At 50.3% G+C, this 71,171-nt stretch overlaps 1 protein-coding gene across 1 annotated transcript; it reads right to left on the reverse strand.

The window, feature by feature from the left end:
* Window positions 1–2,624: 2,624 nt before the first annotated feature.
* On the reverse strand, window positions 2,625–29,341 carry TRIM62 (tripartite motif containing 62). Its single transcript, XM_021683672.2, has 5 exons — window positions 28,921–29,341; window positions 17,515–17,610; window positions 12,933–13,189; window positions 12,061–12,176; window positions 2,625–3,341 (listed from the first exon to the last, which is right to left on the reverse strand). The coding sequence occupies exons 1-5, from the start codon at window positions 29,326–29,328 to the stop codon at window positions 2,791–2,793; spliced, it is 1,428 nt and encodes a 475-aa protein (XP_021539347.1). The 5' UTR covers window positions 29,329–29,341; the 3' UTR covers window positions 2,625–2,790.
* Between the last annotated feature and the right edge of the window lie 41,830 nt (window positions 29,342–71,171).

Consider the following 71,171-nt stretch of genomic DNA (forward strand, 5'->3'; position numbering starts at 1 on the left):
ACCTTTCCCTCTTTTCCTGCTAATTTTCCCAATCTTTGTTCATGCCCCTCTTTCTAGAACCCCAAACAATTCAATGACTATGGTGACTCCCTCTCTGCTCTCCCTAGTTCCAGGTATAAGTGAAGAGGTCTGAGGCCTCGGGGGGCATTCAGTGTGACCTCCCTCATTTGCAGGTAAGGAGATGAGGAGAGAGGCTTCAGGGTACAGAAAGAGTCAACACAGAACTAAGACGAGGCTCAGGACTCCTGTTTCCCAGGTTGCTGTGCTGTGCAGCTGTGGGGCCCCAGGGCCTTGCCACTTACAGTGTGCATGGCTCATCTGTCCATATTCAGGCCCCTGCCTGACTCCTGGCCAGACTCCTTCCCCACCAGTCAGAGGTAGGATGGACCGCCTTCTCTACAGCAGACCTGGGGACATTACTGGTCGAGGTGGTCCCACTCTCCACACAAGGTCTAAGGACGAAGATAGACTCCTTAGGGTCAGACTCCTTAGGGCACTGACTCTGGGAGGCAGCTGGAGTTAGAGGCAGGACTTCCCTAAGTGCACTGCACTTTGCAGCTTACCAATAAATCATGAGATGGGTGTTATTATCCCCATTTTCCTTGTGGAAAACTGAGGCCCAGAGAGGTTAAGTCATTTCTCTAAAGTCATACAGTAATGGAGTCTGGGTTCAAGCCCAGGTTTGTGGAATTCAGGAGACCATGACACTGTCTCGTGAGCTCCCCTTTGCTCCCAAGGCTACCACTCACCCCTCTTCCAGGCAGACTGCCAGTCTTCCCTGACTAGTAAGTTGTAATGTAAGTGCTGGCTTTAGAACTTAGTTCTAATCCAAGCTTTGCCCCTTACCGGCGTGGGACATGGGACTGTGGGTATGTCACATCTTCTCTCTGAGCCTCATTTTCTACCTCTGTAAAATGGGCATAATATTATGTACTCAGTAGGGCTGCTTTGTGGATTAGCCATGTTAATATACGTATACTGCCTGGGAGAGAAAAGGTGGGCCTTTTTCAAAATAAATGGAACTGACCACTGACATTCTGTAACTTTAATACAAATTCATCATAACTCATAAAATGGGCAACATTTAAAATAAAAATACTGCTGGGGGTGGCCCAGATTCTGGTAGATGTAGGGGCGGGGTGAGATTGAGGATTCCTCCCACCTGAGAGGGATGCCAATGGGCAGCAGTTGCGAGGGGAGCCCCCCAAGTTCAGCTAGTCTGGCTCCTTTGGGATGAGTGTGGTCAGGGACCCCATGAGCTCCAAATCTAGGCTCTGGCTGAGAAAGCAAAGCTGAGGCTTGAGACATTTCGGCCACGCCTGCAGATCCACCTCCTGGGGCTGTCACCCCTGGGCAGGGCCAGAGCCAGGGAGCAGGACAGCTGGAGGCTCTGCTGCTTCAAAGCCAAGACCTGGAGGTGAACCCCTGTGCACCAGCTTGTTCGGCATCTGCTCTCACTTCCTTCTGCGCCCTTTTTGTGTGGCTGGGCCTGGAAAGAAGAATCCATTTCCCAGACACCCTTGCTGCCAAAGTTCTGGGCCGGGTTTGTGTTTCCCCAACAGTGCCCCTCATCCAGATTGGGATTTGGGAATTAAATTGAGTGGGAGAGAGGCGGGCCTCATAACATCCATTTGCTGGCATGGCCAGAAGGGGAGGGAGCACAGCTCTGTGGTCCTCGGCTTCCTGATTTGGTGGCTTCCTGCAGATGGGCGCAGCGTTTCTGATCAGGACAGGCATGATGAATCTGGTGGCTGGGAGTTATTCCTGGAAATCTAGCAGAGTCTGCTCCTCCAGTCCTTCCACTGATTCTGCAAAGCCATCAGGGATGTGATAATAAATCCTGTCTAATTAAACCAGCTAAAACAGCTCTTGTTATCTGCAACAGGATCCGAATGGAGACAGATGCCAAGCCTGATGGGAGGTCCCAGCCAACAGCCTGTCCCAGTGCTCAGGTCCTGAACAAGACACCGCTCCCTGCACCCTAATCTGGTCACAGAGGCCTGGTTGGACCCTTATCCAAGCTTCTGGGGACCTCCATCACCCAGTGATGCTTGGCCTGCAGCTGCCTTTAGGCTACTGGTCTCTGCGTCGGGCCCGGGGCGTGCCGTCATCCTGCTTTTCCACCTGTGGGCTGGAAGGTGGTGGCACAGTGACTGTAACGTGGGTTCATTGACTGGTGCCTCTCACAGGTCACAACATCATCTCTACCTGCAGGTCAGTGGGAAAAATAGGAACCATAAAGCTCTTGGTCTGGAGGTAGAAGGGTTCTCGGGCAACCCTAGGACCAGCTACTGCCTGTGTCCACGTGGGCTGGGGTCAAGGGTAACATGGCCCGTGGCTTAGTGAGGGGCAAGTCTTAGACGTGGGAGCATGAGAGGGTTCCTGTGTATCTTTTGGGCTGCCAAATGCTGGCAACACTCTGACACATCCTGAGATCAGGGCGCGTGGGCAGGAGGGAGACATAGGGAGGTGGTCCCCCTGACCCCCACCCCCAGAGGATGGGGATGAGGGCTGGGCAGAGGCTGCCCCGAGGAGAAGCCACATCACATCCTTGGACCAAAGCTGCCTCCCCATCAAGGTCAGAACTACAGGACATCAATGCTGATAGAGTTTAGGAATCATGGAGCACGACCTCCATTTTACAGACGGGAAACGGAGGCTGAAGGGTAAACAAGCGGTTTGAGACCTCACGGTGGCCACGCTGGACCGGAGTCCAGGCCTCTCCTCCCCTGGGCCGCGCTCCTGCGGGTGGCCGCGGCGCAGGCGGCGTCTGGGGCTCCCTCCGCCGCCCTAGATGCGCACGGTATTGATCCTCAACGGCTGCACGTTCTTGCCATTGGCGTGGCTCTGCCCGGGGCTGAAGTAGGAGCAGAGCTTGCCCGGGAACTTCTCGCGGAAAGTGTAGAGCCAGGACATGTCGTCGGCGTTGTAGAAGATGAGCAGGCCCTGATCGTAGTCCAGGAACACGCCCACCTTGTCAAGCTTGTCGCGGACGTTGAGCCGGGTCCAGGGCTCGGTGCAGGCGCTGTATTGGTTGCCGTCGTGCATGACGATGCAGTAGAAGCCGCGGCTGGGCTGGATCTGGATGCTGCCCTTGCGGCTGGCCGCCTCGTGGGCCAGCCCGATCACCCACTGGGTCTTCTCCGCCACCACCACCTCCCAGTAGTGGACGCCGCTGCTGAAGGCCTCGGAGCCCAGCACCGACACCTCCACGTCGAAGCGCTTGGGCGAGTCCTGCAGCGGCTGTGGGTGCAGGTTGCCATAGGCCACGATGGTGCAGTCGTCGGACAGGATCAGGCGCTGGTGGGCAGTGCCCGGGTCCAAGGTCAGGGCGGCGGGCACTGCAGGGGACGGAGGAGGGAGAGGAGGTGAGTGGAGAGAAGGCTGTGGACCCACTCTGCCGTCCTCCCTGAGGGCCGCGTTCTGGTTGGTCCCCAGGAGGCTGTGTGATGCTGAATGCTAGCCTGCCCTCTCTGGCCCTCAGCTCCCTCCTCTGTAAAATGGAAGGGTGCCGGCCAAGGTCCTTCCAGATTTAAACCTGGCTGCAGCAGAGCAGGGACTGTGACTGCCTGGGGTACGGAACATAGTGGGTGCCCCACAAAAGTTTGGTAAACCGCAATGAAATCCAGAATTAGGGAACTTCAGAGCTGAGAGAGCTTGAAGATTATCCAGGTGCTGGTAATCACCCTGGTGGGGATAAGGACACGTGTGGGGGTGTTTGGGTTTCTCAATAGATGGGATCCGTGCATCTAAACGCCCTGAATGAAATGCACAGGGCAGTCCCGCGACCCCCTTGCCACCCAGAAATTTCCAAATGCTCAACCAGACATTCATTTCATTCATGAAAAACTTCTTTACAATGACCTAAAATTACATCTTAACTCCATTTTATGTATGAACAGGATATAATTTTTGTACAGTTTTAATACACGGAGTAGTTTGGAACACTACTACCATGGAAACTGAGGGGAGACTGAATTTGTGTTGTTTAGAACTTCATTGAGAATTGTTCACTTTTGGGGAAAATACATCTGTTAAGAAAAATGCCACTGACTCATAAAATCTACCTGTTTGGGGCCACATTTGAGGCAGAATGGTGTTTTACCGATGGTGTGAGCACCTGACTACTTCATTATGTTTTCCAGTGTGGCTATATTGAGCACCGAAGATTGACATGTGCAATATTTTCTTATAAATCATTTCCATGTATTTTTCCTTTATATTATCATCAGAGTGTGGATATATACAATTTCAAGTACATATATATATATACACACACACACATATATATATATATATAAATAATATTATCTTTGAGACATTACAAATTATTTGTCAGGTAATGTAGGTGACAGGTCTGAAAGAGCCGTAAACCATTAATTCTGAGCCAACTCTTCCATTTGACAGATGGGGAAAATGAGACCCAGAGAGGACAGGGGACTAATCTCAGGTCACCCAGCACCTAGTGGCAGAGTGAGGACTAATCAAGGCCATATGCAATCTGGCCCCAGCCCTCTCCTCCAACCTCCCTGTCACATGCCGCCAACCTCACTCAGCCCCAAAGCCTCCACTCAGACTGTTCCTCCATTGACTCCTCTCTGCTTGCTGTAATCACCCCTGCATGTGGCTCGGCCCATCCTCTGGGAAGCCTTCTTAGTTGCCCAGCAGGTGTGCTCACTCTTTCTTCTGAGCTTCCTTAACTTCGTGTCCTCTCCTGATTCTATAAGGGGTACAGTCTCCTGTGCCCACATCTTACGCCCATTTGCACCAGGAGGGCAAGGGCTGTGTACCATCCAACTAGGCTCTCCTTCGTGTGCCTGGTGCCCAGCACAGAGCCAGGCATGGTGAAGGTTTCCAGAAAGGCTCACCAAATTACACTGACCCTGTTTGTGTTGCTCTTGGGCAGGCAGCACAGGCTGGGTCATCCTGCTCTGGGCTGGCCACGCTGGCTTAGCAGGTCTGGCTGTTAGAGTCTCTGTTTACTCTTTCCTCCGTGAGGGAGCTAGTGTTCAGCCAGAAGATGAGAGAACCTGGAAGTGGCCCTCCTGAGCCTGGATGACCATTTCCAGGCCAGGGCGAGACAGAGGCGAAGAAGGGTGAGGAGAAGGAATCTTGCCACCAGTTCCTAGGAGCAAAGGATTTCTTCATGCTGCTCTCTGGCCCTTCCCTTATTTGGGGGAGCAGAAGCATGATTCCACTTGGCTGCAGCATTACCCCCTACCTCTGTCACCCCTGTTGGCTGCATGGGTGCACAGAAATAAAGCACCTCAGCGGTGGCAACTGGCCCCAACAGGGAGCAAGAACGAGTTTCTGCACTGTGCTCCCATTCACACATCCACTAACAACGCTCACCGTTGACTTATATCAGGCTCCTTCCACAAGCTCTGTTACGAGTCAATTTAGTTTTGCATTTTACATTCTCCCTTCCTGTTCTCAGAACTCAGAGGGCTGAATGGGAACAATTAGGCCTATGAATAGAGGGGTCAATGGAAACACAGCTCTCTATCCAGGGACATTGAAGAGGGGGAGCAATGAGAAGGAAGACAGTGGATCAGTGCCTGAATGTTCCACCCTGTTGTCCGAGTGGTCACAGTGCAGCCTGCCGGAACCAGAAGCTCCTGCCACATGGAATGTGGGAATCCCCACAGTGGCGTCGGGAGGTGAGAGCTGGAGGGAAGTGTAGGAAGTGTGTGTGAAGGGGAGGCTAGGGAAGCAAGAAGAATCTAATTAGATACAGACGGGCCACTCCTACTGGCTGTGGAATATGGGTCACACTCAGGCGTCTGTGGCAGGGGGCAGAGCAGGCACAAAGCCAAGGTGTGGGCAGCGCCGTCCTGAGTGCCACGCGGGAACCCGGGGTGCTCAGGATGACTGAGGAGGTCAGCAACAGGCAGAAACTGCAGCGCGGGGCAGAAGGACAGGGGCTGGAGGGTGGGGACGGGGTGGAGGGCTCAGCCTCAGACTCTTAAGCCTCATGGAGGGCCACGTGGCCACTTCCAGTGCCACCGATGAGTGGGGAGGGCGCTCGAGGAGGCAGCCAAGTGGGATCTCTGGCTCTGAGATTGGGCCCACATAGATGAGGCTGCAGTACAGAGGAAATCCTGACTGCACTGAGAGCCAGCTCCTGGGCGGGGACCCTCACTGCTTTGAAGCGCAGGGACTGGGTAAGGGGAGGGACCGCCACTCATTGGGTGGGCCTGGGGGCGGAGTCTGCCGGTCATTGGACAGCGCTGGCAGCGGAGGCGGGACCAGGGGGTGGGGCCCGGTAACTGGGTTCTGGGCCCAACCTCCCAGGGGCAGGGCTAGGGGAGGGGCCCGGTGTTCTTATTAGGCACAGGGTGTGGCCTGCTTCTTAAGAGGCTTTGACACCCCCAAAGGGTAGGCTGGGTTCCACCTCCAGGGTCTCCCATCTCATCATAAATAGAGGTTCTGTCTTCCCAGGCCCCCTTCCCACCCTTCGTGAGGCTAGGGGTGGCAGAAGTAACAGTCTTCAGACCAGAGAGAGACCCAGAAGGGGGCATGGCAACACCTTTTCCCCTCTGAGATGTCAGTCGCTGGATGGGGACTGGCAATCCCTCTACCCATCCTTTATCCGTGGGAGAGCTGCCAAACGCCAGCGAAACAAACCAGTCCCCTGGGGCTCACTATGTTACAGCTCAGAGCTCTTTTCTAGGTCCAGAGACACTGTTATATAAAAACAAAAAGCAGCTGTTGAAGCAGTCCGTCTGGTCTGCAGGTGTTTTCTCTGTCCATTTAAGCCTGAGACCTCGAGGTCAAAGGCATTGAGGGAGGGACATGGACAGTCTGCTGGCCATCGTCAACCCACCCCACATGGCCCAGGTAGCAGAGAAACCCCCTAGTCCAGCACCATCGCTTGGCAGCCGGTGGCTGGTGCCTCTCTGTTTCCAAGGACAGTGGCTCGACCCTTCAAAGCCTGACAGGACAGGAGATACTACCAGCTCTTACAAAATCTGCTGCCTCAGGCTTCCCACCTATTTAGGCCCTCCAGGTCATCGTGCTGGCATTCGAAAAACATGCTCACACCCACTAGCTCTCGGGAACGCTGCAGCAGCCCCAGGAGTGCAAATCACCGTACCATTTGTCAGAAGAGGAAACTGAGGCTCCAGGGACACTTCTTGGAGTTAAGTGGCCTGCCCGAGCTGCCACTCGGGGTGGAAGTACAGTTGGAACTTGAGCTAAGGTCTTTTCATACCACATTCTTTCCTTAATGTGGCCCCAGAAAGCCTGCTCTGCAAGACTGAGGAACCATCTGATGAGTCATGACCATCATCATCATAAGCAGGTATCATGTACTTACTAAGTTCCAGGATTATTATTACAAATAGATCATTTTATTTCATTCTTATACCTACCCTGGGAGATCAATCACATCTTCCCCATCCCTGTTTTACAGAGGAGAAAACTGGCTCAGAGAGGGCAGTGATTTGTCCTGGGGTACACAGCTAGGAGGCGAACACCCTGGAAGCCGAAATGATTGGATTGAGGCGAGTAGGGGGAAGGAGCGAGCAGCCCAGGGGAGGGAGGTGGCAGAAGCACAGAAGGCAGTGTCTGGTGTCCTCGGGTCTGGCTGGGGAGGAAGTTTGTGCTGGGGGGCTGGAACAATCTGGCTGGGCGGTTGGAGGTGGATTTCCAATGGCAGCTGAAGGGTGGGACAGGAGGTGGGTGGTGGCAGAGACTGGAGGTTCGGAAGCAAGGGGAGTGACCAGTGCTAAATGGAGTTCTCAGGTGACCCAATAGGAAGCCCTTGCTGGAAGCCCGGCAGGCAGGAAGCTGCTAGAATCCAGGGGCTAGGTCCCTGGGGGCGCCTGCCCCTCCCATCTGGACATAAAGGGCCTTGGTGCCAGAGTGACTTCACAGGCCCTACAGACAAAGGAAGGAGCCTGGCTAAGCAGGTCACTGTTCTCTGAACTCCCCAGGGACCTGTGTCCTTGGCCGGGGATGTTACACACTACTGCTCCCTCAGCCCCTCTTCCACAGACAGTTTTCTCTGGGCCAGTGGTTCTCAACTGGGGCAATTTGCCTCACAGGGGTCATCGGGTGATGTCTGGAGACATTTTGGGGTGTCAAAACTGGGGAGGGGGCATCTAGTTGGGTAAAGACCAGGAAGGCTGCTACACACCCTACCATGCACAGGACAGCCCCCTACAACAAGGAATTATCCAGCCTCAAAGGTCAATAGAAACCCTGCCCTGGAGCAACCAGCAAGTTCCCACATCCATGAGCTCACTTGCAAGGGACTTGAGAAGGGACTAGCATCCTGATTTTACAGAGGAGGAAACTGCGGCTCAGAGGAGAAAGTGACTTGTTCAAGGATGTGTGGCAAGTTTCATTCAAAACTATTTACTGAGTACTTACTTTATGGCACTATTCCAGTATCAGAACTGAGCCTAGGACTCATTCATTTCTTTCTTTACTTATCAACAAACATTTGCTGTGTGGGCTTCTAGGGATATAGAGTGATGAATTAGACCCAGCCCTGACCTCTCAGAGCTCATGGTCTAGTGAGACAGACAGCTACACAGACATTGACAAAACAGTGAGACCAGGAAAGCCCAGGGCTACCTAAAGAAATCCTGGAAGACTTCTCAGAGGAGGTGTTTATAAACTAGGATGTGAAGGGGAGTAGGCGTTTGTCATCAAAGACTGAGGTTTGTGGGGAGGGTTGTAGGCAAAGGGAGCAGCATGTGTGAAAGTGGAGGAGGAAGACTATGGCTCATTTAAGACCTGGAGATGGATCAATGTCGCTGAGTATTATGGGGGCGGGGGAGGGGGAGGATGAGAGAAGGGCAGGGCCCAGGTCTTGTAGGACCTTGACTGTCAGACTGAGGCACCTGGAGTGCCTCTCTGAGCTGTGACAAGGATCCAGCCAGTGGCAGCTGAGACAAAGAGAGCTCCTGAGACCATCTGCCTGAGGGGCTTCCCTGGGTCAGCAGCTGGGGACGTGCTTCTTGCCTCCTTGAGTTATTCTGCTTCACCCACATGTGGCCTTCCCCCTGCTGGGCCCCAGGGTGGTGGTCCCTCCAAGTCTAGGAGCACAGAGAGGCGAGGAGTACCCCAAGAGGACAGCCCAGAGTCCCACCCAGTCTGCTGGAAAACGGGCCCTTCCCCAAACTGCTGCCCCTTTTGGCAACGAGGGCACAGATCCAGATTTAAGAGTACTAGGCGCTGTCCCTTCGCTTCTGGGAAATTGGTAATGATGTATCAGATGTGGCCTTCAGTCACCTACGGGGGAGCCCCATCTCTGTCCAGCATTCACGCCCCCACTGATGTCTTCTGCCCTCTCCATCCCTCCCTGGAAGGCCCCATCATGAACATCCTGGGATCCCGCACGCTCCTGCCCTCCCATGGCCTTTGCCCGTGCAGTTCCCCACACCAGGGACAATCTGGAGGCCCCACCAGGCCCCACCCTCCCCGAGTTGCAAAAGCCTCAGCCTTCAGTGCTCAGTTCAAACATCATCTGTTGAGGGCTTCTCCTGGTCCCTGCCCTGCCCCATCCAGAGCCTCCTGTTTCCCCCTCGGGGTTTCCACAGCCCTGTGTGATTCCCTCGTCATAGCTTGTCCCACTGGGCTGTCAAGGTCTGGGAGGGTCTGTTTGCCCATCTGTTTCTCCTGACCCCTGAAAATGCTTGGAGGGACTTTCAGTGTCTGTGGGTCGAAAGAATGAATCCAGGTACGGGGACAGAGCTCTGACTGCTGTGTGACTATGGGAAATCAGTGAGCCTCTCTGAGCCTCAGTCTCCCACGCTGTCTTCTTGGGTTGGCGTGAGGCCAGAGGATGCCTGGTTGGCTTAGTAGGTAAGGGCACAGGCTCTGGGCTCTGAGAGGTCTGAGTGCAAATCCTGGCTGTAGCACTTCCAGGTTGTGATCATGGACAAGTTCCTAACAGTTCTGTGCCTCTTTCCTTAACTGAAGAAATGATAATAGTGCCTACCTCTTAGGGAGAATTCCCCTTTATAGCCTTGTCTCACCTTTAAAGGACATGGTGCCTTTGTAGGTTGTATGATTTCGGGTCCCAGGGTCTACTCCCTTCACTAGAAACCTGTTCAGACCTTCTCCTCTCTCTGCAAACCACCCATCACCTCCTCTTGCCCATCCTCATCTCAGTCGGCAACCTTGCTTCCTACCTCACTGGGAAAGGGGAGGCCATCAGAAGAGAATCCTCTCAAGCTCCCACCCCTGCCCATTTACTCCCCCTCCTCTGGGCTCCCGAAGATGAGCTGTCTGGGCTCCCAGCAGAGGCCGCAGCAGACCCCCCTCCTGGCCGTCTCCCCAGCCACTCTCTCTGTCCTTCGCCCTCAGCTCTACCCTCCTTCCACTGGGTCTTTCCCATCACCCACAAATAGACTGTTACTTCTTTCACCTTCAACGGCCTCTGCCACCTTCTCTCTCTGTCCCTTAAATCAAACGCCTGCCTTAGAAATAGAAAGCACTGTCTCCACTCACTGTCTCCACTCACTCTCCTCCCACTCACTCTTGGCTGGCCTCCTATCCAGCTTACACCCCTGTGGCTCCACTAAGCTCTCATCACCGAAGACCTGCATGTTGCTGGAGAACAGTCAGTTCGAGTTCTCCCACCTGGCCTAGTGGCCTTTGCTGCCCTCAGCCACTCTCCCTACTTGGCTTCCAGGACATACCCGGGTTCCCTGCCCCACTTCTCTGGCTGCTCCTTCTCGGTCCCCTTGGCTGGGTCTCCCTCCTGTCCCTACGATCTGGGAGTGCCCCAGGGCTTCAAAGTTGAGAGCAGCCCTGTCTCTCTTCTTTCACTTCCTAGGTGATGTCATCCAGGCTCATTAAATACAGTCTACACGCTGACATCGCTGGCCCTGACCCTTGTCCTCCACAGTACTAGTCATCCCATCTGTCTCACTTAGACATCTCATCCGTATGGCAGACCTCACGTGCTTACAGCTCTGCCCTTCTGGGCACCTCGGCCTGCATCATTGTAGTTTCCCTGTCTTCTTTCTCTCACACTCGAGAACTGATTCATTAGCAAATCCTGTTGGCTCTCCCTTCAAAGTATATCCTAAATCTGATCACTTCTCTCTACCTCCACTGCCATCACCCTACTCCAAGCCACCATCGCTCGCCTGGAGTATTGTGGAAACCTCCTAACCAGTGTCCCAACCTCCACCCTTCACCCACTTCGGTCTGTTCTCAACCTGGCAGCGAGAGGGAGCCTCGAGGAACTTAAGCGCATGCCACTGCATGTCCCCAAGCCCTCCAATGGCTCCCATCTCACTCAGCATGAAATCTGAGTGAAACTTCAGATTTCAAGTTCCCACACTGGCCCGTAGGCCCTCAGGGTCTGGCCACTGCCACCTCCATGACCTCCTCACCTTCTACTCTCTTCCACTCTAGCCACACCAGCCTCCTCCCTGTTCCTTGAATATGCCAGGTTTACTCCTGCCTCAGGGCCTTTGCACTTGCTATCCCCACTGCGAGGGACACTCTTCCCTCAGAAACCTGCATGGATCACTCTCCTTCTTCCTTCAGGCCTTTACTTCTATGTTTCCTTACTGGTGAGATCCTTTACCCGGGCCTTCTACCTAAAATCACTATCTGACCTAACATCCCCTAGCTCCCTTCCTTATCTTTTATCTTTCTCTAATGAACTATGGATTTCACTTATTAATTTCATTTTCTCTCTCCCTATGATGTAAGATCCATGAGGGCAGGGACTTTTGCCTGTTTTGCTCATTGCTATGTCTCCAATACCTAGAATAGTGCATGCTGTGATATGTATTATAGGATGGATGAATGAACTGCCTAAGGCCTCAGTCTCTTCATCTGGAGAATGGACATACTAATGGCCTCATGATGGCTGTATGAGGATTCACTGAGCTGAGTGATCGTGCGGGTGCCCAGCACAGGCCCTAGAAGACGCAGGTGCTCAGCAAGAAACTCTCCTCCTCCCTCTGCCCTATCCCCATGCTGTATTCAGAGCAGTCAGCTGGGTGGGGACGTAGCCCCCTAGCTCCTGCCTGTGTTAACCCTTGCCTCTTCCTGGGTGCTCTCAGGGACGGGCAGGAAGGGCCTTACCTGGGTGGATGTCCTGGAACAGGGACTTCCAGATGGTGTACTGCAAGGGGCCCGTGTACTTGGAGGTTGGGAAGTCTTCATAGGTCAGATTGGTCTCATGGATTTTCCCTTTAAGCCTGGAAGGAAAGCAGGACAGCAGGTTGCATTGGGGGCTGGAGTTTGGTCCCAACACTGGGGGCCCTACAGCCACCTTCGGGGCAGCTGACAAAGGGTTGAGGTCACGTATGTCGAGTCTGCCAGCTCCAGAGTCAAGTGTCTGCTTATGCCACTTCCTCCATCTCTAGCCTCATTTTCCTCAACTTTAAAATGGGTACTGAGATAGCACCTGCCTTCCAGGCTTGTTGTGAGGATGACACGGCGTCATGTACGTAAGATGCTTACCACAGTGCTTGGCTCACGGTCAACGCTGAATACATGATGTTAGCTATCAGGCTTGATCATCAACAGACCAATAATGAAGTGTTACTATGAAAGGTGGCTCTGGGACCAGAGAGACATGCAGCTGAATCCTGGCTCTGCCAAATACTAGATGAGGGGCCTTGCCCAAGTGATCTAGCTTCTCTGTGCCTGTTCCTACAGGTGTGAAATGGGGATGGCGGCAGTAACTTGTCTCCAAGGGAGCTAAGAAGATTATAATCATATAAATATTATTTATTACCTACAATATCAATGTTATAAACAATATATGTTTGTAATATAAATAACATTGCCCTCTAAGTAATATTCTATATGATTCTGCTTATTATATAGAGAACTATAAAGCAGAAAGCCTCGTTAGGCCAGGCTCTGGCACACGGCCCATGTCCCGGAACTGTGTGACGAGGATGGGGCTGACTGCGTTCTCCGTGAGCCACCCCCCGCGCCTCACTTACCGCTCAGACAGCGAGGCCACCCCGGCCAGGAAGGTGTGGCGGTCGGTCTCGGCCAGCCGCTCCTGCAGGATCTGGGCCCCCTCCTGCACCTTGCGCAGCTGCTGGCTGTAACGCTGGACTTTCTGCTCGATGTCCGTGAGTGTGCGCGCCGTGTCGGCCTCCAACTCCTCCAGCATCGCCTTCTGCCGCTCACGCAGCAGCCGGTGCAGCCGCTCAAACGCCTCCCCAATGGTGGTCCGCAAGCTTTTAGTGGAAGACTGTGGGGACAGTCATCAGGGGTTAGGCCAGGGGGAGCGGACGGGGGAGAGAGGAAAGGTGGGGGAGGGGCACGTGGAAAAGCTCCGTGGCAGGACCGGCTGGCATCGCCCCAGACAGCACATGATTCCACGTGCCCTTTAGGAAACCCACTGAGGCTTGAACTAGAGGGGCTGTGGCTTGAAAGACATCTGGGCGCAGCCTCTTCAGTCCTGGTGGCCGACGGGCTGGCTGGAGGGACAGAGCAGAGAAAGGTGTGAGGATGATGCCCAGCTTTCTGGCGTGGGGGTGGGAGGGACAGGGAAGCTGGGGGAGATGGGGTGGGCAGGGAGAAGAGGCTGAGGTCAGTCCAGGATACAGTGAGGTCTTTATTTGTAAAAAAAAGAAAAAACCACTCGTGGGGCTCAAGCAAAGATGACAAGGAGGTCACAGATATCAGAGAGCTTTATAAACCGCAAGGTGCTGGGCAAAGCTTGGTGGTCACCCGCCCTGTCCTGCCGCCCTTGAGACCCTCCCCAAGCCCAGAAATCAGAGCTGGGTGTTAAAGCCATGATCACAGGAGACAAGACTGGACTTGCCTACTTCTCTGCTCCCGCGGGCACTGCCGGGCCCAGGAGGGGCCTGCGTGGTGAAGGGCACAGGCTTCAGTGCCCAACAGCCCGGGTGAGAATCCTATCTCTGGGTCTCTAGCTGTGGCAACCTCAGTTGCCTAATGTCTCTGAGCCTGTTTTCTTATCTGTGAGAGGAGTAGCACAACCACCGGCGCAGGGGTCTGGGGAAGATTAAGCGGGGGCGTGTTCGCAAAAGGCATGGCGTTGTTTGAGGTGCGGAGAAAGAGCCTGCTTACTGAGAGATGGCTTCTGAGCTGGGGCCTGCAGGACAGGCAGCAAGTCAACGGGGGATGTGGGGAGCAGCGCACGGCAGGACAACACGGGGTACAGAAGTGTGGCCAGGCTGCAGCAGTGTGCGGGACCTGCCTCTGTAATTTTACTTTGTGGGATTCTGGCTGGGAGTTCACAGAGTCAGAGACCCCGCTGTGTTCAGTGCCCAGGGCTCTGTGGGAGGCTTGACAAAGGCTCAATTAGGGCCAGTTCCCTCCTGTCGCGGCGGCAGGAAGAACTGCTGGCAGCGGGCCAGCCTCCCCGCGCATGCCCACCCAGAGCGCCAGGCAGACAAAGGGGGTGGAGGAGAGGCTGGGGATGAAGAGCCAGGCTGCCTGTGGCTTCCCTGAGCCCCTCCCCGATCCCTCAGGGTTCCGTGCGGGTCACAGGTGGAGAAGATGGGGCCTGCCCTCCCTGCACCATCTGCCGCTGCCCTCCAAGGACGCCCAAATCCCACAGCCACCCCTTCCGGCTCCTTCTCGACCCCTCCATGGCAGTGTTTGGCGCACCGGCCACCCTCTACCAGCTGCAGGTTCTGGTTTGCCTCCCACCTCTGTGGCCGCTCCCTCTGGGCCAGCTCCTCCCGTTCTCACCTACATGCCCTTCTAGATGTTCCACCCCCACTGCTTTGAGGATGGCTCGCATGTCCTTATCCGTGGCCTTGCGTGTCTCCTGAGCACCACATTCATCTTTCCACCTGCCTCAACCACAGACTCCTGGGATCCCACAGGCCATCCAGCTCTCTTGGTCCGTAAGTCAACTCTGTGTCTTTGGCAACAAACTCAGCGCCACAGTGACCCTTCTGATGTGCAAAGTGGGTCAAAGCCAATGCTGTTTAGGAACCTTTCTTGGCTCCTTGGTAACTAGAAAAAGGCTAAATTCCTTAGCCCGGCATTCAAAGTCCTCAGTCTGATCCCAGCTTACCTCTCTAGTGCCATTGTGCTGCTATTCCACCTGCCTAGAATGGACCACCCCCAAAACAAACTCTATTCAACAGGCAAACTCCTACTCAACCTGCAAGACCCAGATTGAAAGCTACCTCCTCTGTGTCATCCTCCCTAACTTTTTCAGGCAGTGAAATAGTTAAATGTCTCCAGAGTATTTTGTAAATATTCCTAATACACAGTCTCACATTTTATGTGGCTCCAGCTAGTAGACAAACCCCCAGGGGTAAGACTGATGTCTTTCCCAGCCTTGCACTTCCCGTGCCCATCCCAGGGCCTGGCACAAAGCTGGCAGTCAGAATCTGCTTGAGAGGTGAAGGAGGGAAGAGTCTTGCCAAAAACTGCTCTGCAGAGGTGGGTGCAGACTCCATCTTCTTTTTAGGATGGGGGTCTAGTGTCTCCAGGACAAAAGAGGATGGGTAGGAAAAGGGGGAGAGGCAGGGAGAGGGTAGCTCAAAAGTGGAACATCAGAGTGACAGGCAATCACGGGGGCTTCAAGTATGTCCCTGAAAGGTCTTCCCAACCTACCTGTCTTGCTGACCACAAAGCCATAGATCTGGATGAGGACCTCCCAGCTTGGGGCAGGAATATGCACTAGGTTCTGACAAAATTGGACAGTAAGCTCCCAATTAACCACTCATTAGCTGTGGGGCCTTAGGCTGGTTCCTCAACATCTCTGTGCCTCAGTTTCCTTGCCAATAAAATAGAGATAACATTCCTGCCTCAGAAGGTGTCCCCCTCACATCACACATACACTCATCTGGTCTACAACTATTTATTGTGTGGGAGGCACTGTGCTAGGTTCTGGGGAGTCCTGCTGTCACAGAGGTGACATTCTGTGGGGTTCAGTGAGACAATGAACAGGAAACACAGTTACCAGCTCAACTGGCGTGCCCCATTTATTCTAGATTTTTCTAGGGCAGAGCCATTCCCACCCCACCCCCAACCCCTTTGGTGCTGTGGCTGGGAAAGCAGCCCCTACCCCAGCCCACCACATCCCTGGGAACACACCGGGGATCGGAGGAACTGGGGCCAGTTCAGAAAAACACCCTGCCAAGAAAGCGTCACTTGGTCAGCACCGACCAAGGAAAACATTGGGCCCAGGGAGGGAGATCAGACAGGCCCTCAGGCCGGGCCACTGGAGGGACAGGCGCTGCAGGAAAGCCGAGTCAGGCACCAGGTGAAATATGACCTCCAAAGCATCCATAGGCATTTCTTGTATAAACACCCCAGTCCAGACAGGAAGCAGGGCTGGGGGAACTGGAGGGGGAGGTGGCCCCACAGGACCCCCCAGAGGTAGACAGATGGACAGGAAAGCAGGGGAGGAAAAGGTCAGTGGAGAAAAACAATGGGGAGCGGAGAGAAGAGAACGCTGGGGAAAAACTAGACCATAATATTCGCTCTCATTCACATAGAGGCTTCCATTTGCTTCTCTTCACCTGAGGGTGCAGAATCACCAGGCAGATAGGGAAACTGAGGCTGTGGAAGGCAAATAGGCTAGTGTCCTGTTTCTCATCTATGGCCTGCTGAGGGTCCTGCCTGCAGGCATTCCAGAACGTTCTCTAAAGAAATGTTTGTCATGACCTCCCTGAGACCCCACATGGGTTGGTGGCCGAGCTGGGGCACAGATCTGGATCTCCAATGGCCTCTCCAGGCCCCAGGTGACCCCCAGAGGTCCAGAGCATTCCTAAGGCTCTAGTTCAGCTGCTGCTGGCAGTTGCACCTCTGCTAGTGAGCGGGGCCAGACTGAAATCAACGTAGAGCTTAGCAGCTGGGCCTGCGTCCCCAGTTCCTGGTCCCAGAAAGGGCAGAAATCAAAGCAAGCCTTGTCCAGTTGGTGAGATATCAGTGCGGGGAACTCAGAGGAAGGCCCTGGGATCCAGAATTTCAGGGCTAGAAGGAGCCTGGCAGGGTCTCCGGTGGACAGATGGGAAGAGTGGGGGGCCAGAAAAGGATGCAGTTTACCCAAAGTCACACAGCCAGTTAGTGGCTGGATCAGAATCCAGGGCCTCCCTCTCAGGTCCAGAAAAAGCCTTTCTTTTCAAACCATTGCAGCCAGAGACTACGGGGATTGGCCCTACTTTGCAGTAGAGTCCATATCCCCACCGTCTGCCTAGTGATACCAAGGCTGGGCCACAGATCATCAGGAGGGCTTCCAGGGAACAGGCTCAGGATTGGCTCCTGCGGATTGCTCCCTGGTCCCACCTCACCTTCCACTCAGAGCAGGAAGGGAGAAAGGGCCCCACCCTTAAATCCGGGCACCAGCCCAAATCCTTTCCCTCAGTCCTAGGAGTGGGTCTCATTTACCTTCATGGAAGCTCCAGCCTCTGTTCCACGGCCCCCAGCCCCGCCCCTCTCATAATGGGTCTCGTACCTTTAAGCCCCGCCCCCGCCTCAGGCCCCGCCCCCGCGCCGGACAGATTTGGCACCTTTAAGCCCCGCCCCTCCTCCCAGATGGCCCCGCCCCCCGCAGGCCCCGCCCCCGCGCCGGGCCGGGCTCACCTTGGTCTCGGCCAGCTGTCGCTTCAGCAGCTGCAGCGCCTCGGTGTGCTCCCGCTCGCTGTCCTGAAGGGCCTGAAGCTGCTCCTTCAGCTCCCTCTGGAACAACACAAGGCCTGGATGCGGGGCCCCGGCCACACCGCCGCCGCGCTGCCGCGCCCCGGCCCAACACCGTCCTCCCCGCACAGTTCAACAACCCCCCAGTCTCCCAGATACCCGGGCTGCCTTCATCTTTCCATCTTTCATCTGGAGGTTTGCGACAGCCTCCTCTCTAGGAGCTTACGGTCTCCCTGTCTCCAACCCGCCCTCACATACATTCGGCCCCAGCCTGATTTGCAGGCGGGGACTCCCGGCTTAGCCTCCTCGGGTGGGTACCAAGGCCGTACCACTGTGCTCCGCTTCGACTCACGCGTCCAGTGGGCTGGGCGCTGTTCTCAGGCCTGTGCTTGAATTGGGTCATTTAATCCTCTCAATAACACAGAGGAAGGCACTATTAATACCTCCATTTTCCAATGGAAAAATTGGTACAGAGAGGTCATGAAACTGGCCCCAAAGCATGCAGCCAAGCAAGTAAGGGTAAAACCATAAGTGGACCATGATCTTGACGTCAGGTGGGTGACATGGTTTCTACAGTGATGACACCCATGACAAACAGTGACAAAAACCCATACTACACAACATATGGAAACCTTAAGAAAGGCCACGAGCAGTATTACTGATTTTTCCTTTGCCTCAGGTTCCAGTAGGGCTCAGCATGACGCTGCTAGTGATCTTGTTTTTATTTAAAAATTTGATATTTTGTTCATCATGGGTTTTTTTTTTTTTAAGATTTTATTTATTTATTTGAGACAGAGAGAATGAGAGACAGAGAGCATGAGGAGGAGGAGGGTCAGAGGGAGAAGCAGACTCCCCGCCGAGCAGGGAGCCCGATGTGGGACTCGATGCGGGACTCGATCCAGGGACTCCAGGATCATGACCTGAGCCGAAGGCAGTCGCTTAACCAACTGAGCCACCCAGGCGCCCCGGGTTTTTTTTTTTTTTCTGCTTTAATATTGATATTTTAAAATTGCATTAAGTATTACCCACCTCAATCACTGAGTTTTGGGGTGCCTGCTTCAATGCTGCGCCTCACCCTCGTGCCACACCTGTCTCCACCATCCCTCTCCCCTCACTCCCATGCAGCCAAAGCGGCCTTCGTCCTGTTGCTCTGACACGGGCTTGTCTCTGCCTCGTGATTTTGCCCTTGCTGCTTCCTCCGGCCAGTGCACTCCACTCAGATTTTCTCCCGGTGATTCCTTTGTGTCATTGACATATCAGCTCAGATGCCACCTCCTCAGGGAGGTCTCGCCGGACCACCCCATGTACAGCATCATCCCCTACACCCTCTGTCCCACATCCTGCTTCGAGGTCCTCCTAGCGCCTTCTGCTGCCCGAGATGCTCTTGCTCACTTGTTAGTGTGTTTACCGCTCGTCTCCTCCACCAGACTGTGAATATCATGAGGGCAGGAGTCCTGTCTGGTTTGTTCATTGTTGGATCCCCAGTGTTTAGAACAGTGCCCAGCACACAGTAGGGCCTCAATGAATATTTGTCAAATGAATGAATGTGGTGTTGAGGTGGGTACACCCGTGACAGGGCCAGCTGTCTGCACGTACTGGGCAGTTAGCTCACTGTATCATTACTAGTTCCCCTGTCTGTCCCTAGTGCCCTTCCCCCCCATGAGCCCATGAGTCCTGCGGGGCGGGCCCTTACCAGTCACTGCTCTCTATCCCCCGTACCCACCAACGGCCTGACACTAAGATGGGGCTCAAGGAAGTTTGCTCTGTGGAAACAGCCTCTGAGCAGGACCTGGGTTTTCCAGTCAGCCTGGGCTGTGAGAGATGCCAGGGAGCTGACTTACCCGTTCACCCTCACCTGCCTCCTACTCACTGAGCTCATCAGAGCAGGGAGGACCCTTGGAAAACATCTGGTCTAACTAATTTTACAGATGAGGTAGCGACACGGGAAGATGGTCATGATGACACGCTAAGGGAAGCATGCAGAAATTACCTTTGCTTCCTATCCCTTAGTCATGCAACAAATATTTACCGAGCAACTCCTCTGTGCTAGGCACTGCTGAGGCTCTGGGGATACAGCAGAGAGTGAGACAGACAGTCCCTACCCACAGGGACCGTCCAGTGTGGTGGGGAAGAGAGATAACGAGCAAGGAAAATAACAAAAGAACCAGGTGACTCCGGGTTATGGTCTGTGCTCTAGAGAAGATAAAGCAGTGCGGGATGGGGGCGAGTTTGGGGGAAGGTGGTCAGGGAAGGCCCCTCTTCTCTGAGCTGTCACCTGAGATGACACAGCGGCAGGATGAGGAGGAGCCAGCCTTGGAAACAGGAGTTAGATGGGACACTGGGGGCAGCTCGTGCTGTGACAGCAGAGAGCTCCCACGGACAGGACCCCTGCAACTGCGGGAGTCGCCTCGGGCCATGAGGTAGCTGTACAGATGGAAGTCCAGAGAGGCAGGAGGAGGAAGGAACCTGGGTCCCTGATGACTGATCGAGGAGGCAGGCCTGCCTCTTCCTCCTGGACCCTGGGAGCAACAGAACACTCCTTTGCCCATTCCACAAACATGCGCAGAGGTCTCCTTGGGCCCACACGGTGCTGTGTCAGCAACAGGCAGAGGAATGCCTCAGGAGGGGTGCAGATGAGTTGGGGGGCAAGACAGGGACACATGCGTTAACACAACAGAGAATGCTGGAATAGGGTTAAGGGACACCAGACTTGCTGCTCTTCCCAGGTCCCCATCTCAGCGAAGGCCACCCCCATCCCTACTGCCATCCAAGTGAGAAAGCTGGGAGTTATCCTTGACACTGCCCGCCCACCAGGGCAACGGGTCATCAGGTTTGTCTTGCCAGTTGTCTCCTGTCTACACCCACTGCCCCTGGTTTGGTTTTCACCCCTGCTTTTCTGGACTGTGACCCTAGGCTCCCCTCTGCCCCTGCGCGTTCCAAGTGCCCCACAGAGCAGCTGGAGGGACTTCTATGGGACAGATCTGTCCACGCTTCTTCCCCGTGCCCCACTGCAGCATTCCCATGGTGTCTGGGAAGACGGCCACGAAGCTTGAGCGTGGCACTCAAGGCCTTCACCCCTGGCCCCAAACTTCTTCTCCAGTCTTGTCTCTTGGTCCAGACCCGCACTGTCCAACAAAGCAGCCACCAACCACATGCGGCTACTAAAGTTAACATGGTTTGAAATGAAATAAAACTGAAACTCAGTTCCGCAGCCGCACCGAGGTGTTGGGTTACACATTTCAAGTGCTCAAGAGCCACATGGGACCGGTGGCTAATGTCTCAGACAGCACAGATGTGGAGCACCGGGAACCGTCTGGTCAAACCCTCTGGAACTCTCTAACAGGAAACTGAGGTCCACGAAAAGGGACTGACTGGTCCGGGGCCGCACAGCTTGACAGAGGAGAGCCAACCGGAAAATGCACGGCTGGCAGAAGGGAGACACAAAACAGGAAGCTCTACGGGGCAGAGCTAGCTCGGAGAAGGGCCGTGCTGAGGTTTGGGTTCACAGGCGCATGTCACGCAATTCTCACAACCACCTCATGAGGTGAGTGCCTTTATCACCTCCATCTCACGGAGGGGGAAACAGAGGCTCAGAGAGGTCAGACAGCTTGCCTCAGGTCACACAGCTCTGTTTCCAAATCTGTAAAGTGCAGCTAATATCAGTGTTGGCTCTGTGGTTGTGAGGATCCGATGACTTAATTCATGCCCTGACACGACGCCCAGGGTACACTCAGTCACTCTTGGCTGCTGTCACGGTCATCATCATCATCCCGATGACATGTGAGACAGGGAGTCAGAACTGGCAGAGTGTCCAGGAGAGACTTTATTTCTGATGGAAAGCCCAGAGAAGATGGATGGATGCGCAGGGTTCCTTCGGGTCTCCTGGGTGGGGCCAGAGCATCCCAGGTGGACAGACTAGTCGGGCAGGGGCACACCTGGTGTGTGCAGGAAGTGGGGGGCAGGTGGGGATGACGGGAGCCAGGTCTGGACAGGTGGGTGGTATCCCAAGCTGGAAAGGCCAGTGGGGCTAGCTGGGGTGAGAGCAGGGGGTGGAGGAGGCCTTGAAGGTCAGCTTGGGGGAGCTGGACTCTGCCGGCCCCATCAGAGCAGGAGCATGTCAGGAGGGGGGGAGTCGGGAGGGACAAACCTCAGAGGGCAGAGCCGCAGCTCTGTGCCCCTTCCTTTGGGGACGAGCACAGTTAGGGCTGGCGCAGACCTGAGTAGCAATTATGCAAATGTCAGCTGAGAGGCTCTGGGGCTCCCATAGGTTTGGAGAGGCCAGGACTGGGGCAGCAGCTCGGGGTGGGGGGGAGGACAGAGAGCCAGGGTTCCTATGCTCCCCAGGCCCAGACAGCCCCTCCTGTGGGGCCACCCCTCTCCCAGCCTAGAGGGCAAAGCTGCTGCAGGAAGCCATCTCCTGAAGGCTTCAGGGACCCTTCTCACCCCTGACACCAAGCAGTGCTGCCCAGGGCAGATAGCGTGAACTCTGGATTCGAGTCCCGGCTGGATGACCTTGGGCGGATCACCTCTTCCCCTCTCAGGGCCCACCTCTCAGAGCCTTATCTGTAAAATGGGCATCAGAGTCACCCATGGGGTTGGGGTGGGACTAAATAAGATGACCCCGTGAAAGGGCCACGTAGGTGCCCAGGCCCCCTCCCCTTCTCCGCGCTCCGATACCGCTCTCTCTCCTGCTCTGACCCAAGGACACCAGAAATCTCAACATGGCCAACTGAACTTGCCCCACCTTCTTCCTCTCCCCCATCCCTCTCCCACGCCCAGAACCCTTGATGCTCCTGCTCCCCCCGACAGGCCTGAACTCTTGCATGTCCTCTCTCTCTTTGAACCCCACCCCTCCCAGATCTTCCCGGACCACCCGCAGTCTCTTGCAAGGCCTCCTCGCTGCTCTCCTTGCCCCCAGGCTCTCCCAGCCCTCCAGCTGCCCACTGCCCATCCTGCAGGCCTGACCAGGCCCCGCTTGCCGGCTCAAACCAGGTCCTGGCTCCCCAGAGTCTCCAGGAATGAATCCAAGCTCCTTGGGGTAGGGATTTGAGAGTGGGCCCATGCAACCTCACTCTCCCATTCCTGCCAGGCCCCAGACGCCCTCCCCTCTAGCCACAATTACCCACCCACTCATCTCCAGGCCTGTCCCTGGGCTGACAACCTGAGTTCCAGTTCCAGCAACACTTACTGGTGCCGTGGCAGTGGGCACAGTTTCTGAACCTCAGTTTCCTCAAGACAGGGCACTGTGACTCACCGCACAGGTGTGCGTGAGGATTATCAGCCATAGTGCTGCCCCTGCCCCTGCCCCTGCCCCCGGGCAATGGGGGCCGTGGATGGCTTTACCCCTGGTGTCCACAATGTCTTCTCTCTCTGCCCTCAGCTCAACCGTCAGCCCCACGGAGGCCTGGATGACTCTCAGTTACAGCCAGAGGAGCCGGGGCCATGATGCCACGGTCGATGGGCCTGGCTCCCCCGCTGCCCCGCCCCGACAGGCACTCTCTGGGGCCCAGCGCACGGCCTGGCCCCCAGCGGCCGCAGCAGGAGTGCTGACTGAAGAAATTACTGAGTGAATCCCTAATTCCAGATGGACCCCACCTCCAAATCCTCCACACCCACCCCAGTGTCCAAGCAGAGCTCAGGGTCCGCAAAGTAAATGAGGCTGTGCCACGGTTTCTGAGGCCCCTCTGCCGCCGGATGCTGCATGAGGCAGTCAGGATGTCGGTGAGGAGGCTGAGTTCTGGGTCAGACAGACCGGAGTCTGAGCTCCCAGCTCTGGCTCCCGCCTGCACCCGTCTTGCACCCTCCCACACCCACTCCATCTTGGGCAAGTTACTGAACCTCTCAGCCTCAACGTCTTCATCTGCGAAGTGGTGCTGGTGCAAGCCCCACACAAGGAACTGGGAAAGGAGAAAGGATTTCATGGCCGTCCGAGGACCTAGGTCACAGCCAGTGCCTGATGAGCGCTGGCTAGTGTTTTCTTAGAGTTGTTCTTCTTTCTGTTGTTGTCACTGCCCACCCGATCCTTTGCCTTCTGTGAAATAAATGTCCCGAGGCGGCCCAAATTTCAAGTTCCTACACTGTGGCCTGTGCCTAGCCAAGGTGTCCTGGATGAACCTTCCTGGCAGCCCACGGACACCTGTGAGGAGGGAAGTGGGGATGCCAACAGCAAGCCCGAGTTTGACTCACGGCCAGCCTCCACGGTCCCTTCCGTGGAGGCTGCTCTTTTGCACGTAAATCCTGTCCTCTGCTGGGAGAAGGGACAGCAGAGGCTGCCTCCTTGGAACAAACAACCCTGCTGCTTCCCTGTCCGAGGCGCCAAATAAAGCAGCTTCACAGCTGTTAGCTGTCTGGACCGGCAGCGAGTCTCTCTCCCTCTTTATGCAGCAAGGGGACAGTCTTGTTGTTACTTCGATCTCCCAGGCTGGGAAAGGCTGAGAGGAGGCAGTGCCTTCTGCTCAGCTGGAAGAAGCTGGAGCCAGGATTTGAACCCAGTCCCCTCACCCCGCCCTTTCCCCCACGTGGCTGCCTCTTGGAGGCTCTGGGTCACCACGCCCAGCTCGTCGGGGCTCCCACCCAAGGCTAGTGCGGCACTGTCTCCCCTGGCAGGACAGAGGCCTTGGGAAAGGCTCCAGTGGTCACATAAGGCCTGGAGGGGGTGGCTGGGACTGAATGTGATCCCTTCTCTGGAGGCATGGAAGCTGAGGTCTCAGGCCAGAGAGCCGGATGCATGTCTGACCAAGATGACATCCAGCCACCTGCCCTCAGGGCATCAGCTAGCACAGACAGTGTCCTTAGCCTGACCCTGTGTTGAGTTCTTGAAACACAAAGACAGGCAGCGTGGGGGAGGTGGGGAAAGGTGGGGGGGGGGGTACTACCTGGCCCTCGGAGGTAGCTGGGAGGCTGAGTGGCCCAGTCAGACTGGCTCCTAATCCTGCCCCTGCTGCCTCCCAGCTGGGTGACTGAACAAGGCACTCAATTCCTCTGAGCCTGTTTCTTTATCTGGAAAAGGAGTAAATGACAGGACCCACTCGACAGGGTTTTATGAAGATTAAATGAGGTAATACAAGAAAAGTGCTTAGTCTAGTCCCAGGCAATGCGCCAGGGCCCAATAGGTATTGGCTGAGAAGCTCCAAACCCTTCTGAGATGGGGCTCCCTCCCTCCCTTTGGCTCTGCGGTCCAATGCTCAGCAGTGAAAGAACAGGTGAGGGGGGGAGGCATGCACACACGCATACACCCGCTCACATGCTTTTACACAATAAAAATTCGAAGAATCACAAAGCAATTCTAACCATGTTTTTTTATGGGGTGAGATTATGGGGGGGGACTTTTATATTACATAGCTCTGTTGATTATGTTAATTTTATAATCAGAAAACAATCCCTTAAAAATTGTTGTGTGCTACTCAGTGGCAGGCACAGTATCAGGCACTTTTGATACAGCATCCCTAACCCTTAGAACATCCTTCCCAGGGAGGTCATCTTATCCCCATGTTATAGATGAGCAGTGGGGGAGGCTTAGAGAAGTGAAGTGACCTGACCAAGGACACACAGCTCATCAATGATGATGTTAGGATCTGACCCCAGTATTGGAATCAAGTTCAAAGCAATTCTGCTTTGGCAGGTCAGGGAAAGCTTCATGGAGGAGGTGACATTTGAGCTGAGCCTGGAAAGCTGATTAGAGCTTCTCTAGGCCAAGGTTCTCAACCAGGGGTGACTCTGACCCAGGAGACATTTGATGAAGTCTGGAGACGTTTTTGGTTGTCACAGCTTGGTGGGGTGGGAGGGTGGAGGGGGTGGGGGGAGTGGGAAGCGCTGCTGGTTAGCGCTAGGGGTCAGAGGCCAGGGATACTCCTAAACATTCTACAATGCACAAGATTGCCTTGCACACAAAGACTTACCTGGCCCCAAATGTCAATAGCGCACAGTATGATAACATATTACAGCTGTCATTTACTGAGTGCTTACTATGTGCCGAGTGCAGTACTAAGTTCTTGCAAATGCCATCTCATTTCATCCGCCCCCATTTGCCGTCAATGAGGGACTCGAAGCTCAGAGGTGGAAGTAACTCTTCTAAGGCCACACTGCCAGAAAATGGTAGCACCAGGACTGAAGCTGCCCAGTACAAAGCCAGAGTTCTTCATCTTTCTGCTCTGCTGCCTCCAGGATTTATAATAAATGTAAAAGCTGCAGGCCAACCGCTAGGTGGGATGTGAGGAGACTCCAGCTGAGCCCAGGCACAGCCTCCTCTTGGCCTCGGGCCTGGGGCAAGGTCTGCTCCCTCCTCCTCTGCCACTGCCCCATCTGTCAAGTGAGGGTTGCACCAAAAGATCTCCAAGGCCCTGCAGCTCTGAGTCTGTTATTCTCCAGGAAAGGGGCCCAAGCCCAGGCTCTAGGAGAGCCGCGAAAGGAGGGGGTGTGCCGGGCAGGCTCAGCCTCATTCCCAGTGCACACGTAGTGAATGAGCCCTGCTCTGTTGATTATGTTACCCCACAAGGTGAGAGAGGCAGGTGGGGTGGGGAGTGGCTTGACCCTCACCCAGGAGTTCCCCACTCCAGGGAGGAAGGCATGTTTCTCTGCCACCTTCTTGCCAAGCCCAAAGGAGGAGCCAAAGCAAGGTCTCCTCTCAGGCAAGAGAGGCTGGGCTGGGCATTTGCCCAGCTGGGCACGTGAGGTCTCACAGGTAGAAGGAGAAGGGTGGGAGGGGTCATGCTGACCCAGCCCCTCCCCTGTGCCAACCATCCCAAACAGCAGTTCACCTCAGGTCAGCCTCCTGAAATCCTGGTAGGAAAGAACCATTGTGACCCCAGTCTACAGACCAGAGCATCAAGGCTTACATGAAGGGACTTGCCGAGTCACACAGACAGGGCTGAAGGAAGGTTTGGAGCCCAAGTCTATCTGACCACAGGATAGTGCACTAGAAGGTAGGTGAGTGGCCATCTTGTTCTTTTCACCGAGGAGTAAAAGTGTTTCAATAACATTTAGAGAAAATACACATTTAATTTCTCCTGCATTCCCCAGGACATGGAATGGATGGCAAAAAACCGAAAACACAATTGTTCTGATTTCCTGGTTTGCATTCAGCGGAACCCAGGCTCAGAAGGCAGAGGCCTCTCTAGCTAGAAAGTAGACAGGGAGAGGAGGAGCTAAGCGGCAGAGGAGGGATCTGGCCTGGGGCAGGCGGAGCTTTCTAGCCTGGCTCTCTCACTGTCTGGTAGTGTAGCTTTGGGCAAGTCCCATCACCTCTCTGGACCTCAGTCTCCACATCTATATTAGAAAGAGGTTGGACAGATGGTTTCAGACAGAGTCCCTTCAAACCCTCACCACCTGCACCCAGCCGTGTCAAAGGTTCTCCCCTTCCTGTTTATGTGACTTCACAGATGGAGAGATGGGGATACCAGGGCCCAGCACAAAATGCTCTGGGGATGGAGGGCCAATGCCAGCCTGTGCAAGCTCCCAGAGCCCCCAGTTCTTGCTCTCCATCCTCAAAAAGCCAGACTGGGAGAAAGTCAGCCATGGTTTGGGGATGAAAAGGGCAGGGAGGGAGAGATGGTGAACATGGGGCCATTTCTCCTGGGCCAAGGGTCATCCACAGACATCTGCTAAGTGCAGGCTGACTTGCAGAGACTCATGTTGGTTGGGGGGGGGTGGTGCGGGGAGGACACCTCCTACAACGTAGGGGAAAGTAGTTATTTAGCTCCTGCTTAAGCATCTCAAGGGCCAGGGAGCTCACTGCCTGCCAAGTTAGTCCACTGCATATTAAAAAAAATGAGTGAAAGATCTGCTTCCAAAGGCTCCAGTCTGGGACTGCTCAGGCCAGAATTGGTCATTCACTCATTCATTATTCAAACTTTACTGATGAGTACTGACGTGCCAGGCTTTCGGGCCATAGATATGATGAATTACAGACTGTCTCTGCTCTTTGGAAACTGTGTGCTAGACTGGTATCCTAAGGCCAAAGATACAGGACTGGTGGATTGAAATGGTTTAGGTGGAGGTAAAGATTCTAGACTTCCAGGCTGAAATAAGCTTGGGTGCCATTCTAGTAAACACATTAAATGGATTTCTTTGCTACAAGATTTCTCCAAACCTTTAATATGCAAAATGTACATGGAGAATCCTCCAAGGGGGTATCGAGAATATACTATATTCCCCAATATAGCTGATCTTGGAACACTACTTTTTAAAACAGCACACTTATTAACAGAAGATATTTGAGGAAATGCAGCCCTAATGCCTTTTTTTTTTTTTTTTTTTTTTTGCCAGGGGAGCTTGGGGAAGCCTTACACGGAGAGGACATTCGAGCAGGGCTTTGAGAACTGAGTAGGAGTTGGTCAGTGAAGATGGGAATGTTTACGGGAGATCATTTATAGTCTTGGGCTGACTATGCTCAGGTTACCCTGCATATACTGTTTCATTTAGTCTTCAAAGGTCTTGATAAGGGTGACAGAGCCAAGGAGGTCATCAAAAGCCTCTGGAGACTCCCAGAGATCCACCCCCTTCCCTTTTCTTGAATCACCCCACTTCAGGTCCTTATTCTCCAAATCTTGAGTCTTAAGTCCTGTTCCCACTGTCAACCTGGCCTCTCCTCTGGTTTAAACCCAAAATAGTTTCTTACAGTACCTGGACTTGATCCCAGTTTTAATCCCTCACACACCCTGGCCTAGGCCTTGGCACCCAAACTCACCCTCTCTGCAGTTTAGATGGCCATAACTTAGACCCTCTCTCAGATTTCACCCTGCCTGCCCAGCGCAATCTAGCCCTGGTACTGCCCCCTAGGTCCTGATGCACACCTGATTGAGACCCGCCCCATGGTGCCCCAAGCCTGCCCCTCAGCTACCCCAAACAGTCCTGACCCCATTCCCGGATGGCGGCCCCGCCCCCTGTCTAGACTTGATAGTGTTCCCATTCCCATCTGCGTCTTTGTCCCAACTCTGTCCTGAACCATTCATTTGTAGACCCTGCCTTCAGGTCCAGGCCCCTGACCCCAGACAGTAGCCCTCCAGCTCTGATTCGTCCCCGTCCCCAACCCTGCCCCAAGCCCGTACCTGGGCCAGCTCTGATCTCACTGGTGCCGGCCATGCCACTCCATGGGTGACCCCTCCCCAACCAAGGACCCACCCCCACTTCGGGTCTGTCTCAGACGCGGCCAGACGCGACGGCCCTAGGCCCCGCCCCCATCGCCCCGCCTTCTCGTCGCGGCCTCGCCCCGTCCCCGTCCCGTACTAATTCTGATAGGGCCCTGACCCTGCCGGCGGCCCCGCCCCGTGACAATTTTGACTAGGCCCAGCCCACGGTCCAGCCCTGACCCCGCCCCCGCCCCCGGCCCCGCCCCCGGCCGGCCGGGCAGCTCACCTGCAACTCCTCGAAGGCATCGTCGATGCCGGTGACCTGGTGCTGCTCGTGCAGCGCCGGCTCATCGCAGAAGAAGCAGAGCAGCGCGCGGTCCGTGAGGCAGAAGAGCTTGACCTTGTCGTGCGCCTGGCAGGGTCGCGCCGCGCGGCGCGCGTTGAGGATGGCGTCCAGCGGGAAGGCGCTGTAGCGCTCCACGATGTTGGCTAGCTTGAGGCTGGGCGCGAGCGCGGGCTCGGCGAACGTGCGCCTGCACTCGGGGCAGTCGCGGGCGCCCTGCGCCTCCTGCCTCACCCAGTGCTCAGTGATGCAGCGGCGGCAGAAGTAGTGCTCGCAGCCCAGGCTCACCGGGTCCTGGTAGATGCTCAGACAGATGGAGCAGAGCAGCTCGTCCTTGAGGCTGCACGCCATGGCGCTGGGGGCGGCGGAGAGGGGGCCCTGAGATGCAGGGGGGCGGCTGAGCGAGCGCGGCGCTGTCGGGGGCCGCACCGAGGGATGGGTGCCGGGAGCAGGCGGGGAGAGACAAGAGTAGGAGCTACAGAAGGAAGGGGGGCTGTCCGGGAGGGAAGGGGGAGACGCGAGGAAGAGGTGCAGGGTAGAGACTAGTCGGGATGCGAGTCCAGGAAGGTGGTCTCGAGGTAGTGGGTGACTCGAAGCGATGGGTGCTGGAGGGAGGGGGCCTTGGTGTCTGAGGGAAGAGGCTCCTGGCAAGGAGGTTCTAGAGTAAGGGACAGTCTGAAGGGATGGGTGCTGGGAGAAGAGGATCCAGGAGGGGGGCGGAGGCCTTAGGGGGTGCTGAAACCCCGGGATGGGTGCAGTGGGGGGAGGGGGAGAAGCTGGGGATGGGGAATTCTGGGGAAGGGGGAAGCCAGGCGGAGCTGCGCCGCGGCTGTGCGTGGCAGAGGAGAGGAGGGGTGCGAGCAAGCTCAGCTGCCCGATCCCGGCCCCAAGACCCCGCCCGGCGTGGCCCCTTACCCCTGCCGGCTCAGCGGCCACTGCTCAGGTCCGAGCGCAGCCTCTCAACCCGGAACCAGCCGAGTGCGAGCTCCGGGCGGCAGTGACTCCCTCCCCGCCCCGCGGGCCGGGCCCTGGCGACTCCGCCCCTACGGCGGGCGGGGGAGAGGAGAGGCGGGGCCAGGCCTCCAGCCTGCGGACCCCCTCTCCGCCCCCACCGTTCCCCTACTCCCCCGGGACCGAAACCCAGCTGTTCCTTCAGGATCTGCACACAGAACAACGTGCGCGTGTCGTTTAGGGTCGCTGCGGCGGGTGAGGACAGCTAATTTAAGAGGATAACGAGTAAACAAGGAGCATCTTTCTGGATCATCGACTTGAAGATTTTGGAAAAATAATATTTTTTAATAAAACAAGAAAGGATATGTCCTGTAATCTGTATAGAATACAACCTTTGCATAAAATGTAAAGATAAACTCGAGAGAATGCCTGCTTGCTTAGGGCAAGTTCAAGATTTCCTCTTCACTTTCTTAAGGAGTGCTTGGGGGAGAAGTTTAGAAAGTCCAGACCGGCTACTGTGTGACCCAAGGTAGCCTCCATTCAGTAAACATTTCCGGGGTTTTTATATTGTGTGTGTGTGTGTGTGTGTGTGTGTGTGTCTGCCCGCGCGTGCGTATGTGTTTGGCGGGTGGGGAGGGTGGAGCAGGAGAGAAGGAGAGAGTAATAGGAGACCTTATCTTGTATGCCAGATGGAGAGGGGATAAGGGATTTCTAGATAGAGGGGACAGCACAGAGGCGTGAAAGGGGAGGGCACTTTGAGGGAAGTGCAAGTAGTTCTATACTGTCGGCGGTGGGGTGGGGAAGGCAAGGAGTGGAGGGTGCTGTGGGTCACAGTAAAAGATTTCCTGGAGGCACTGGGCTTTCAAGCGGAGGAATGACTTGGTCTGGTGTGGGTTTCAGGGAGTCAGAGAGATGCTCCTTATTCCATCAGCAGGGTGAAGGCAGGGATCCTTTCTGATATGTCTGCATATGCGCAGTGCTTGGTACTCATTACAGCTGTGTAGCTGAGTAACGGCAACAAAGATGGAGGCTGCGAAAGAAAGACTGGCCCCAGTTAGATCACTGTTCTCACAGTGCCTGCAGGGGACCTGTGCTGGGGCTGAGACACTGGGGAAGGAGAGATGGCAAGGGTATTGAAAGTATAGACACTATGGAATTTAGTAATGGATTGGATATGGGCGTGAGAAAGAGACATTGATCATGGCTCCCCAGCTTCTGCCTTCTCCAGACATGCCTTCCATGGAGTTAAACTTTATTGAGGTACAATTTAAGAAACAGTTCAAAGTTTACTCCTCTGGGCTGTTTACGTACCCTCCAGATCCTCACCTGGTCCCGTGCCACCATCATTGCCAGAAATGAGTTGGTAACTCATGCCAAACCATTCCTCCACTTTTCCTTGCAGTCAGAGTCTGATTTTGTTCAGGTGAGTCCCTTCCCCAGGTGACCAAGGGAAGGCTGGCCTCAGCCCAGTCTAGGAGAAAGTCCCCTTTTGGCTCAAGTCCATTGTGATGGTTGCATTCTTCTTGCCAGTGATAGTTTGGGCTTGGACATGTGACACAGATCCAGCCTGAAAAACCTAGAGGTCAAGCCTCTGGTGGGGAGGCAACTTCTGCTAAGGATCTCTTCCCTTTCTAAAACTCTGCCCCCTTTCCTGATCGTGTATGTGTATGGTGGTGATGGTTGGAGCTGCAGCAGCGAACTTGCTCCCAGTCTGAGGATGCAGCCAACACATGACTGAGGCTGGGAGAGTCCTAGGGAAGAAGGGCTGGTGCTCTGATGCAGGCATAGACTTTTGGATATATGAGGTGGCCCACCTTATTGCTTAAGCAAGTTGAATAGGGCTGTGCTTTCCGTTGGCAACCAAAAGAATCCCATATAACACACCAATATGCATACCCAATATATTTTTTTTTGTAAGGAGGGGAGCGTCTAAATTATTGAAGTATTTGAAGAGAAATGTAAAAAGGCTTGATGATGGATGGACAGGCTTCATTTATTCAACATATAATCTATCCTCTTCTATGGCAATGGAGCCGCTGGCCAAATGGCTGGTCTGCTAGAGACCGCACTTTCTAGTCGCTCTTACTGCTGACTGTGGCTTTGTGACTAAGTCCTTTCTAATAGAACATAAATAGAAACAGTCCTTAAGGCATGGGGCTTTTGCTCTGCCATGCTCCATTTCCTCTTCCTTCGAGCTGGAACACAGATGTGCCAGGCACCGAGCTTCAATAATGCTTCAAAGGGGCTGACAGAGCAAAGATAAGGAACCTGAGTTCTGAATGACGACATGGAGTGGAATCACCCACCCACGCGGACTAGAGAAAGAGAAATAAGCGTGCATTTTTGGTAAGCCATTGTATTTTGGGTCTCTTTCTTGCAGCAGCTTGGCCTACCCCATGCCATCCCACTGCTGTTTTTAGAAGAAGCTCTGTTACTATGTGATGCTATTGTCTGAATCCTTTCAAATAGCTAAGCTCCCCTTGCTCTGTAGCCCCAACCCCTTCCCAAATGTATGGAATATGGTTTTCTCTGGCTGTAAGTCAGTCTCTTGATGTTTTGCAGTGTTTTCCGCTTTTAGTCTTTTTACCCTTCCAGCAGTCCTTCTGCTGGCCTTACACCATCTCGGCTAAGATGTGGAGCATACACTCACTCAAACTGCTGGTGATAGTTAAGTTTGGCAAGCCATTGCTCTTCCTGGATCATTGTTTCCCCAACTTGATGTGGTCAAGGGGTCTGAGCTGAGACGGGGTGGTCCTGACCGCAGTGCATGCTGACTGCTTCCATCCATACTCTAAAAAATAACTTCAGGAATTTTTTCTTTTTAAAAATTATCCGAGAGATCTTGTTAAGTGGAAAACACACACACACAGATACTCAGACACAGACCCGCAGTCACACATAGGCACACAGCCATTATCTGCCTAGCAGAGATCTGCGGAACTCAATAGCAGTTCCAACGGTGTTTATCTGTGATCTAGGATTATGGAGGGGACATTATGCATATAGCACTGTTTATTATTTAATTTTATAATCAGAGAAAATAAAGACACAAACGTCATTATTCATGGATTCCATATTTGCAAATTCACCTACTTATAATTTTTTTCTCTTTAGAGAGGGGAAGAAAGAGAGAGAGAGCAGGGGGAGGGGGAGAGGGAGAGAGAACCTTAAGCAAGTTCTATACCCAGCTTGGAGCCAGACCCGGGGCTCGAAATCACAACCGTGAGATCATGACCTGAACCGAAACCAAGAGTGGGATGCTTAACCCACTGAGCCACCCAAGCGCCCTTCACCTACTTGTAAATCTATTTGTAACCCCAAATCAATACTCGAGGAACTTCTGCAGTCACGCAAGGATCCACGCATGCACGGAGTCGTGAAAATTTAGAGTTGCCTGATGTACCTGTTCCCAGCTGAGGTCCAACGAGGTGACGCTCTGCCTTGTTTCAGCCCTCATACTGTAAACAAGTGTCTTTTTCATAGTCTACTCAGTGCCACATTTTTCTTATTTGGGGGCTTTTTTTTGGTGCTATTGCTGTTTAAACGGGCCCCCAAGGGTAGCACTGAAGAGCTGTCTAGTTCCTAAGCGGAGGGAGGCTGGGATGAGCCTCAGGGAGAAAACACATGAGGTAGATGAGCTTCGTTCTGGAATGACTTATGGTGCTCTTGGCCGTGAGTTCAGTGCTAATGAATCAACAATATACATTAGATAAGGTGTCTTTAAACAGAAACACACATAAAACAAGGTTATGTATTGATTGGTTGATGAAAGTGTGGCCAGAAGAACGCTGTATTTCCTCAAGGGGCAATGATTCAGTATTTCCTATTTCAGTCTTTGTAGCAACTTTACAGAACACAGCTACTGTGAGTAATGAGTGGACTGTATTTAAAATTGTTGTTGTATCCAATAGCATTCACCACTACAATGTACCAACAGCCATGTTCTTCTCCATCCAGGGTCCACGGGCTCAGGTTTGCTCCAAAGGGGAGGGGCAGGAAAAGGAGTACTGACTGAGCCTGTCCTGTGTACCAGGCACTGTGCTAGGTGCTTGGTGGCGTGGTTTAATTTAATCCTCACAACCACCCTCCAGACTTGCTGTTTTTCTCCCCACTTGCAGATAAGGACCCTGTAGCTCAGCGGGGTGAATGACTCGCCTAGCACCAGACCAAAGAGGAGGCACAGGTTTCTACACCCTGGGCTGATGGAGAAGATTACACAGTGTGCAGCCTGGAACTGGGCCAGATCTGTGCCCTCAGCTCTAGCCAATGGTCTCCGTCCCTCCCCATTCCAAACCTTCGCCTGTCTCCTCAAGCCCCATGGACACACCCCTGCTCCTTTCTCTGTGGGGGACCTTGCCTCCCCCTCCATGAAGAAAGGAGACGCCCTTCTCCGGGGGCTTCTCAACTTCCAGTCCCCTTCAACCTATCAACTTCGCTGTAGAAAGACTTCAAGCCCTTTGTGAAATGAGGCAGAGTGTAATATAAACAAATGGATGAAGTCAACACATTTATAACTTTATTCATCCTCACTTCCTTTCCTCGAGCCCGAGGGTGAGGTGTGCCTTCTGTTCAGAATGAATTCCTCCACGTGGGCCCTGTCTAATCCCCTCAGAACTCCCCTGGGACCCAAGTCCTTCAAAGGTCCCCCTCTCCAGTGTCTTTGTGTTTCCCCTCTCAGCATTGGCTCCTTTCCCTCAGCTGTGAGCATGCTCACCCTTCTGCGAACAGCCCCTCTCCTCTGGCTCCCACCTCATCTCTTGCCTCTCCCCACCCCAGCCTTTTGAAAGCATCCCCTGCACACCCTCATCAACCCCCGGCAGCCTGGCTCTACTCCCTGCCACTCACTGAGGTCCCTAATAATCTCCTAATTGCCAATTAAAGAGAGCTGCTAATACACAGTCGCTGCGGCAGAAAAACAAAATACAGAGAAAAATTAAAAGGAAACTTGAAATATTCATGACTGCACCACCCAGAAAGAACTATTGACAATACTTGTTTATATCCTTGTAGACCTTTGCACATTATACATGCTTGTGTGCATGCACACACACACACACAAGGGAGGAGGAGGAGGCAGAGAGAGAAAGGGAGAGGGAGAGAGATTTTTTAAAAAAATACAAATGAGTTCACTCTCTAAATCATTGCTACTCAAAACGTGGTCCTTGAACCACATGTGTCTTAGCACAGGTTATTCCAAGAGCTAATCTTGAGATAAGGAGCGGAGTGAAAATAGTTTATTTGGGAAGCAACACTACTGAGTGGGCTGAGTGGGACAGTGACCCAGGGAGGGGGAGGCGCGCCATAAGGCTGCACTGTTAAGCCGGCTAGCACAGAGGGCAACTGAAGACGTACTGTGCCCTCTGGTAGAAGTGATCTCCCCCTACCCTCTGAGAACTAGGATCTCTCATCTAACAGAGCCTGAGGGTTTGGGGTAGAAAGCATAAATTTACCAAGCGGGACACTGAGAGCCACTTCCTTTGTTCCCAGACCTGCATATCCCACGGAGCAGGGATATAGCATATATATATTGGCTGTTGGCTCAAGGTATAGAAATATATCTTCAGGCAGCACACGAAAACTATCTTCAAGCTGATGCCTTAGTTATACTTTCAGGTGATTATTCTGACATCTTTTAGTATGGTTGCTTCCGGTTGATAATGGTATATAGTAGGACCAGTGGATAATACGGTCATGTGCCCACTTCCTCCATGGTCAAGGGGGGAGTCCCGTGATGATAAATTAGACACTTTGGGAGCCCTCAGAGCGTAATGCTAGCCATGACATTGGGGATGAAGAAGGCAGACCTATATAAATCTCATGAAGACACAGAAGAATCATGGCCCCTCTGTGATGGTTGGGTTCACTGTCATGAACCTGATACCATGTGGCTAGGTGCTCTCCTCGAGGGGTGGCACCACATTGAGAGCTCCCATCAATTTCGCTCTAACAGGCTGGACACTTAGTAGAAGTAACACCTCGATCCGCTTTAGTGAGAGAGAGCGCATGCTGTTGGGCCATGTGTGGCTTTCATCCTTGCCACCACGGCCTCTCAGTTCACAGATCCATCGTGCATGCTCTGAGGTGGCTGAGGTAAGATAACCGCTCATTTCGATCATGGCCGAATCATCATGCCCACCTGGTTGAACAGTGCCTCCTCTACAATGGGCACTCTCCGGTAGACATTGAAATGAGAGACCCATACATTTTGTCAGTACACAGGGTTCTTCTCCAGACTTCATGAATTTCAATTTTTCAGTGTTGCCCTTTGTAGTTTCCTGATGAATCAGCCAAACTGTTCACCACTGCCCGGAGTCCTTTCCTCAGGCCACTACGCCTTTTGAACCAAGCCGATGCACTTCTTGAGGTTTTGCCTCCTGGGACAATCTCTCCTTTCCACTATCCTGCAGCATCCCCCTGAGCGGGGCTGCAGTGCAGCAAAAGTTTTGTTTTGTTTTGTTTTTGTCTACTACCAGCCTATTGTGCTAACCTGTCCATAAACCAGGCTCAAGCTTTATCCTCCTCAGCAGCTGGTCATAAGGAATCCCCCAGGAGGCATAGCTGTGAGTGGAGGGAGAGGCTTCAGTGAAAATATGGTGACAGCACGGGGTCTGGCCTGCTTGTGGAATTCGTGTGTGACTTCCGGGCCTGCTCAAGCCTGGTCTTGAATGTTCCATTTCCATCCCATGATGGACGGCTTGCTGTTGCAGCTGTCTGACTTTACGACACGGTGGATCTGACAGTACGCAACTTAAAATGGGAAGCTCCGGCCGCATGCTCAGTTAGTCTCCCATGGTCATTGCTCAGTCTCTATTAGAAACCCAGTAGCAGGGGCGTCTGGGTGGCTCAGTCGGTTAAGCGTCTGCCTTGGGCTCAGGTCATGACCCTAGGGTCCTGGGATCGAGCCCTGCTTCAGGCTTCCTGCTCAGCGGGGGACTCTGCTTCTCCATCTCCCTCTGCCCCTTCCCCCTGCTTGTGCTCTCTTAAATAAATAAATAAATAAATAAAACCCAGTAGCATGCCAGTGTTGGTTTTCAAATACTGAAGAAAGCATATTCTTGCTCCAGATTCCTAGAGGTCTGCACTGAGGCCTCCTATGGGCCTTGCCAAGGCTCCGTATGTGGACTTACCTAACTATGAACACCTCTATCAGCATAGCATCTGATAAATGGTTTGCAGCAGTAGTCCCACATGAGATACATGTTGTCTCCAAAATCCAGAGGTCCACCGAGTGCCTCTTTCTTGGTGGTAAGAAATACAAGGTACGATTACTTGTCTATTACTTTGGAGGGGATGTCTCCGCATGTCCCAGATCACTGACCCCCTAAAACTTTTATTGTCATATCCAATCCCTGAATCTTGGTATTTTCCACCCTCTTGCACATGTATCTTGGAGGGCATCCAGGGGACTTACCATCTCCTCTTCCCCTGGGTCTGATTAATATGATCTCATCAACGTAGTACTTCTCAGAACCAGTATGAGGCTCTGAGGAAGGGCGGGTACTATATTATGACAGAGTAGGAGAGTTAACATAGCCCTGGGGCACAACCATGAATGTATACGGCTGTCATTCCAAATGAATGCAAATTGTCTCTGATCTTCCTTCCTGAAAATGACTGGGGTGGGGAAGGAAAATGCTTTGACAGGACAGTTGCTCCATACCAAGTGCAGGAGGTTACCTTGGTCTGTTTTAGTAAAGTTAGCACATCTGGCCCCAAAACTACAATTGAGTCTACTGTGGAGTCTATGGTAGTACATCATCCCCCACAATGATTTGTTGGTTTTAATTTTTATTTTTGCGGTGGCCAGTCTGAATTAAATGGGAATACCATGGGGACTACTACTCTTCATTCTTTAAATCTTTGAGGGCAGTGTTAATCTCTGCCATTCACCACAGAGTGCAAATTAACTATCTTGTCTGGGGGTACATATGCAATTTCAGATGCTTCCTCTTAACCTTCCTGCCATTATGGATCTTTCTGTACAGATTAAGAAACCAATGTGAGGGGCACCTGGGTGGCTCAGTTGGTTAAGCGACTGCCTTCGGCTCAGGTCATGATCCTGGAGTCCCTGGATCGAGTCCCGCATCGGGCTCCCTGCTTGGCGGAGAGTCTGCTTCTCCCTCTGACCCTAACCCCTCTCATATGCTCTCTCTCATTCTCTCTCTAATAAATAAATAAAATCTTTAAAAAAAAAAAAAGAAAAAGAAACCAATGTGAGGTTTCTACCACCTACTAAGTGTATTCTTCCCAATTTTCAGGAATGGGGAAATGATCACAGGAGGGTCTGCAGACCCAATGGACCCACCGTGAGATGGGCTTTGGCCAAGACTCCATTTGTCTTCTTGCTTCCAAATCCCTATTTTAACAGGAGGGCCACAGTGGCATTTTGGATGTCCTGGTATTAGTGTCAGCCCAGACCCTGTATCCCAAAACCATAGAAACATCTGGGTATTCTTCACTCCCCAGTATACAGTTACTTTGGATAAATGGTCATAGGGCCCTTTTGGGGAAAGAGTGGGGAAATCAGTTCTGCATATACTTACTTGGCAGTGCACGGTCCTTTCTCAGTGGAACCAAGCCTTTCCTTAAAACAACGGGCCCTTGGTCTAAGGACCAGCCTTAGCATGGGAAGTGGGTGAGAGATAGCAATTTTTCATTGTGATGGCTCACGTCAGCCTTCAGATCACATGGTCTGGATATGTTTTGATTATATGGGTCAAGAATACCATAGTTGGTTGTCCATTGGTCTCACCTTTTGGAACTCCAGGGTCTAATAGCTAGCTATCCCTCAGATCCCTGTGGGTAAGGGTCCCTTGGTAGACTTTCCTTCCACCTTGCCTCTGATGGTTAAGGGCTGCCAACTGGCCTCTGCTCTTCTGGAATCCTGTCGTCACCATGAACACACACCAAGGAGTCCAGTCACATAGCAGCCTCCCCTACTGTCCACTTAGCTTAGAAAGGACCACCACCACTGAGCGGCTCCATGATGCTGACACCCCTTTCACAGCTCCTTTCTTATTGCTCCAATGAAAGGAGAGTACTGGGAACAGACTCAGCTGGAGGGTCCTTTGGTTTTTGAGAATACATTTCTTCTAGTGGGCGCCTCCTCTGTGAACCATTCTGCTGCTTTTCCACTTCTAGCAGCTGACGCATTTCCGCATTGTTCACTGCAGCTGTTCTTTTTGTCACTTGTTAAGCTAGTGCCTCTTAGCACCACAACCACCCTTCCTACCCTGTTGTTCAGTGCTAGAGCCGGGACTCAGAAAATCACATTTCAGGATCACCAGTTGCTCCCCGTTAGGCCCTGCCCACAAGGAGCGCAGGAGGGAGTTGACAAGGCTGAAGCAGGCAGGAGGGTCATGCTCTTCCTCTTGGCTTCCTGGGGCCCTCCTGCTTCTGCAGGCATCCCCCCCCCCCCCCCCACCCCCCCGCCCTGCAATGCCCCCTCCCCTGCATCAGCAATGCCTTGCCTTAGCAGCAGCTGAATCCCCTCTGCAGGTTTTCCCAGCACTCTGGTGCCCCTCCTCAGAGGTCTGAGTTTCAGTTTCTTGGAACCTCTTCTTGAAACTTTTCAATTTTGGTAACTTTACCCTCTTACCTTATTTCACCAGCCCTGGGCATGTCATCTGCTCCAGTAATTGCTACCTTTGTGACAACTTAGTGCTCTCTCTGTTTACCTTTTCACTTACCTAGTTAAGAGCATTATACCTACTTCATGATACTATACACTCCTTTCACTCTATTTAAATTAGTGCTGTGGTTTCTGTCTCCTGATTGGACCCTCATCTTTTTTTTCCCCCCTGTAAGTTTCAGGGAGCTGTCCCAGCTCCGGGTGCCCTTCCCGGGAGGACAGATCCAGAGGCCCAGGAGATGCCTCCATGTCAGCAAACGCTTCCCCAGCGCAGCCCCAGATGCCCTTTCCCTTCCCAAGTTAACACCCTTAATCCATCCCCAGGCATGTTCTCCAGATTTCTTTTGGCACCTCTTAGCTAGATCCTGCGGTTCTTTTCGTAAAAATCCCATTTCTCCAGGGAGAGTAGTGCCGTGCTGACGCCTGGCCCTAGTGATTGGCCTAGAAGTCACAAGAGAACGTGGGAGCAGGTCTTGAAAAGGGCAAGTGTGCTCTTGCAAGTTGTCTGCCTCAGGTGACGCCTCAGTCATAGAGGTTTTCTGGCTTTCATGCCATGCCCTAGACTGGTAGTTGGCTTGTTTGAGCTCATCATTTTCTTTTTTCATCACATCCCGGGACTTACCAACCAACTCCACAAGTTCTTTTAATTCCCATTGCCCCCACACCTCCCAAATGCTGCAGAGTCTGTAGAAACAATTATATCCTCTTACACTGGCAGCCCAGCCCCCAAGTCACCATGAGTGAGAGTTCTTGTAATGGGGCTCCTACATGGCAAGGTCTACCAACAACGGGGGTCTTGTTGCCATGGACCAGCAAGTGATCCAGTTCTAGAATTCTGTCCTAAGGACCTGCTTCCAAACACCACTTCTGGTACAAGCTGTCCTGGCTCAGGAGACCTTGTGACAAGGATTCGAGCTAACTTCGCTTATTTGGGGAAGCATCCACTATACTGAGAGAGAAGTGGGAAGTGGGGAGAGAAAGCGAAGCATCCAAGTAGAGCACACCGTTAAGCCCAGCTACCGCAGTTGGTTCTCAGAGCTTGCTTATCCCAGCAGGGGAACTCCAGACAATGGTACAAAACGTATAACCCATGCGAGGGGTGAGGGAGCTGGGGTGGGAGTCACTGCTTAGGGGCGGATGCTAGCAGCTGGCGGTTGGCAGGAAAGGTCCAGGGGATATGGTGGGGAGCTGACAGCCCCTGCAACAACCTGCATCTACCTCTGACTACTTGCTGAAAACACAGACTCCCGGTTGGGAGAAAGTGAGAAGGGGACGTGAGACTTCTCTGCCGCTTCCTGAGGATCTATACGTATTTCAAAATCAGAAGTCAAAAAATTAGGTAGGATGACCAAGGAAACCAATCATACAGAAATATAGTTAACAGAATACATATCCTTAACGTGAGTTCTTGGGCTTCTTCCAGCAAGCACGGCGTACCACAGTGAAGGCAGAAGTCCCTTTCAGCTACCACTCTTAAATGGAAATGATGGATAAACTATAACAAGTGTATACTTAAATATCGACCCGAGCACAAAATCTGTAAGTCGGAGTAACTGCAGTCCCAGCCTGTACTAATGTGGGTACGAGGACTCAGTTTGCACTAACGATACAACGGGGGTGGTGGTAGCTGGGGGAAACCCTGCCAAGAAATGGAAATCCCATTTGTCAGTGGGACTCGTTAAACTAATGGAGCTTCTCCTTATGCTCCCCCTGGCACTTCTCCGCGATCTGGGGCACAAGGGACTTCCACAGAAAACAACTCCCATGAGCAAAACATTACAAAGTCTGAGAAGAGAGAGACTTCCAGGAGGCAAGTTCAGAAGACGAAACAGCTTGGGGGAATTCACATGCCTTATTAGTGAGGCAGAGACATCAAAGTAGGGGTGGAGCTGGGAGTGCAAGGGGTTCGTTGAGGGGTGATGCCTGCAGAGGAGAAAGGGGGTGGGCAGGGAGAACCTCAGCTGAGATGCAGGTCTGACAAAGTTTTGGCTAACCCAAAGGGCAATGACAGAGCAAAGCGTGCCGCTTAGAAGAGTTCCAGGCTGAGTAGAAATGGCAAGAGGGGCGCCTGTCTGGCTCCGTTGGTTGAGCATCTGACTGTTGATTTCCACTCAGGTCATGATCTTGGGGTCATGAGATCGAGCCCTGCGTCAGGCTCCATGCTCAGCAGGGAGTCTGCTTCTCTCTCCCTCTCCCTCTGCCCCTCCCCTCATCTGTGCTCTCTCTCTAAAATAAATAAATAAATCTTAAAAAAAAGAGAAAGAAATGCCAAGACTCTAGCACCCTAGTCATCATCGGTCACCGCTTGGGGTCTGCCAAGGAAGAGCGTGGCCTCCACCCGGAAAGCACCCAGCCCAAGGTCATCAGCTAGCTGCACTCCGTGTGGCCGAGTGGCAAGTTTGTATCGCAGGGAGATGTGAGTGGTGCACAGGCCAAAAACTCGGGTGGTAGAACAATTGGAAAGTATGCTTCAAAAGGATACACTGGAGACCAGAAGGCATAGGGCAGGAAGAGGGGCTGGTGGCAAAAGAAGCAAACGGAGTGGAAATGAACTATCAGAAACACAACCTGTGTTTCGAAAAGTAGGCAAGACACGGGCAGGAGAAGGAGTCGGTCAAGTCAAATTGATCGAAAGGAACCACCCAGAATGCAGCCCAGGAAGCAGCACAAAAGGATGAAAGCAGGATGGACGGTGTGGAATATGAGCGGAGCAGCAAATATCAGCTAATATGAGAGAGGAATGGAAAATATGAAAGATAAATTAAAAGTCAGGATGGAGAAAATGAGAGGTTCCAACATTTATCTAAGAGTAGGTCCAGAAGGAGAAAATAGGAAAGAAGCAACATTTGGAAGAACGAATGATGGAGAATTTTCTATACGTGGAGAAGAATGAGCCCCTAAACCGAAAAACACTGAGCTCTGAGGAGGATTGAAAAATTCCATTCCTGGACATGTTGCAGAGAAATTAAAACACAATAAAGAAGAAAATCTGAAAAGCTACCAGAGAGGAAACAGATTATCTACAAATGAATGACATTCTGCCTGAAGCCAATTTCTCATCGGCACCAGTAGATGCCAATGGAATAATAGCTTCAGAGTGATCAGAAAAACAATTAGAATCCTCCATTCAGCTAACCCGCATTTAAGGGTGAATGTGAAACAGAGAGATTTTCAGATACACACGGACTGAGAGATAAGGCAATCTGATCTCAGACTTTTGTTCAAAGAATTTATGTAGGATGAACTTCGGCAGGAAGAAAATCAAACTGGGAAGGGAAAGACCTCTTTCAGCTGAGCTGAAATAAGAAGAGCCAGATGCACCCTCCTATCTGGAACAACTGAAACCTGGACAAAATATATGGGACGGTGGTTCCCAAGGTGGTTCCCATCAGACAGCCGGCAACAAAGGGCAGTGATCCCTCGAGTTGGGAAACAGAGGAGGTGAGCCCTACAATTTTTCCAGCTTATCCCCTAGAGAAAGTTTACAGGCCATAGAGCAGAGAGGGGGGAACCTAGGCAGACCCAGAGGACTTCCTAAAATAAGGAGACAGCTGGGAGTCCAAGCAGGCCAAGAAGTGAAAGTTTGCAGGACAAAGTACCAGAGGAGAGAGCCAGACAGTACTGGGTACTGATCAACGCACGCACAAGGGGATATGATCCAAGGCTGGGAAAAGCACCTCCCGGGAGGATTAGAGGGAAATATTCTCAGTTCACATATAGCCAGAAATAATGCCATTCTCACTAGCTAGAGTGGAAAATATAATTCTTGGAGCACTGAGTAGAGTATTTCTTTATACTGGCAACAGATCATCAGAAACTAAAAATATCATTTGCAGTAGCATAAAATGTACGAAACACCTGGGGATAAATCAGACAGAAGATGTGCAAGACCTGCACCCTGAACACTACAAAGCCTTGCTAAGAGAAATGAAAGAAGGACCTAAAGAAATGGGAAGAAGTGTTCTTAGATTAGAGGATCAATATTGTTATGATGTCAATTCTCCAAAAATTTGTCCATGGATTCAACAGAATCCTAATGAAGCCTCCAGCAGGCTTGTGCATGCGTGTGTGCGTGTGTAGAAATTGACAAGCTAATTCTAAAATTTATATAAAAATTCAGAGAAACTAAAATGGCAAAAACAACTTTGAAAAAAGAAAAAAAGGAGATTTGAAGGACTTCTACTTGACTTCAAGACTTAAGATAAAACTCCAGTAAGCGGGAGAGTTTGGCATTGGCTGCAAGAGAGACAGATCAATGGACAGAATAGAGATTCCAGAAATAGATCCACACTTAGTCGATTGATTTTTGAAAAGATGTGACGGCGATTCAGTTGAGAAAGAATAAACTTTTCAAGAAATAGTACTGGAGCAATTAGATATCCACAGGCAAAACACAAAACCAAAGATAGGACTTGAAATGAATCAAAGGCTTAAATGTATAACAGAGAACTATAAAACTTTCAGCAGAAAACATAGAAGAAATTCTTTGCTGGCTTTGCGTTAGGCAAAGATTTCTTGGCTACAACACAGAAATTTAAAAAAATTGGACACAATGCAGAAGAGAAAAATGGATAAATTGGATTTCATCAAAATTAAGAGAAATATATTCTTTGAAAGACGCTGTTACAGAAATGGAAAGACAAGCCACAGACTGGCAGAAAATATTTGCAAATCACATATATCCAGAATTTAAAGAACCCTGAAAACTCAGTAATAAGAAAACACGCAGGCCCCCCCTCCCCCACAAATGGGCAAAAGATTTGCACAGACCCTTTACCAAAGAAGATATGTGGATGGCAAATAAGCATATGAAAAGACGTTCGGCATCATTAGTCATCATTAAAATGCAAATGAAAACCACAGGAAGATACTACTTGCCCCTAAGGTATGGCTAAGACCCGGCCAAGTGTTGACAAGGATGTGGAGCAACGAAACCTTTCTCACGTTGTTGGTGGAAATGTCAAGCGTGCAACCATTCTGGAAAAGCAGTTTAGCAGTTTCTCATAAAGTTAAACATATACCCACTGTACAACCCAGCCATTCCACTCCCAGATGCCCAAGAGAAAAGAAAGCATTTGTTGTACAGAAATTTGTACGCGCATGTTCATTCCTGCTTTATTTATAATATAGCCCAAACTGGAAATAACTCAAATGTCCCCAGTCGACAGATAAATGGATAAATAAAAGGTGATATATCCGTACAATGGAATTACAACGCAATAAGAAGAATTAACTATGTATGCAACCACGTGGCTGAATCTCAAAATAATTGTGCTGAGTGAAAGAAGACAGACAAAAAAATAGCACATACTGTGTGAGTCTCTTCATGTAAGATTCTAGAAAACGAAATTAATCTAGAGTGACAGAAAGCAGCTCAGTGGTTGCCTGAGCATGGGGTGGGGCAGGAAGTGGAGGGAAGCAGGGAGAAATTATGAATCACTAGGAAACTTTTGAGGGTGATGTTCATTATCTTGAGAGGGATGATGATTTATTTCATGGGTGTGTCCATATGACCAAAATTATCAAAACTGCTCACTTCAAATAGGTGCAGTTATTATATGCCAATTATACCTCAATAGAGGTGTTAGAAAAAATCCCAGAAGGAAAGTGTGGGAAGCAAGAGGTGAGAGTGAACAAAGAAATGGGTAAATTGTTAGTGAATCTAACTAAATAGTGGTTACTCTAATAATGATAATAATTATGGCTCAGCGTTGAGCGTCTGCCTTCGGCTCAGGTCATGATCCCGGGGTCGTGGGATCCAGCCCCGCATCGGGCTCCTCGCTCTGTGGGAGGCCTGCTTCTCCCCCTCCTACTCCCCCTGCTGTGTTTCCTCTCTAGCTGTGTCTCTCTCTGTCGAATAAATAAATAAAATCTTTAAAAAAAAAAAGATAGATCAAAAACATCTGATTTGGTATTGGTCGGAAGAAAGAAGGTGAGGGATTTTTATTCAACTATTGATTTTTAAGTGTGCGTTATGCATAGTTAACTTCCACGCTGGCTGAGGGAACAAAGAAAAGGGATTTGTAAAAAAAAAACCGACAAAAAATAACTCAAAAGAAGATGTGAAATAAGAAAAACGAAGCAAAGAAAATCATGTGGTAATTGAAGTCATGGGAAAGCAGGCAAGAGTAGTGGAATGCAGCCCCTTAAAAATTCCGAGGGGAATCAAGGAAGGCTTCCTGGAGTAGGGGAACCCTTATTTAGGATGGTTTTAAAAATGAGCAGAAGGTGCCTCCCCCAGAGAAGGCAGGGATGTTATAATAAATAGAGGGGGTTGCATGAGGAAATGCACAGGGAGATAAAAGGACATGTTAGGTCAGCACATGGGATGTCACCCCAGCAGAGGACAGGAAGGGAGGGATGGGAGGCTGTCGATGGAGGTCGGGGTCGCATCACTGAGGGCCTTGAATGAGGGCAGTGGAGAACCACAGAAAGCTTTTCCAAGCAGAGGTGACAGGGTGGGAGTGGTGTTTGCGGTGCATCCCTTGCGGGTGGTGTAGAGAATGGGTCACCGAGTCAGTCCTGGAGGCAGAGAAAGGAGGGCTGAGGGGAGGCCTGGGGTCGCGGAGAAGAGGCCACCCCCTGTTCCCATGCACCTCAGCTTCCTGGACAGCATCAGTGAAGGCCCTGTGACAAAGCTGAGCATGGGGTGGGGCAGGGAATGGAGGGAGCCACACTTCCTGGCTCAACGATGAGGAAACTGAGTCAGAAGAATTGTTCTCACAGCAAATTGGTGGCGGCACCACGTCTGTGGAAACATGCTGTTTAAAAATGACCTCATTTCTTTTTGGTTTTTTTTTTTTTAAGATTTTATTTATTTATTTAAGAGAGAGAGAGCACGTGCACACAGAGGCAGAGTGAGAAGCAGGTTCCCCGCTGAGCAGGGAGCCCAATCTGGAGGTCCATCCCAGGACCCTGGGATTATGACCTGAGCTGAAGGCAGACGCTTAACGACTGAGCCACTCAGGAGCCCCAAAAGTGACCTCACTTCTGATCTTCAGATCCACCTTATGAAGTGAAAGCATCAAGGAAAGAGCCCTGGCCTTGGGTCTGAAAGCCTGGGTTCTGGTGCCTGATACAGCATTGCCTCGCTGTGTAACCTAGGCCAAGTCCCTAGCCCTCTCTGAGCCACCATCTACTCTATCCTTCCTGCCCCAAAGTGAGCGTGTTAGACGCACAGGTCCCTTACCTGCCCTCAGGTCTCTGACGGCCCAGGACAAGCTCCAGACAACTTCACAGTGGGTCAGCAGATCCAGCCAAGCTCTTTGTGTCCCCCTAAATGTCCCAACCCACTAGCATGCCCTCCTCATGGGGCCATCCCTGCATCCCCACCACTGGGCTCCTCCAGCTGGGAAAGCAAGACCCTTTGATTGTTTTGTTCTCTCAAAATGAAAATAGCTTTATTTTTCTCATTATAGAAATAATACGGGCTTATTGTTAAAAATTTAAACAGTAACAGAAGTGTAAAGGAGAAAGTAAAATTCCAGGTTAATCCTATTACACAAAGGTAGCCACCATTAAAATTTTGGCAGTAGTCTTTGTGATAACTCCCTATGTTCCACGCCCCCCCCCCCCCAAACTTTAGACACCCTCACACTTCGTGTAAATGAGATCATGGTATTTTAACTGTACTGTAATCTAAGTTTTTCACTCAATGATATGTCGTGAAGATCTATGAAAAAAAATATTTACCTTGTGATTTAAAAAAACCTTTATTTTGATTACATACTCACATATAAGTATACCATTTACACAAACGTGTAAATGCCGTCAGCAGCCACAAGACCAAATCCTACCTACCACTTTATTTTAGTGGCTCCCTATTTCCCTCTATAAATGAATGAATCGTAAATACTGCTGCAGTGAGCATCTTTAAATCTATATCCTTTTGCAATTTTAGGATAAATTTCCAGATCTGAAATTGTTGGGTCAAAAATGTGAACATTAAATTGTTTTATATATATTGTCCAACTATCCTCCAAAAAGTTGGGACTACTTCTCACCTCTACCAACAATATGAGTAGCCCATGTCTCAACACTCTTGCTAACAGAGGGCATGAACACGTCATCTCATTGTTTTTATTTTCATTTCTTTGGTTTTTAGTGAGATTGATCACCTGCTTATTGGCTATTTGAATATTTTGTGAAATGGCCTGTTTATATCCTGTGTCTACTTATCTTTTGGGTACATTTGTCTGCTTCTTATTGCTTTTTAAGAGCTCTTTGTATGTTAGGGATTTAACCTCAGACCATCTGGTTTCTCAGGGTCCCTAGAGTTGGACAATGTGGTCCCCTGTGAAATCAGATTCCCAAGAGACAGGAGCAGTTCTGCCTCTGGTCAGCGGAGGGCAGCAGTGGGCAAGATTCACATTCCTCCAGGACACACGCCCGCCAGGAGCTGGAGACACACACACACACACACACACACACACACACACACACTACACCCTACAAAGACCCTTCAAGAGAGCTTCTCAGGTTCTCAGGAAACTACTTGGTTCCCTGACTGTAAGGACTCCCCAACACACAATGATTTCCCCTTAGTCTCTAGAGATAGCCAAGCAGAGAACCAGGCTCTGAAGCCAGCCTGGAGTTTAATATCCAAAAAACTCTGTCACCTCTTGTCTGTAGGTTGGGTGCAGCCCTCATGCCCTCCCAGTCTCTCAGTTTCCTCATCTGTAAAATGGGTCCACCAATACCCACCTTCACAAGGCATGGTGAAGGAAAGGTGAACAGAGGATGGTGTAGCCTGGTGTAGGTAGGTGCTCAGGGATTGTGAGCCCACTCCCTAACCCCTGTCCTCCACGCACTCATTGGCTGACCAGAGAGAAGCACTGGTTCCTGCTGTCATGGCTGGGTTAGCTCCTTCCCAGGCTTGTCCCCACACTTGACCAGTTCTGTGGCTAAGGAAGATCCCCTTTGGGCTGGCTGTGTGGGGGTTGCTGATGAGGACCCACACCAGGGCGAGAGGAAGGACCTGTGTGCAGGAGGGACCAGCAAGAAACATTCTGAAGGGCCAGCACCTGGCAACTTAGGAGATGCACTGGCTAGGTTTTCTACCTGGACGGACTCCGTGGACAGCCAGGGCAGGTGCAGGCGAAAAGTTCTGCTCGCGTTGGGCTGAGTTCAAGGTGCTAGAGGGACTTTCAGGACCCTCCCAGCAGTGGGAAAGCGTGGCTCTAGCCTGACCTCCCCCTTCCTCCCTGACCCCCGCCCCCCCCAGCAAAACCTGGATCCAGGGGCACCTGGGTGGCTCAGTCGTTAAGCGTCTGCCTTCGACTCAGGTCATGATCCCAGGGACCTGGGATTGAGCCCCTCATGGGGCTCCCTGCTCGGCGGGAAGCCTGCTTCTCCCTCTCCCACTCCCCCTGCTTGTGTTCCCTCTCTCGCTGTGTCTCTCTCTGTCAAATAAATAAATAAAATCTTAAAAAAAAAAACCCAAAAAAAACCTGAATCCATCCCTGCCCTGGGGATCAGAACTGCTCCAGAACTAATTCAGGCCAAGAGAGGGGATTGTCTCCTTCCTTGCTTCCTCTCTGATCTTCCCTCTTGCCTCCCAGTTCCCCCTAGTTTCCAGGTCTGGAGAGGGGGAAAGGGGGGGAAGACTGATTTTTCTACTCAGGGCTCCTACCCCTCCCTTATGCTAGGAGCAAGGCAAAACCCAAGAAGCCCCCAGCTCAGAAGGGGAAACCAGAAAAATGTGTTTCTGATGGGCATGAGGATGGCCGGGAGGCGGGATGAATCATCCAAGTCAGCAGGCAGACAGGACGGTGAGCAGAAGGAGAGGGCTGGACCCAGGCCCCCAGCTTGTGAGCTTCGCAGGGAGGTGAGGTGGGCAGGTGAGAGGAAGTGGGGTCCTGGGACTCCACAGATGGGGGGCAGGGGGAGGAGGGGTATTTCTTTTTTTTTTTTTTAAAGATTTTATTTATTTATTTGAGACAGAGAGAATGAGATACAGAGAGCATGAGAGGGAGGAGGGTCAGAGGGAGAAGCAGACTCCCCGCCGAGCAGGGAGCCCGATGCGGGACTCGATCCAGGGACTCCAGGATCATGACCTGAGCCGAAGGCAGTCGCCCAACCAACTGAGCCACCCAGGCGCCCAGGAGGGGTATTTCTGATTATTCATCCATAGCCAACCTGGTCCCGGGGCTAAGGCAGGATTACAGACTTTTATTCCTGTCTGTATTACTGACGAAAGCACTTAAGAGCTCCTTTATAGACTGCTTACTCTATGCCCAGCCTCCTGTCAAACTCTTTACAAGCATTATTCTGTATAATGCTCACTTACCTTACTGCCAGTCTCCATCTTACAGATGAGGTCACAAGAGGCTCAAAGAAGTTACACCACTCGCCCCAGGTCACCCTGAGGAGTCGGGGAGTCAGGGCAGTGCCCTGTGCTTGCCCCCAGAGGTGAAGAACTCCCCTCCCTGTTCTCCACCCCCCACCCTCACCCCCAGTCATGGTTGGACCATGTCCTGCGCCCAGCAAGACCAGTGGTTTTCCACCTGGCATCCCAGGCACCCAGAGGCCTGGGGGTTCTAATCAAGGTGAAGAGGGGTGACAGGTACATTTATCCACTGCTAGGTCACTCTAGGCATGGTTTCCCTAATACCAAAGGATTCTGAGCACAGTTTAAGATCTGTGGGTTTTGTGGGGAGGAAAGAAATGAAGCTGGTGGGTGCTTGGTGGGGAATAGGGTGGGGCCCCCACCAGATTGGCAGAGCCAGGGTCAGCTGAAGGAGGGTGCTGGGGACTCTTTGGGGTTCCTTAAAGCTGTGTTGTTACGGGGTTCTGTTAAAAAAGGGACAAGGGCATGCATATTTGAGAGGGTGGGCTTGCCGGCAGCCAGCCCCCCATGTGTGGAGGGGGAAGGCCGGGGGCCCCCCTCCTATCCAGTCTGAGGTAGGCAGTGGGTGGTGGGCGTGGCTTCCAGAATCTTATCAATCCCTCAGGAATGTATGTGGCTTTGGTAAACCCCAGCGGCAGGCAGAGGAGATGGGTACAGGCCAGGGCCCGTCCTGGCTGTGGGTGGGAAACCTGGGCAGGGTCCCCCCGCCCCGGCAGGCTTGGGCTGAAGCCAGGTCTGGGGTGGGACTGGCCAAGAAAACCCTGCAGCAAGTGTCAGGCATTGCTGCCCCCGCCCCACCGGCTAACCTCCCTGCTGCCAGGCTGTTCTCCAGCTTCACACCTCCCTGCCCATTTCTTCAAGATCAAACCGCGGGGTGGGGGGGGGGGGAGGGTGCTATAGCCTTTGTAATGGCCTCATTTATCAAAACGTAGAGTACTAAAGCTGTATCAGGCATTTCTCTTCAAGATCTTATTTAATCCTCAGAACCTACCCAGTGATGCTTTTCTAATCACTAGTTTCTAGATGAGGAAAAATAAGTCTCAGAGCAGTTAAGTGATTTGTCCAATGTCACACAGTTACCAAATGTCAGAGCCTGGTGGAATCCCAAAGTCAATTTGGGATTGTGACCCCAAAGTCAATTCATTCTTCATTTCACTAAGCTAGGGGTCCAGGGCGAATAAGATATGAACCTTACCTTTAAGGGGTGTCCAGGCTGTTCCTAGAGGGATAAAAAGGTAGGTAGATAATCTCACAGGGCATGAGAGCAAGAGCAGGAGACTGTAGTGTTAGGAGCAGTGGCTGTACGATGGCTGTCTTTTCTCCTGTAGACAATTTCTTTGATGAGAGGGTCGTGGCTGTGGTCACACCAGGCTTAAATCATCCCAGCGAAGGAGGAGAAGGAAGAGACAGAGGTGGAGGAGGAGAGAGAAAGAGAGAGAGATAACAAAATGTGTGTGGTCTGACGGCAGAGTACCTGGATCCAGCTGTCCCTGAGCCTGTTTTCCCAAGAGAGTCAGCCAACAATTTCCCACTTTTGCTTAAGCCAGTGACATTTGCAACCAAAAGATATCAAACCAATGCCACTTGCATATCATGCAGATGGCTTCAAAATGGAACTCAATTTTTATCTCCCAAACCTATGCCTTTCCATACTTCTCCATCTTGATATATGGCTCCACCATCCACCCAATTGTTCAAGCCCTCCTCACCCGGTATCTACCCAGAAAAAAAGGCCCTGTCAATCCTACCTCCAAAATATATCTCATATCCATCTATTTTTCCTCATTTGCAACTGCCGCCTTAGTCCAGGCCATTATATTGCTCACCTGCATTTCTGCATATAGTCTTACCAATGGTTTCTCTGCTTTGATTCTTGCCCCCCCTTACATATTTATTCTCTTAGCAGCCAGAGTAATCTTTCAAAAATATGAACCAGACCATGTCACTCTCTTGCGTAAGATTCTTCAATAATTTCCTGCTGCACATGCAATGAAGTTTACACCCTTTGCCAGGGCTTATAATACCTGACTCTTATCTACCTTGTAATGTCATTCTGTCTTCTTTCTATTCCACAAAGCTGCCAAGCTCATTTCTCCCTTAGGGCACTGGCATTTACTGCTTACTCTGTCTAGAAGAATCTATATCTTCACATGGCTGTTTGTGTCTCATCATTCATGTCAGGCCTCAAGTGTCATCTCTCACAGAGGTCTTCCTTGCCACTCTAGCCAAAGCAGCATCCACCTCTCATTCCCAACTCGAATTTTTCTCTCTTCTCTCATTCTGTTTACCTCCTTCACAGCGCTTTTCATAGCTTGTAATTTTGAGTGAATCAGAAATAGACTAGCCATCTTAAACACAGCTCAATCTCTGATTGCATTAAAGTGATCTGCATCTACTACCCATCAAAAGTAAAAGTATAGCCTTTATTGAGGGAGAGAACATGAGCCAGAACCTCAAATTTTCTCTATATTTCTCATACACAATGTCAAAATTTAATCAAAAGTTACCAAACATGCACAGAGACAAGAACTGACCCCCCCCCCAAAATAAAGAGAAAACATACACAGATATACAATAGAAAGAGACCCACAGGAGACCCTGCTATTAGCATTAGCAGGCTTTTTAGTAACAGTGATTAACATGATCAACAAATTAAATGAAAACATGGAGTATTTTGGCAGAGAACTGGAAACTAAGAAATTATTAAAAAAAATTCTGTAACTTAAAAATATGAGAATTGAGGGGCACCTGGGTGGCTCAGTCATTAAGTGTCTGTGTTTATCTCAGGTCATGATCCCAGGGTCCTGGGATCGAGCCCCACATTGGGCTCCCTGCTCGGCGGGAAGCCTGCTTCTCCCTCTCCCACTCCCCCTGCTTGTGTTCCCTCTCTCGCTGTGTCTCTCTCTGTCAAATAAATAATAAAATCTTTAAAAAAATATATGAGAATTGAAATTAAGAACTCAATAGATGAGTTTGATAGCAGATTAAATGCAACTGAAGAGAGAATTAGTGGACTGGAAATAAGCCAAAGAAAACATCCATACCAAAGTAAGGAGAAACTAAAGGATGAAAAAATACAGAAAAGAATATAAGGGACAAATGAAACACAGCGAAAATGTCCAAATTACGTGTAATTGGAATCTCAGAGTGAGAGGAAAGAGAAAGTAGGGCAGGTGCAAGATTCAAAGAGATGATAGTTGAGAATTTCCAAAACCAAAGAAAGACATCAAGTCACAGGATGTGTGAAGCACTCTGAACCCTAGACAGAATGAATACAAAGAAAACCAGATTCAGACACACAATAGCAAAACTTCTGAAAATGAAAGACAAAGAGAAAATCTTAAAAGCAGCCAGGGGTGGGGGAGATATATTATCTTCATAGAATATACAGTAGGGCTGGCAGCGACTTCTACACAGAAGCCATGGAGACCAGAAGACAATGGGATGAATGATAATCTCAAATTGCTGAAAGCAAAAACTGCCAATCTAGAATTTTGTATCCATCACTATATCCTTTGCCTCATCTTCTACTCTTCCCTTCACTTACTTAGTTCCAGTCATACAGGCTTCTCTGTCATTCCTTGAATATTCCAGACATACTCACACCATTGGCTCTTTGCACTGGCTGTTTCCTATACTTGATTCATTTTTCTCTTAGATATTCATATAGCTATTTCCCTCATCGCTTTCAAGTCTTTTCTCAAATGTCACCATTTCAATGAGGCCTAGCTTGAACATCCTATTTAAAATTGTATCCACTTTTGATCTCTCTTCCCTGAATTATTTTTTACAAAGTATTTTATTTATTTATTAATTTATTTATTATCTTATTTTATTTTTTTTGAGAGAGAGCAAGCAGTAGGGGGGGAGGCACGGAGGGAAAGGGAGAGAGAGAATCTTAAGCAGGCTCCATGCCCAGCACAGAGTCCAAGGCAGGGCTTGATCCCATGACCCTGAGATCATGACCTGAGCTGAAATCAAGAGTCAGATGCTTAACCAACTGAGCCACCCAGGCACCCCTTCCCTGAATTATTTTTCATTATACATTACTACCTTCTAACATATCCTATACTTTATTTATTTATGATTGGGTTTTAAAAAATTTTTGGTCTCGGGACGCCTGGGTGGCTCAGATGGTTAAGCGTCTGCATTCGGCTCAGGTCACGATCCCAGGACCCTGGGATCGAGTCCCGCATCGGGCTCCCTGCTAGGTGGGAAGCCTGCTTCTCCCTCTGCCGCTGCCTCTATCTCTCTCTCTGACTCTCATGAATAAATAAATAAAACAAACAAACAAAAAAATTAAAAAAAAAAATTTTTGGTCTCCTTCAACTTAAATAAATTTAAGCAGATTGATTCAATTAAAAATACATATTTAAAATAACTCTAGCTGTTTTTATCAGGAAGGCTATTAAGGGTACTTAATACACCATGATGTCAGAGACAGAAGTCCCACTTCATTCATCAATTCCCTTGTTTACCCTTATCCTGATTTTTTCCTCTGTGTTTTATTGTGAAATAAGTCAAATCCTCTCTGAAAGTAAATGGGAGATAGATAGATAGATGATAGATAGGTAGATAGATAGATAGATAGATAGATAGATAGATAGATAGATAGAATCTGATCTATGTTTAAGAATGGGTGTTTTCAGTTGCAAGTTACAGGAAACCCAACCACAAGTGACTTAAAGAATGAGGATATTTATTATCTCACATAAGGAGTCATCCAGAAGCAGGGCATCTTCAGTGTTAGCTCAATGCTGACATCAATTTGCTTTCCATTTTCACATTTATCATGCCCTGCAGGCTGATTGCTATGCATTTTCACGAGAAGACATGACAATATGTGGCTAAAGAGGGATAGCTGCTTTTTCTGCACCTCTTGTTTAGGGGCTAAGAAACTCAGTTTCTGCAGTACTCCCAGTAGACCTCCTTCCCGTCTCGTTTGCCAGGACTGGATCACCAGGCCATTCCAAGACCATTTATAGGAGAGGATGATGGATTATTGTGATTGGCTTAGACTGATCATGATTTGTCTGTCATAGTGGAAGGGGTCCAGACCCATGAGGCAGATGGCTTCTTCATGCTTGACCAAAATCAAGGTTCTGTTACTGAGAAAAGGGGCGTGGCTGAATGGGCAACCCAAAAACTCTTTTACATAGCATCTGTCAGATTATTATTTTGAAAGTCACTTCACATCCTGAGCTCACGCATCCTTACATGTCCAGGGATATTTTATCATCCTATTTTGAGGATGAAGCTCAGTGGTGTTGGGTAACTTGCTGAAGGTCATAGAGCTAGGACACGTTAAGATCCCGTTTGGGACCCACCATCCCTGGATGTCCTGTCTGTGGATCAGTGGTGGTTTAAAAAACTGGCTGCAAAACTTGTTAACGAATGTTCATAGCAGCATTATGCATAAGAGTCAAAGGTAGAATCAGCCTAAGGGTCCATCAACTGGTGAATGAATAAATGAAATATGGCACATCCATATAATTTAAATATGATTTGGTCATAAAAAGGAATGAAGTTCTGACACATGCTTCAACATGGATGAACCTGGAAAACATGATGCTAAGTAAAATAAACCAGTCACAAAAGACTATATACGTGACTGCGTTAATATGAAACGTGCAGAAAAAGCAAATCAAGGCAGACCGAAAGTAGATTAGTGTTTTTCAGGGACTGAGCAGAGGGGCGGAGACAGTGATCACTAAAGGATACGGGGTCTCTTTGGGGGATGATGAAAATGTTCTAAAATTGATTATGGTGACAGGTTGTACAACTTGGTGAAAATACTAAAAACTATTCAATTATATATTTTAAATGAGTGAATCATGTGACATGTAAATTATAACTCAATGAAACTTACCAAAAAGATGGCTGCAAATGATATAAAAAGTGCTGCTATGGAAAGCAGGGTCTAGGTCCCCAACCCTTGAATCCGAATGGGTTTGCAACCGCTTTGATCAATGGTGTATGATGGAAAGGACAATATGTGACTTCTGAGCCTGGGCTTTTTAGCAGCTTCTGCCTGGCTTTCTCTAGACACAGGTTCTTGGGACCTTCTCACTCAGAACTCAGTGCTGTTAAGAAGGCCAAGTCACACTGAAAGGCTACATATAAGCACTCCGGGGGACACTCCCAGTTAAACCTGGCCTTCAGCCATTCAAGACCAGGAGCCAGACATGTGAGTAAAGGAGCCTCCAGATGATTCCAGTCGCCAGCCATCATAGCCTCCCCACTTGAGGACCCAGACATGATAGAGCAGATATAAACCATTTTTGTTGTGCCCTGTCCAAATTCCTGGCCCCTGGAAGGCATTAGCATAATAAAAAATGTTGTTTTATATTACCAGTTTGGAGTGGCATGTTGTGCAGCAAGAGATAACCAGAGTCACCTTCCTACCCCCAGCTGTACAACCCTTATCTCTGTTCCATCTGTTCTCCCAGGTCTCTTAGGAGTCCTTCATCCAGGTGCCCTGGAGAGACAGATGGTTCTCAGAACTGGGGAGGGCAGAGTCTTTCTTTTCCCTTCACCCCATTCTTCTCTGAGAGTGTTTCCCTCACATCACACATGGTTGGAGATTTCACCTGCAGGTTTAAATTCCTGTTCTAATCCCTGAAACACCTGCATTGACACCTGTTTGCCCCGTCTCTGGGAATTGGAAAAAGGGCTCCGCTTTGTATAGATTTGCATTTCTTTTACATAAATTTGCTGGAACCTCAGTTACCCTGTCTCTCTCTCTCTCCCTCTCTTGCCCGGGCCTCTCTCTGAGCTCATGGTCTCTAGACCCAACTGCCTGCCAAGCCACTCCCTGTCACTCCGTGATGTCCTACAGTACCTTGAACTCTTGTGTCCACAAGCAAACACTTCACCTTCCCTTTGAAAGCAGCTCCTCCTCCCGTGTCCTCCATCTCCGAAGAAGGAAAACCATCCTTCTGGTAACCGGAGCTGGAAACCCAGAAATCATTCTTCTCTTCCTGCCCTCACTCCTGGATCTTCGCATCCAGTTCTTGGGCTTCAAATATCACCTGTACGCTGGTGACCTCTAAATTTTTGTCTTTGGCCCTGACCTCCTCTCCGAACTTCTTTCCAGTATGTCCCCTGCCTACGGGACACCCACATGTTGAACCCAACATAGCCCACTTCAACTCCTGGTTCGCCTTCCATGAATCTGGTTCCCCGGAGGCCTTCCCCTTCTCAGAAAATGCGGCCACAGATTTTGGACTCCCTCTTGACTCCTCTTGCTGACTCCTCCATTCAAAGTACATTCAGAATCCAACCCTGCTCAGTGTGACTGTACTACTCTGAAGCCCCTGTCATCTCGCTGCCGGATTATTGCAAAGGCCTCCTAACTGGTCCCCTGCTTTCAACTTTGCCTGTGTCTATCTCTCACACAGCAGCCTCAGCGATCCTTTTCAAATGAAGGTCAAGCCTGTCACTGGCTTGAAACCTCCGCTGGCTTCCCATCTTACTCAGAACAAGAGTCCAAGTCCTGACAGTGGCGACTTCCTTTGGCCCCCTTGCCTCCCTAATCCCATCCACTGCTGTTTCCCTCCCTCCCTCTCTGCAGCCACCCTGGCCTCCTTGCTCCTCTCTGACACCCAAGATGCTCTTGTCACAAAGCCTTTGTGTGGCTCTACCCTGTGCAAGGAATGGTTTTGCTCAAGATACACACAGAGCTTCTTCTCTCATTTCCTTCCAACTCTGCTCAAATGTTTCCAAAGGAGGGGGTCTTCTGTAGTTGCCCTCCACCCCACTCTGGCATTCTCTATCCCCCTCATCTGGCTTTGTTTTTCTCGCGAACACTTAACACCTGACTCATCAGGCACTGACTTATCATCTGTCTCTTCCCAGTTGAAAGGAAGCTCTGTAAGCTTAGGGATTGACCTGTCCTGTGGAACCTTGGTTCCTAGAACAGCTCCAGGAACACTGGTCCGTACCTTAATAGTCATCCGTGGAATGAAGGGATGAATGGATCCTCCTTCACACACATTCAATCAGTCACAAAGTCATTTCTATGCTTGTCGGTACCTGCTGCCTCCTTCACCCCCACCCCGCCCCCCTCTCCCCTCCCCGAGTCAACGCCCTGGTTCAGGCCTCACCTTCTTCCCCCCCACTCCCACCATTGCAATTGTTTACTGACCTGACCGGCCTCCCTCCCTCTGCTCCTCATCCATCTAGGCTCTTGCCACAGTCATTTAAAACATTAATTTGGATTACTTTCCCCCAGTGCAAAAGTAATACATGTTGCTAATGGAAAACGTAGAAGACGCAGATCAATGAAAAAGGAGGGGAAAAAAATCCCCACCCATATTTCTCCCATTTAGAGACAAACACTATTTACGTGTTTTAGAAAAGATTTTATTTACTTATTTGACAGAGAGAGAGAGAGAGACAGCGAGAGAGGGAACACAAGCAGGGGGAGTGGGAGAGGGAAAAGCAGGCTTCCTGCCAAGCAGGGAGCCCGATGCGGGGCTCGATCCCAGGACCCTGGGACCATGACCTGAGCCGAAGGCAGTCGCCTAACGACTGAGCCACCCAGGCGCCCCACTATTTACATTTTGATGTGTTTTCCTGCAGGCCTTTTCTCCTGTGCACAAGCTATTATGTTTTCTTTTGTTTTGTTTTACAGATAGTCGTGCTTCTGCCGACTCTCCAGAGGAACACCCGACTTTGGAAAAAACCGACAAGCAGAGCCAATAACGTTCCAAATTTGCTGGCTCACTTAGAGCATGCTATTTAAACCTATGCCCTCAGGTGCCTCACCTGTAAAATGGGAATGATATTAATGCCTCCCTCGCTGGTAGATGGCGAGGATTGTATCTGGAAAGTGAACCTGCTCCCTGCCCAGTGTTAGCTACCCCTCTTGCGGGTCCGGTCGCGGCTTCTGCTGTACCAGGCACCATTCCGAAGACAAGACGCCAAGCCGCATCACCGGCGCTAACTCCTGTAACCCTCGCCACCTCCCCCTGAAGTAGGTGTGGTTCCAACTCACCACGCTGAGCTAAAGAAGCTTCCGTGGTGTTACAAAGGGAAGGGAAAGCCGAGCCGGGGAGGGCTCCCTCCAGCTGACGGGAGTCCGAGGCTCCCGCCATCTAGGGGGATGCGTGATATTAAAAACAGTCGCCAGTGCTCCCCAAGCACTAACTGTCCGTTGGGCCCGGTGCTAAGTGCTTGCACGCGCATCACCAGCACCGCGCAGAGCTTGATGGATCAATTAGGCAACGCAATTTGCATCCTGCGCCTTGCGATTGGTTAGACAGCACCGCAAGCCCAAAGCAGCCTGGCAGCCGACGCTGCGGCCGCCGGCTGGGTCTCGCTTTGTTTATCCTAACAATGGTCGCTCCTCAAGGTGTGTTACAGATAGAAATGGGCAGACCCGCACTCCGGAGGAAAATCGAGATGCCATCAAGCCCAGGGACGCTCAGGGACGTTTAACATTCCTGGCTGTACACGTTTTGCGATGACAAACACCTTTATTATTGAAATAGCAGCGAGAAGAATGACTTTGCAGTCGCTAGCCTGAAGATCCCTAACCCAACCGTTTTCATGTGTGCTTTTATGTTTAATTCCAAAACAACAACAACAACAACATAATAGCTTTCACTAACATTTATTGAGCTCACATTATGTCCGGCCTGTGCTGAGAGATTTGTAGCTAAGCTTTACCACAACTCTATTTGTTATTGGCTCCATTTTGCAGATGGGGAGACCAAGGCACAAAGAGATGATGCAATTGCCCATTGTCACACAGCCAGAAGGAGCAGAGCCGGGCTCCCAGCACATGCCCTCTGGCTTGAGCCAGAAACCTCGGCTGCTGTGCTCTACTGGACGGTTGAGAGCGGGAGGTTTCCCAGTTACTGGAGGATGGTCCAAGAGGCCACCTTATCTCATTTCGTCATCCTACCAATCCCAGGGCACAGATATCATTATTTTTGCTGGTTTCCAATGAGAGCAGGGCATAGAGATGTCAAACAAATTGCCTTTGAAGAGTCACACAGCCAGTAAATGGCTAAGCCTGGGCTCAAAATGACACTTACCAATCCACAGCCCTCCACTCCCTGCCTGGGTCAAGTCTCCCTGCTATTCCTTCTCATGGCATCAGTGCCTGTCTGTCCACGACTGATCACAGATGTCGCCGTACACACACCTGTCTGGTTATCCCATTGCCTCTCCAGCTAGGGGGTAAGCTCTGTGAGGGCAGGGTCCATGTCGAGTTTTGCTTATTGTTTGTCCCCACTACAAAGTACGTGCCCAATTAATGTTTGTGGATTGGTAAGTGAATGATTGATCCTGCCAGAGGCACTGAGTTGAACCCAAGGGACACAGGGCATGTAGCCCAGCTCCCCCAGCCCTACTGAGGCAGTTTCCAAGGCTCAGGGCATTGGGCTCAGTCTGTCCTGATCTCAGGGGTCATAGAATGATCTTAGCACCTGAATCCAAGCAGGTATGGAAATGGGATTATCTTTATTGCCCAGAGCTTGGACTCAGGTCCTTGGAGTCACAAATAATGCTAATGGTCTGGCCAAATCTCTTCCCCCCTTCTTCCTTGCTGGAAAGGCTTGTTGTTTGTTGTTGTTGTTGTTGTTTTTTAATTAATTAATTTATTTGACAGAGAGAGAGAGCTCACACAAGCATGGGGGAGCGGGAGAGGGAGAAACAGACTCCCCGCTTGAGCAGAGAGCCGATGCGGGGCTCGATCCCAGGACCCTGGGATCATGACCTGAGCCAAAGGCAGATGCTTAACTGAATGAGCCACCAGGCACCCCAGGAAAGGCTTATTTTATTTGGGTCCTGTCACATTGAGGCCAAGCACTCAGGGAACAAGCCCCTTCTCAGCCCTGGCTTAGGCCAATCATGACGATTACATTCCCTTTGCCAGGATGGGTTTAGTGAAGAGTACGTGATCCAATCCTGGCCAATGGGACCTGAGGGGAAGCCTGATAGGGAGGCTTTCAATAAAAGTTTTCTACCTTTAAAGATGCCTAGGAGGAAATGCCTTCTTCAGTAAACATTGTCATGTCTATGTGTGATGGCAGGCACTGCTGCATCCATCTTGTGACTATGAGGCAAGATATTGCCAACATGGGAAGGAGGCTGACACCTCTTTGAAGACATCATTGAGCCACTGAATTTCCAAACTGTAGAACTTCTCTCCCTTGTTAAGTATGTAAATGAACTCCTTATGGGTTAAAGCATATTTAGTTGGAGTTTCTGTTCCTTGCTGCTCAAAGCCTCCTGATTGGCATACAGGGAGCCTCTGGCTCCCGTGGCATTTGTCTAGTTGTTCAGTGGCACGTCCACATTTTGGCTCCTAGTCTGAGGGGTGGTGGAGACTGGAAACTAACATTTGTGAGGTTCCTACTACAAATGCATTGTCTCATCTCTTCCACTCAGTAACTACAGGCAAGTAAAGTAAGTTCTTTTACTCTCAATTTATGGGTAAGGAAACTGAAGTGCAGTCAGGTAAAGTGACTTGTCCAGGGCCATACAGCTCGGCTCCCCATCACCCACTGGATAAAACCCAAACTTATTGTTATGGCATTCAGTGCCCTTCAGGATCCTTGGTCCCTTCTACCCTCTTCAGCTTCAAACCTCACCATTCCACACTCCCCACCAGGCCCCAAGCTCTGGTCAGACTGAACTTCCTTGTGTCCCCAGTGTGCCCATCGCACATGTTGCTCCTTCTGCCCGGGACCTATTTCCCTTCAGCCTGACTTGTCCCTCCTTAAGCACTGAGTTGGCTGTCACATTCTCTCGGAAGACTTTCTTGGTCACCCCAGCTGGCTCAGCCTTCCGCTGCCCACCTTCAGTGCCCTGCACTTCCCTCACCCATGCTCTCTCATGCTTTCCTGTAATTGCCTGGAGTCATGTCTGTCTTCCCATGAGACTGTGAGTTTCAGGAGGTTTAACATGGTGGTGTGGGGCAGTGGTCAAAAGCATGGACTCTGGCAGCTTCACTGTCAGCTCCATCATTTCCTAGCTATGCAACTATGGAGCCTTATTTTTTCCAGAGATTTTATTTATTTATTTGACAGAGAGAGACACAGCAAGAGAGGGAACACAAGCAGGGGGAGTGGGAGAGGCAGAAGCAGGCTTCCTGCGGAGCAGGGAGCCCGCTGTGGGGCTCGATCCCAGGACCCTGGGGTCATGACCTGAGCCGAAGGCAGATGCTCAACGACTGAGCCACGCAGGCTCCCCGTATCATTTTTTAAAAAAGATTTTATTTATTTATTTAAGAGAGTGAGAGAGAGAATGAGTTGGGGGAGGGGCAGAAGAATAAGCGGGACTCGATCCCAGGCTCCCGGGATCATGACCTGAGCCGAAGGCAGGCACTTAAAGGACTGAGCCACCCAGGCATCCCTATGCTGCATCATTTTCTCTCTCTGTACCAGTGTCACTCCCCATAAGGTAGGCGTATTCAATATATCCTACCTTGTATGATCGTTGTGAGGACTAAATGAGTTCATTCATGTAAAATACTTAGAACAGTGCCCAGCACATAGCAAGTATGACTAGATCCTATTTTTATTATCTGTGTACCCAAAGCACTTGGCACCTACCAGACGTTTAGCAAGTATTTGTTGAATAAATGAATGGAGCGGTTGTGATGGTTAATTTAGAACTTGACTGGGCCACAGGATGCCCAGATATGTAGGAAACATTATTTCTGGGTGTGGCTGTGAGGGTGTTTTTGGAAGAGATGAACATATGAGTTGGTAGACTGAGTGAAGCAGATCGCCCTCCCCAGGGTGGGTGGGCATCACTGAAGCAGTGGAGGATCTGAATAGAACAAAAACGTGGAGGGAGGGCGAACTCACTGTCTGCCTGAATGCTTGAACAGGAGATTTGGTCTTCGGCACTCACCCGGGGACTGACACCAGCAGCTGGCCTGGATCTTGGGCCTTTGGGCTTGGACTTTAACTACACCACCAGCTTTCGTGGATCTCCTGCTAATCATGGGACTTCTCAGTCTCCATGATTTCATAATGAGCCAACTCCTATAATAAATTGCCTGTCTGTCTATCTATCATCTATCTATCTATCTATCTATCTATCTATCTATCTATCTATCATCTATCTATCATCTATCTATCTATCTATCATTGGTTCTGTTCCTCTGGAGAACCCTGATGCAGAGGTGGAGCTGAGATTACCCAGAACACAACCCATTGGGCACCAATGTGGCCTGAAGTCAAATGCTGCTAAGGCTCTTGAATCAGACACACCTGGGCTCAGATCCTGGCTGTGTGACCTTGAACAAGTTACTTCACCTCACTGTGTTCCATTTCCTCATCTGTAAAATGAGGGAACCAATCTCTACCATAGGAGATTGTTATGTCTACGAAAAATTCACCTGGCACGGAGCCCAGTATATACTAGGGGCTCAAATACCTTCAGTTTCCTTGCCCCCAACCCGTGTTATAATTTTGCCAAGGGGCACATCATAAGAAAGGATGTTAGGAAATTGGCTTCTGTCCACTTAAAATCTCGAAAGATAAAGTAGTCTTTGTGATTTAAGGACCCATTCCCTGCCCTGTGCTGTCTAGGCCCCTCCCCCACCATTCCAGGGGCCTTTGAACTTACTCAGCTCTGACAGGAAATGGACCCCCCACAGCAGAGAGATCGGAAGGAGCAGGCCCTCCCTGCCTGCTTCCCGCAGAGCTAAAGGAAGCAGGAACAACACTGAGGAGTGGAGGCAGCCCTGGGTGAGCACTGTGGCCCCCACGCTGGTCCCAAGTTACCCCCCACCCCAGCTACCTGTGTGACCTTGACCGGGATCTGCTCCTCTCAGGGCTCCACTGGACCCATCTGTCCAATGAAGTTGGGCTCCATGACCTCTGCGGTCCCTTCCGGAGCAGGCATTCTAGGATGCAGGAAGTGGGACCCCTTGGCTGCTAGGGAGATCAAAGGGTGGCTTCCCAGAGGAGGCCTCACAGCTGCCTGCCCTCTGGAGCAGCTCCTGGCTTCCTGCTCTGCACGGAGCCTGCTGTGCAGCCCTGGGAACGGCGGAGGCCCCAGCCAAGGTCTAAGGTCGGACATGAGGCTTCCTCAACCGCCTCCCACTCCCATCCCCAGTCTGAAGTCATAGGCTTGAGATACTTGACTCCATTTTCCTCTGTTAGCCACCTGGGATGGAGGTACCATGTTGTGTATTCCTCAAGTTTAATTCACAGGAAATGCCTGTGTATGCCTTAGGACCCTGGGGAACTTCCCTCTTCACCCTTCCGGAAGCCCTCAGGACCATGCAGGGTTAATGAATCCTATCCATGCTCCTCATCTGGCTTTTGAGGCTCATCACACCTGCTTTGCCTGGCGTCCCAGCCTCCGGTTCTGGCTGGCTGATCTCTCCTTGCTCTGCTCAATGCCACCTCTACACCTTTATAGGTGCTGTCCCTGCCCTGCACACCCCCTCCTTACCCCCCCTGTACTCATAGCCTGACCTAGGACAGGTGCTTTTCTAGGTCATCTCACTTCTTCCTGGCAAAAGCCTCTGAAGGAGACATTCTTGCTGCCTTCATTTTCCAGGAGGAGGAGACAGACTGGGAAAGGTGAGGTGCCCTGCTGAAGGTCTCTGGGCAGCTCCAGGCTGAGCCCAGTCTAGAAGCTGGCCTCCTTCCTCCACCTCCCATGCCCGGCCCACACTATCTCCTCCCTGCTTCCGTTGGCACGGACTCTTGGGTTTGCATAGCACAGAAATCCGACCTGAAGAAGCTTCAGCCAAAAGGAAAGTTACTGATACCTTAGAAAGAGACCTGAGTTGACTTTAGAGTGGAACTCAGGAGCCAAACTAGGGGCAGCAAACACTGACTCGGCTACTTCTCATCGTGCAAGTGAGGACACCTCCCAGTGCTTCAGTCTTCTTGTCTACACGACAGGGTTCTAATGACACCTCCTTCACTGGGTTCCTGGGAAGGGTCAATGAGTTAGGACAGTGACTGTAACCCACAATCAGAAAGCTATTTTATATCATGACCCAGTACACACATAATATAAAACAGGAGCCATAAAACAATATTTACCCTTACCATGTGTGGTATACTCTGATAATTTCTGTTGCAGTTTAGTCTAGTCTATTCTGTTTATTACAAAATATTGGTACCAACTCCTTAAAATGATTTCATGGCCCCTCCCCCTCCTAGAGTGGCTAGAGTTTGAAAATTGTTAGTGTCTATTAAAAGCTTAGCAAAGCAGGGGCGCCTGGGTGGCTCAGTTGGTTAAGTGGCTGCCTTCGGCTCAGGTCATGATCCTGGGGTCTTGGGATAGAGCCCCGCATCCGGCTCCCTGCTCAGCGGAGAGCCTGCTTCTCCCTCTCCATCTGCCTGCCACTCTGCCTACTTGTGCTCTCTTTCTCTCTGTCAAATAAATAAATAAAATCTTAAAAAAAAAACAAAACCTTAGCAAAGCATCTGGCACAGAACATTAGCTACTCTTATCATGGTTGTTATTAACTGCAGACCGACCAAGACTAGAGAAGGATAGGTTTTGATTGTAGCAGGTACCTGAGTGCATCAGGAAGGGCTCTCTCTGGCCTCTGTCTCTCACCTCTCCCTGTGTCAGCATCTCTTCCATACCCTTGACCGTCCCCACTCATAGGAGCCAGAGTTGCAGGCTGCTCTCAGATGACATCAGTATGGCTCTCCCACCAGAAAGGAGAAGAGTGCTTTCCTCCCCCCAACCCCCCGCTGCCACCCAGCTTCACTAATAATCACAGCTAACATTTATCGAGTGCTAACGAGGGCCAGACAGTCTTCTAAATCTTGACACTATTCTCTAACTCAGTCCTCATGACAGCCTGGAGTCCACGGCAGAGATTGGCTGGATGCTCATCAGATCCATTTCCTCTTCCTGGACCCGCAGGTGAACTGCATTTCCTCGTCCCCATGCGTCTGGGTGGGGCCGTAGGACTAGCTCTTGCCAATGGAATGGGAGTAGAAATAACCTGTGGTTCAAGGCAGCATGGCCTTCGCTGTGCTCTCTTTCTTTAATCGGCCAGTGAGCTGGAGGACAGGGCCATCTTGAGGCCGTGTGTCAAAGGTGATGGAACCACATGAGCACTGGTCTCTGAATGACCTCACGGAGCAGAGCTGATGGAGCACTACTGGCCTCTGACCATCAGCAGTGGCGTAGGACCAACATAAGGAATAACTTTTCCTTGTCCTAAAGCCAATGAGCTACTGGGGCTGTTTGTTATAGCAGCCAGCACCATGCAGCCTGACTAATACAAAGTACCTGTTTGTCCATAGTTTACAGATAAGGAAATTGAGGCATCGAGAGACTAAATAATATACATTTTCTGGCAAAGCTAGCAGGTGAGGAAGCCAGGATTTGAGTGCGGAACTTCATTATGAACCCATATTCATTTTTCTGTGCAGTAGATCAAGGTTCAGCAAGCTCGACCCACCATAGGCCAAATCCAGCCAGTACTATTCCTTTATGTATCATCTTTGGCTGAGTTCACCTGCAAGGGCAGAATTTAGCACAGAATTGATCACTGGGAAAGAGACCATATCTCCCTTCCACACCAAAGCTGAAAATATTTACTATTTAGCTTTTTATTAAAAAAAAAAAAAGTGTGGAACCCCTGCTCTAAATTGAAAAATAACTTTTCTTCCAAAGTCAGTTTGAGTCATGTGCCCTTGGGTCGACTAATCATCATAGCTGAGGAGAGTGAGGTGCTGTGATTGGCCAAGCTAAGGTCAGGTGCTTGCCCCTCAGCCCCTCATTGCAGCCAGGAAGACAGAGTCATATACAAATATACAGGGGACACCTGGGTGGCTCAGTCTGTTAAAGTGTCTGACTTTGGCTCAGGTCATGATCTCAGGGTCCTGGGATGGAGCCCCATGTTGGGCTCCCTGCTCAGAGGGGAGTCTGCTTGTCCCTCTGCCTCTGCTTCTGCCCCTCCCCCCCCCCAGCTAGTGCTCTCTCGTGCGCTCTCTCTCTCTCTCAAATAAATAAATAAATAAAATATTTTTAAAAATATGCAGAGCCAGACTAAAAGGAGAATGTTATGGACTGAATTGTGCCCCCTTAAAATTCTTATGTTGAAACTCTAACGCCCAATAAGACTACATTTGGAGATAGGGCTTTTAAGGAGGTGATTAAATAATAAGGTTACAAAGTCATATAGGTCATATAAGGTCACCGGAGTCCTTCTAAGAAGAGGAAGAGACAGCAGAATTTGCTCTGTCCATGTGCACACAGAGATGGGGCCGTGTGCAGATAATGAGAAGGTGTTGTCTGCAAGCTGAGCAGAGAGTCCTCGCCAGGAACCAAACTTTCCTGGCACCTTGATTTTGGACTTCTAGCCTCCAGAACATGAGAAAATAAATTTCTGCTCTTTAAGCCACCCAGTCTGTGGTATGAGTAGATGAATACAGGAGGAGTGGCTTTCCAAATGGTGTGTGTTGGTTGAGGGCACGGGGGACACAGACATGATGAATTCACACCAGGAGAATCACTATGAGCCAGGTAACACCCACCCCATCCTCTAATCTGTACTGCTGTGCCATTATCAAATGCAATTAACATAGTATCTGGTGGGGAGTTGCAGCCAAAATCCAAAATAGATCTCAGATTTGCTCTCTCCAGCTCTAATATCCTTGGCAAGACCCCACACATGGCCCCTGAGGGGGCGTCCCCTAGGTCGTTTTCCTTGTACTCATATGCATATTGGTACAGAGACACACACTGGTGTGCATTATACATGTTGGCACACACCAGAAAGTAAGGAAGTGCTCAAAAGATTGATGGGGGCATATCAAAAGGACACAGGAGCTAACTTGAAGAGGCTCCCACTGGCCAAATCAGGAACAATCTGAAAGTCAAAATAATAAATGATAATAATGGATTATAACCTGTTGAATAAAATAATCTATGAGTCTGTACAGAAGAAAAGGAAAGAAGGATGGGAGGGAGGGATGGGAAGGAAGGGAAGGAAGAGAAGGAAGGAAGGAAGGAAGGAAGGAAGGAAGGAAGGAAGGAAGGAAGGAAGGAAGGAAGGAAGATGCTTTTTCCTTGTGGTAGTATATCATCTACTAAATATATAAGGAATGAAAATTAGAAAATCACAGTGACTGACCCCCCTGGGCAAAGCCCCCTACCAGAAGTGTGGGGGCAAGGAGACCCCAAAATGCAGAATAAAAAATGCTCAGGTCAAAATATCATCAAAGGATGGTAGAACTAGTGGGTAAAATCCTACCAAGGACAGCATATTAATGTCATCTCAGAGTATCTCCCCCACGCTACTTATAAGTTACAAAGGGAAACATGGAAACTTTACAAACGATCAAGTTGAACACCGCCAGTATCAGGAAGAGCTGACTGGTGTACTTCCTGATATAAGGCACCACATTAGAGGCACTCACAGGTGTGGCCGCGTGGCGGGGAGTCCCTGCTCTGGGCGCAGGCAGTTAGGGGGTACATTGCATTCTAAAATTTTAAAATCGTGAAACTGACTAAAGTGATTTCTTTTTTATTATCACCATGTGCCAGCAATTGGGTGATGAAGCAGTCCCCTCTGAAAGCATCCAAGCGATTGCTGCCATGACTTTGAGTTTTAACTATATATCTAATTATATATTTGGTATATATTTAATCATGTGTGTGTATATGTAAACATATACATGCGTATGCATTTCAAATGAGCATATTTTAATCACTTCTCTTCCAATAAACGTTGGGTTCGAAGTGGAGTTTGTTTGGTGAACTCCCAGTTACACAACTGGCCCTGGTGGATGTGGGCTCTGCAGAATGTGTTTCTTCTTTCAGAGTGAGATAATTTCAGTTCCTAACCATTCAAGCTAACTTTGGTGCGGTTTGTGCCTTCAAGCCCTGCGGAACTGCCTATCCCGTGTTTAAACAGTAGGTTCAAAATAAGCAATGGTGGCAGAGAGACGGCAAAGAAACGAGACCCGAGTCAGTTTAATTCTGACATTTGGTGTGATTACCTGGAGTCTTTTTCCCACGTGTGACTTTTTTTTTTTTTTTGGAACTTCAGAAAAAATGGAGTCGTTCTTTTCAGCCTCGTTTCACTGATGGGAAATGCTGCAGAAGGAAGCACACGGGAAAAGGCTTTCCCAGGCAAAACGATCGCGCTGCATGAAGCTGTGTGTGTAGTGGAGATGATTTGAAAAGTGAACCTCAGCCTTTGAAGAACGGTGTGATCCAAAGGGGGATCCGTTCAGATGTTGCTCTCTGCTGTATGTGACTATTTTTTTCCTGAGTTATCTTTTATCACGTGTGAAGTTTTAGGTGAGGTCAATCAGACACAAAAATACTTGAATCCGCCAGGATCTGCCTGGGTCACGGTACAGTATAACATCCAGCTTTAACATTGCTTCTCGAAGGCTGGGCGCACAGAGACGGCGGAGAAGTTCATTAACTATGCAACAACACATGTAAGGAAGTGGACATTCACAGAGAAAAAAATAATCAGATTTCCAAGAAGAGAGTGGGGAGGAGCAGCAGAAGATGCTGGTCTTAGTCTGCCAGAAGAAATAAAAGGGAAATGCTTGGATGCTGCAATCGTTTTCAGCAAGAATTGGATACACTTGAAAGACAGTGGATCAAACAATGTTAGTTTTCAGCCATTTTGTCTGTTTTTGCAAAAGAAGAAAAACTTTGGAAGTTGTTTTGTTGTTGTTTTTTTTTAACCAAGTATAATAGAAATATTTGATGAATTTTCTGGTGAATATGTTTTAGTGGAAATTTTTTTGACGGTAGAGATGTTTGAATCAGTATCAATCCCAAACAAACAAAGCCATGAGCTGCATTGCAATTTCTTGGTTTTATTATGAAAGGGATTTTTATGAGTCTCTTCCAAACTTACCCCTGTGTTTAAAACTTTTTTATAACTATCTGTATATTGTTGATTCATATGAAAGAAACCTTTTTTTTTAAAGATTTATTTATTCATCTTAGAGAGAGAGAGAGAGAGAGAGCAAGGGGGAGGGGCAGGGGGAGATGGAGAGACAGAATCCCCAAGCAGATCCCCCACTGAGTGTGAAGCCCAACCCGGAACTCCATCCCATGACCCTGAGATCATGACCTGAGCAAAAATCAAGAGGGGGTCGCTTACACGACTGAGCCACCCAGGCGCCCTTGAAAGAAACTTTTCTAAATAATTAAAATTAATAAAAAATATTCTTTGATCAACTGTGAATAGACAGATTTACAAACCTGGCTACATTTTCTACTGGACATGAACATAGGAATCACATCGATTCCGATGAAGTCATGAGAAATTTACGTCAGTTAAAGCACAAAAACAAACTGTATAGTTATTATGCATTTCTGGGACAGATCCGTATGTAGTATATGTTTTTCCTCCCTTATTCTAAAGCTACACTAATGTAATTAAACATCATTAAGCCATTAATGTTTTCCTTTTGTGTTCTATAATATTTTTTAATATATATATATATTTAAAGATTTTATTTGTTTATTTGACAGAGAGAGACACAGCGAGAGAGGGAACACAAGCAGGGGGAGTGGGAGAGGGAGAAGCAGACTTCCCCGCAGAGCAGGGAGCCCGATGCAGGGCTTGATCCCAGGATGCTGGGATCATGACTTGAGCCAAAGGCAGACGCTAAACGACTGAGCCACCCAGGCACCCCTATTTTTTAATATTTTATGTTCTTATATTTTTAGTGGCATTTCTGTGTTTCTTTTCTGGGCCATTATTATCGTTCATATCATTTCATGATTATTTCTGAAAATAATTGTGTCATATAGAAGAGGGAAGTGTTCATTTAAAAAAAGATCTGTTCTGGGGGTCGAATGCCAGGGGGTCGAATGCCAGGTCAGACACGGGGGAGGATACAACCTTCAACAGTATTCCCACCAAAAATGTATGATCTGATTCTGGTCATGAGGAAACATCAGACAAACCCAACTGGAAGACATCTTACAAAATAACTTGTCCATGGACTCTTCAAAAATGTCAAGGTCAAAAAAAACAAAGGCCCAGGAATTGTTTCAGATTAAGGGGGACTAAAGAGCTATGACAGTTAAATGCAATGTGTCATCTTGGATTGGATGCTGGACTGGGAAAAAGTAATTATACGGAATATTATTGGAACAATTAAAAATTTGAACACGGACTGTGGATTGGACAAGAAAATCTTATTAATGCCAAATTTCCTGTGTTTGATAATTGTATTATTGTTCTTTAAGAGACTACTTTTGTTCTTAGGAAATATGCTCTGAAATATTTAGTGGAAAGGGGCAGGGTGTCTTCATATGAATGTGTATTGTGTG

Source organism: Neomonachus schauinslandi, chromosome 4 (assembly GCF_002201575.2).
Source record: "Neomonachus schauinslandi chromosome 4, ASM220157v2, whole genome shotgun sequence".
NCBI lineage: Eukaryota > Metazoa > Chordata > Mammalia > Carnivora > Phocidae > Neomonachus > Neomonachus schauinslandi.

Bases quoted from the DNA above. Each gene is read 5' to 3' on its own strand.
- TRIM62 (XM_021683672.2), bottom strand. From the start codon at position 29,328: ATGGCGTGCAGCCTCAAGGACGAGCTGCTCTGCTCCATCTGTCTGAGC. The intron at 13,190-17,514 runs GTGAGCCCGGCC...CTGTCCCCACAG, and splicing joins GACAGCTGGCCGAGACCAAG to TCTTCCACTAAAAGCTTGCG. The intron at 3,342-12,060 runs GTAAGGCCCTTC...CGTCCCCTGCAG, and splicing joins GTTCCAGGACATCCACCCAG to TGCCCGCCGCCCTGACCTTG.